Genomic DNA, 72089 nt, shown 5'->3' with positions numbered 1-72089 from the left:
TATATTATTTTATTATTAATTATTTATTATATATTATTATATTATATTATATATTTATTATACATTATAAATGACATTTAATTATATATTATTATATTCTATTATATTATATTATATAATTATTATAAATTATAAATTACATTTAATTATACATTATGTTCATATTAACGTTGTAATTTACAAAATAAAGATTTTAAAGAAATCCCAACATTTGAGTCCGATGCTCGATGTTCAACAAAATGGCGAAGAGAGTTCGTCTACTTTCTCGATAAAATGCGCAGAATCACATTTCACGGAAATGAAATCGCTCGAGGTGAATTACGAAAGTTTTGGCAGACCAGCTCTCTCCGTGCTTTCATTGCGAGTGGAACAAATAGCCAAGTGAAATTCATCATCGCGCTAGAATGTAATCCTTCGGGAATGAATCGTCCAAGTGTCTCATCGAGGAGTAAATCCATTGGCAAAGTTCGCTCGTGTTCGGAAAGACAAATCGTTAGTCGCTCGACGAAGACTTTTCACCGAGGACATGGAAAAAGAGATGAGCGAAACCAAAGTTCAAACGTTCACGGACCATTTTCCCCGGTGTTGTTTTCAATTCGAACGCGGTGGCTAAACATAATTCGTCGTCGAAACATTCGGTTGGAATAGTTACGTGTAACAAAAGTGCAACTCGTTCTTGTACTACCATCGAGTTTCGGAACAAGAAACTCGTTAGATTTCCAACCCTTTGCGCTAGTGGAGCTGGTTCGCGGACCATAACGAGTGGCCAAACCGTAATACAATAATTCGTCTTCTTTCTGAACTCATCGGTATATTATTGGATAGAAATTACTAAGAAGTAATAAATTTATTATTCGTTTCGCCTTGATTATATTTTAATATATCTCTAATTATTATAGTACTACAATATTCTAATCCTATATATATTATATATATATATATATATATATATATATATATATATATATACTATAATATTCTAATTATTATAATATTATTATTATAATTATAATATTCTAATCCTATATATATTATATTAATACTATATTCTAATTATAATAATATTATTATAATAATTATAATATTCCAATTATAATAATATTATTATAATAATTATAATATTCTAATTATTATAATACTATTATATTCTAATTATAATAATATTATTATTATAAGTATAATATTCTAATTATTATATTATATACTATATATAATAATATTATTATATTAATTATAAAAATATTATTATTATAAGTATATATTCTAATTATTATATTATATACTATTATATACTATAATATTCTAATTATAATGATATTATTATTATAATTATAATATTCTAATTATTATAATACTGCAATATTCTAATCCTATATATTATATTATCATAATACTATAATTCTAATTATAAATTTCAGAAAAAAATTCATCAGTTTTCAAAGACTTGCTTTTCAATTAATATCGATATCCTATATATCCTTCTATTCTTATATCCGTCAAACCTGTATAATAGTAATTGAAACGGTTGCCCAAAAATTTCACACTTCTCCAATTTTATACGGAAAAGTGTGAAAATTTTCGCTGTTAGAATAAAAAATGCTAGCTCTCTATTTCCCTCGATTCCACACGAAGATACTGTCGTGCTCAAAAAAAAAAAAAAAAAAAGAAACCCACGATTAATTTTCAACGATCGGTAGAAAGTTCATCGACGCAACGCACCCGATATCAGTGTGCTCGAGTCAATTATGACGAACGTACGAACTAGCGAGTATATCACTCGTGTATCATCGCTCAGCGGAGAGACAAATCGAGGACAAGGAGAAAGGAGCGAACAGAGTACGAACAGACGGCACTTGCATTAATCGGGGGGGGGGGGAATCGTAGGAGCAACGACGTTATCCTGGTGGCGGATAACGGGTGACCAGGTGCATCGGGTTACATCGCCACCTAGGAAGTGACTGCGAGCTCCGACAGTTGCCACGTCATCTTCATCGCACGTCGAACGCGGAACGCACGACGAAGGCCTTCGGGCAACCACGCTACTTTCTTTAATTTATGTCCCCCCGGTGATACCTCGAAGCTCTTAAAGATGGGATCGAGTGCCAAGTACAAGCTCCAACATTCGCGGTTTGATTTAGAGAGTCCTTCAGTCAGCGAGATCGTGAAATTGTCGGAACGAGACAAGGTGGAAATTTATTTCTCAACTGGACGACTCCCTGTATAGTTCCCTCCGGTTTCTCGAGATTCTGGAACATTTTGTGAATTTGATTGAAATAGATCGAGGTTCAGAAACGTTACGCTTCGGTCAAGAGATTTTGAATTTTATTGTAGTATTTTCATTACAATATTTTATTTTATTATAATTTTATTTCAATTATAGTATTTTATTTTAATAGTATTTATATTTCATTTTAATTATAGTATTTATATTTTATTTTATTATAATTTTATTTTAATTACAATAATTAAAATAAAATTATAATAAAATAAAATCATAATAAAATAAATTACTATAATTAAACTAAAATTATAATTAAAAAAAATACTATAATTAAAATAAAATTATAATAAAATAAAATACTATAATTAAACTAAAATTATAATAAAATAAAATACTATAATTAAAATAAAATTATAATAAAATAAAATACTATAATTAAAATAAAATTATAATAAAATAAAATACTATAATTAAAATAAAATCATAATAAAATAAAGTACTATAATAAAAATACTATAAAATAAAATCATAATAAAATAAAATACTATAATAAAAATACTATAATAAAATAAAAATACTAAAAACAACTAAAATACCAATAATGAACTAAATTAACTAAAATCAAATAAAAAGAATAAACTAAAATAAATTAGAATACTAAAATTACCTATATATCCGTATTTCTAAAATAGACTTTTTAAACGTATTACCTTTAAGCGTAACGAATCTCACGAAATAGATTCGATGAAATAGTATTGGATACTTTTTTCGAAATGTAGCAGAGATGCAATTATCGCTGCTATCCGATGAACGTAAATAATGTAAATTGATTAAACTTCGACGCTTCGCGCAATAAGCTGAAAGATGTATCGATATTTCAGTAATACGCTTGGCGTGATTGGGTTGATGTTCCGTGATTGGAAAATGATTGGCCATGATGTTGATGAATGTCGTAACCTGTGTCGAAGCATCCTCCGAGAGATACTTATTAATTCCAGCTGCTACAAATAATACTTTTCGATGCTTCCAAAGGCCAAATGAATTCAACAAATCGTTCGAATAAATTAGTAAACAAGTAATAAGTAAAAATGTTAAAAATAATAAATTTTTAAGTTCTAAATTAATCAGAATATTTAGCTTTAAACGTAAAAAACAATAACATATTGAAATAATAAAATAATAAAATAATAAAATAAAAATAATAAAATAAAAAGGTCTAAATAAATGATATAAAAATATCTATAAATTCGTGGTGGATTCATGATAGATTTCGAGACGATGTTCTGTGATTTCTTGTTACGAGATTATAAACAGTTTGAATTCGCCATCAATTCCTCGAAACGTTTACATGGTAAATTTACTATAAATCGTTTGCACGTTTAACTGTTAATAATTAAAATAAATCGATCCATACAGTGGATCGTCTCTGAAATCAGTACAAAAGTTAAAAAAATCCACAGGGTCACAACTTTTCGTAAACATAACACGTCTGACCATCGCACAGAGATCACAACGTCAATTTTCACAAAAAATACTCCGAGAAATTACTCTCTGCGAGTAATCCATCGTTTGCTCATCCGTTCGCCGGACCGAACGTCAAACGTTCAATTAAATTAATTAACATTTCCACCGAACGTTCGTGCAAACGCGGGTAGATAAACAGCAGACAAAATGTAGGAAGTGCGCCGGGTCGAGATGGGGAGAATTTAAAGTTTCGTACGAGAGGCATAATTACAGGCAAGGTGTGCCTAGCGACGTGTGAAGATGGCAGCCGGGTTTAATTAGAGCGACTGGTGTACACCGATAAATAAAAATGACTCGGTTCTTATCTCTGCCAGCAATCCCTAACAGTAACTTTTATATAACGGAAGTCGCGAGCTTTGTTCATTGATACGTTTCCTCTTTGCTCGCAATGATCGATCAACGCGAATCAATTGATCGGGGGCGAAAGAGTAGACAACGCGATGAAATATATTTTCCCAATGATTTTTTATTGGTAATTTTTATCGATTATATATATTTATTTATTTATTATTATATTATGTAAATATAATATTATATATTAGTACATATAATATAATATATATTCATATTATATATTCAATATTTAATAAATTTTAATATGTTATATATGTAGTTTTATAGATATATATTATATATATTATATATTAAAATATATTAAATATATATATATATTTAATATTAATATTTATAATTATAAATATTAACTAATTATATATATATTAAATATATTAATGTATATATTATATATATTTTAATATATTTAATATATTTTTATAGATATACATAAATATATATTTTTTATGGATATATATATATTATAAGATATATATATATATATTTTATAGATACATATATATATTTTTTATAGATATATATATTTGAAGGCTATTGATTTATTATTGTATATTAATTGTACTATTTTATTTGTTACTAGACTGTTCTCATTGTCTATTGATCTATTATTAAAAATTGTACTATCTTATACTATTTTATTGTATATTAATTACTGTTGTATATTTATTATCTATCTTATTTGTTACTAGATCGTCTGGACTATTCTTGACATTTCAAAAGTAATTTCACTTGCGTGAAATAATAATTGCCAGAACACGGATTTTTCAAGTTGCAGAAATGTGAATAATACAAATTTGCATAATAATTCATTTACGTGTATATAACAATAATGTACACGATAATACAATAAATATTTTAATACAAATATAAAAAAATATGACAACGCAAAATTATGTTTGTAAAATAGATATTCAAAGTATATTATAATACATGTACAATAAAACACATTATTTTAACTTCAATGATGTTCGTCAAAGTTTGGAGATAAAATAAAATCCGCATTCTGGCAATCACAATTGCTACATATTTGTACATTCACAAATTCGTGAAGCAGTTAAATTTGCAATTAAATCGTATTGGCAAGTATCGTATTGTGTGTAATTACTGTTATTTTTCTCGGTTGCAGAGCAGCTATATACACACTGGAGGAAAGGTTGTGGATCATTGGTCGCGTGATCACGTTACCGAAAATTGAATGGCTATGAAGCGTGACAGCATTCGCGTGGGGTGAGTCAAGCCAATTTATAAGTCATTAGTCAGGGTTGTGCATCAAATTGAAATTATCTTCGACTTTCGTGCACATTGAACGATCGAATAAGGCCAAAAAAGAAAGTCAACATGTAACGACTAACAATAAGAAGAGATTCCCGCCGAGGGGAATTTTTCTTCCTTATTTTTCTAGGCTACAATTTGATTGAAAAATTACTGGCAGAAAAGTATAATCATTCGATGTTTCGATAATAAAATTTCTTTTTTCCAAGTAATAACATTAAGATAATTCCAAGAGCGAAGTTTCAAATCATATCACTAGATTTTAATCGTGTCACATTTTTTTTTTTTTTTTTTTGGGTTACTTTCAATCGTTGAAAAACTTCTTATATTCAAAAATTCTTTAATTTCTAAAATTCTAAAAATTCGTATATTTCTTATATCACAATTTTGTGCTGAAGATCAAACCAAAATTGAGAAGCGGAAACATCTTGAAATCGTGGTTAAAACAAAAATCGTTCTCATTCGAGAACACAAATCACTGTTAATTACAGTTACAAACTTTCCCTCTCTCGATCGTCATTAATATATTTCAAAGTGTGAAAAACTTTCGCTCTAACTGAAGTGAAAACATCAATGACAAAGGAAATAAGGATTCACAGCCTATTATTTTAAATAATACTGGCCGAATTTAGGATTAAATTTGACACACAATAAAATCGTCAGCAGTTGAATCATACAGCAGCGGAATAAAATTTCATTTCAAGTGTCGAAACGACGTTTGCACCAATGCAAATGGAGGGTGAATATATACGTCACGGTTGGTGAGAGAATGCTCCGTTTTTTTCTTTTTTTTCTTTTCCTTTCTTTCTTTTGGCGGGAGATTTCGTAGATTGTGGAACGACTGCAGCCGGTCTCGAGCGTGTAACGGTCGGTGGAGAGGCATCGGGCTCATTGGAATTCACGTGCGCATAGTGGGATGCTTCTATCGGCGGCCATCCTCCTTGGATTGTTTGCACGGGTCGTTACCCACGAGTACGCAACGGTCGCGTGATAGCTGTAAATCAAATTGCTCGAATTAAATCGCATGAATTGGTCGCGTGCCGCGCAGAATTTTCCCCGGTCGAACGTTCGTTTTAACACGTTGCTCCTCTCAAATGCCGGCATCACCTTCTATCTGCTCTCGTTTCTCTTCTTTTTTTCACAACTATTCAATCGAGACTCGATCCCCGAGGTGTTGGTGTCATTTGGAAAATTTAATTTTTTTTACTATTGTTATTTTACTCCCTGTTGTGAGGGATGTAATACTGAAAAATTGAGGGGTTTTTGTTTTTCACATATAATATTGAAAAAAAATATAATTAATGGATTTTTCTCAGTATTACGCGTGAGAAGAATAATAAAATATTATATGTGAAAAATATTAAGAAAATATATAGATATTTTGATAAAATTTGACTATGAATAATAAGGTATATACAAATAAAAATTATATATATATTATATATTATATATTGTATTATATATAAGTAAAAATTTAATTGTACGTCAAAAGTAAATAAACATTTATATTCTAATACTGTATTAATTAATTTATATTCTAACATTGTACAAATTGATTAGGTAATTTTTATTGCATAAACATACCTTATCATTTATATTCAAATTTTATACTTTTTTAATATTTTTCACATATAATATTTTATTATTTTCTTCGCACATAATACTGAGAAAAATCCATTAATCACATTTCCAAATAAAATAATAAAAAATTTGAAAAACATGCGTTTGTAAAAGTTGTTTTTGTTTTGTATCGTTCAATCTTTTAACGACCATCCTGTAGAATCGAAGATTCTATATAATAATTGAAAATAAAATTAGATAATTAGAAATATAATATAATTTAGAAATATAATATAATTAGAAATATAACATATTTTATTTCTAATAATTAGATGTAATAATTAGAAATAAAATATAATAATTAGAAATGGAAGATTCCATCATAATTAGAAATAAAATTTAGATGCTCTAAACAATTTAACAAAATCTACATTAAATTAAATTAAACTGAACTAAATTAAATTAAATTAATTAAATTAATTTTAACAAACTAAATTAACATATATTATAACATAAATTTAAGTACTTTTATCTTCAACCTAAGGATCCAAATAATGTTGCAAAATATTTCGTTTCCTTGAAGTTTCACAAGATTATGCGAATCTAGAGTGAAAGTCTAAGGACGAAACGATCGAATTAAACGAACGAATCCAATCCATGATCATTTATCATTCCAACAAGTAGATATATATACTTGTGCCGATTTCATATTAATCTCCGCTTTATGTTCTTTATAGCTTTCTGATCTCGCTTACCGTTAGGAAGCCTTGAAAAAATGTCATCGCTTTTCGCACCATCGTTTTGTTAATTCGGATTTACTGTTAGATCATGGTGGGTATTAACTCTTTGCGATCTAATCTAATCCCTTTTGAAATAAATGTCACACCGAATTGGGATTATTGCGACGTGATTAAAGAGACGTTAATCAAGAAATTTCACTTCGGTTAGGTTATTAACACGTTTCATATATCTTCTTAGAAAGTTCTTAGTAATCGAGTACTTAGAGCTATCTCGAAGAATAATTTTGGTAAAAATATTTCGCTCAGTATCGTACTGTTTGTACTACCTACTTTCCCTTGTAATGCAGGTTTGTAAACAAGATTTATTATACAGGGATAGTAAATGAGTATTAAGGAGAGACATTTTCTCTCACATTTTGGTGATGGTCTTCAGTCTTTAATTTTTAAAACGATATTTTTTTATATACATATTTTATATGTATATTTTATATATTTTATTTTTTTTTATATACATACGATATTTTTTTATGAGCATTCTTTCTCACCTACAAGCCAACATATAAATTCTCAGACGTTAGACAATTGAATGACAAGATGAAGGAATAATGAGTAAAATTTCATTCGTCAGTCTGCCATCTTTGTTCGACTTTCGAATTTTTCGTTCGAACATCATACCGTTTAAAGATCAAGCATGTGACCTGAAAGTTACACGGGCCCATAGAGGGTTAAATCGTTGCGAATTCTTTGCAAAAAGTTAAGAGTTAAAGAGTCAGAGAAGAGGTAGAACAATGATAATTTACACGTTGAAAAAAAAAAAAAAAGGATCACTCATCGTTGCGCACTTTGTTAAACGTTCTGAAACGGAGTTGCCACGTTAGTTGGCAAGAAGTTAAACGCATGAGACATCGTGACTGTTGGAAATTACGTAGGTATCCGTTGTTCTTCATTTAGGATTTATCGCTGGTAACGGGAAGATGATGACTGTATGATTACCTTAAGTATCGTCCACTGTCTCGTTTCGTCTTCCGTGTTTTCATCGCCGTCAACCGCTATCGTTACGAGCCGCGTGATTTACATTCTCTCACACCCGCTGTAATACTTCACCGATACGAACGGCACGCTTACGTAAATGATACCACGATCGGAAAATCGAAATTCTTCGTTCTCTCTCGTTTAGCCACGTGAACAGCGCGTTTTTAACCTCTTGCGCTGAAATGGTTTAACCTCTTGCACGTCGAGAACTTTTTCCTCCCAAAATTGCAACATTTCCTCAGTTTCAAGTATATTTAAATGTAACCCAGGCAAAACAAATGATAAGTTTATTATTATTTACTTCTTAATAATTTATTAAAGTATCATTACTTATTAAGCTACTTATTTACTAAGTTATTATTAATAAACCTATTAAAGTTATTATTACTTATTAAAATTGTACTTATTAAAGTTTATTATTATTTACTTCTTCATAATTTATTAAAGTTATTAATAAACCTATATTAAGTTACTTACTTACTAAGTTATTAATAAGCCCAAAGTTATTATTACTTATTAAAATTATACTTATTAAAGTTTATTATTATTTACGTCTTCATAATTTATTATCACTTATTAAGCTACTTACTTACTAAGTTATTAATTTAAACCTATTAAAATTATTATTACTTATTATTACTTATTAGAATTGTACTTATTAAGGTTTATTATTATTTACTTCTTCGTAATTTATTAAAGTTATTAATAAACCTATATTAACCTATATTAAGTTACTTACTTACTAAGTTATTAATAAACCCAAAGTTATTATTACTTATTAAAATTATACTTATTAAAGTTTATTATTATTTACTTCTTCATAATTTATTATTACTTATTAAGCTACTTACTTACTAAGTTATTAATTTAAACCTTTTAAAGTTATTATTACTTATTATTACTTATTAGAATTGTACTTATTAAGGTTTATTATTATTTATTTCTTCATAATTTATTCAAGTTATTAATAAACCTATATTAACCTATATTAAGTTACTTATTTACTAAGTTATTAATAAACCCATAAAGTTATTATTAGAATTGTACTTATTAAAGTTTATTATTATTTACTTCTTCATAATTTATTAAAGTTATTAATAAACCTACATTAACCTATATTAAGTTACTTACTGAGTTATTAATAAACCCATAAAGTTATTATTACTTATTAGAATTGTACTTATTAAGGTTTATTATTATTTACTTCTTCATAATTTATTCAAGTTATTAATAAACCTATATTAAGTTACTTACTTACTAAGTTATTAATAAAGTTATTATTACTTATTAAAATTGTACTTATTAAGGTTTACTATTATTTACTTATTAATAATTTCTATTCAGTGATATCGTACCGACGAGTTCAAAAGAAAAAGAAAGCGACGAATTATATTGCATACGGTTTGGTCACTCGTTATGGTCCGCAATCAGTTGCCAGCGCAAGTGATTAAACTCTTGGTCAACCTCTAAAATGACGTGCCGCGCACGTCGAGAATCTTTTATCCCAAGATTAATATTAATAATAATATTTTCTCAGTTTTAAGTATACTTAAGTAAAACAAAATGGGCAAAACAAATAACAAATTTATTACTTCTCAGTAATTTCTATCCAGTAATATCTTACCGACGAGTTCGAAAAGAAAGCGACGAATTACTGTATATACGGTTTGGTCACTCGTTACGGTCCGCAATCAGTTGCCAGCGCAAGAGGTTAACCACTTGCACTGGAATAACGTGCCACGCACGTCAAGAATTTTTTCTCCCAAAATTGTAATATTTTCTCAGTTTTAAGTATATTTAAGTATAACCTGGGAACAAAGCAAATAATAAATTTATTACTTCTCGATAATTTCTATCCAGTGATGTCATACCGGCGAACTCAGAATGAAAAAGAAAGCGACAAATTGTCGTAGACGATTCCGGTCACTCGTTATGGTCCGCAATCAGTTGGCCAGCGTTAACGGAACACGTACGCTGACGGACGAAAGAAACTTTAATAAACGAGCGAAGAGAGCAAGAAAATATACCGAAGATAAACAGAGTTTTTCTTCGAAAGTGCAGCGAGCAAATATAGTACGAAGTAAGATTAAAACAGAATGAACTTGAGAAGAAACATTATACAATCGAGTCGCCAACAAAACGATAACGTCACATATTTAGAGAGCAAAATTATATTTGAAAAAAGTATGTGTCGAGCGAAACAGAAAGCGAAGGAAACATAAAAAAAAAGAAATGAGAGATGTTTTATAAAAATTCAATAGATCTTGTCTCTATTCTGCCACTACAGATGTACATAGTATATACAACAAAGTTGCTCGAGCGAAACAGATAACGCCGAACAGCGTGCGAGAAGGAAGAGAGGAGAAAGAAGAAGACGACGACGAGGTTTCCGTGGTCGCGTGCCGTCGTGCTCCGCTGGGCCCAACGATCTCTCGCACATGACACACCGGAATAGGACATTACGAGAGATGGTGAGCGGCTCGCCGTCGTCCCGACGTGCCGTCGCATCGCGGGCCCAATCGTCGGTTGGTGCCACGCGACCGGCACGTGGCCCGCAATTGCACCAGTCTGCCCCCTCGCCTCGGTCACGCCCCGCTGATTCGCCTCGCTTCGCTTTCGCCCCCTTTGCTTCTCCCTTTTTCGTACGCATGTACTCCATACCACACGTGTATGCACGTGTGTACACACCACCGATCATTTCATAGACTCCTCCGTTGACCCTCTGTTATCCCCTCGAAGATAACTGGACCCCCGGACTCGAATAATACCGGGTTGCTTGCTCTCCCGGGTTGTTATTTCGCGCCACGAACCGCACTTCTGCCGAAGGGCACCAGACTTTTTGTCTGATAATATTATCCTGACACGCGAGGCCGTTACGCCGCATAGCGAAAAAAGCTACCCTATGGTTACACACCGTCGTGTCACACCGTACCGTACAACAACAGGTATCGCTTCTACAATTGAATGCAGTGGCATTCGAATGTCTCGTAGCCAGTAGCCAGCCAGCAAATGTGGAAAGGCGCAGATGTTACCGCGTACGCGGTGGGTTGATACCAGCTGATTAATTTTTTTCGTTGGATACTCTTCGGTATTCTGTTCCGTGTCGAGAAATCCTTCGGCTCGCTGTGCGATCGCAGTGTAATTGCGTTGTCGCTGTTTTTATCGACTCTGACGAGTTTGCTTGGTTCAATTATTGACACCTGTGCTCTTCTAACACACAGGGCTAATTGTTTTTTTTTTTTTTGTTTTTCTAAAATAAGAGCTTCGACGTGCAACCGAACTTTGAGCTTGATGTAATCAACATCATAGTGTTTCGTACAGATCGAGCTGAAAATTTCGGCTCGAAGCGATTGCTTCTTAGCGTTTTTCAGCAACCCAGGAATTCATTTAGATAAGTAATATTTACATTCTACAGTCTTTGTACAATATTCTGATTCTTCTTCTCGCCGTTTTTTCATCTAATACTGAAGTATAAATATTTAATGTTTAGTAAACTGATACATTAAACTTTTAGACCTCTAGAAAATTTATTTCTTTCCCCGTGAGCCAGACAATTTTTCCCAAAATGATCGATTTTCTACTGTGTCCAATTAAAAGATTCGATCTTGTGCGAATTTTTCTTTTCGCCATCTGATCTTTTTTGTTACGAAGCTAGATACATTATTAATTGATAAACACTCACTAATGTTTCTAATATTCGAGCCAGCAAATGGACAGGAACGTTTGGTCAATAGAATTTTCGTATACGATCATATTTTTGATTCGAATTTCTGACACTGCTTAGATAATTCAGCACAAGTTTCGTTCAAGTCTTCGTCATTTTGTTATTTCGTTTTTTTACTTCAATTGAACAACGACCGTAACGCGAAATGTTAATTTACGTGGGCGATGTGTGTGACGTAAAATGTGAAAAATCGTACCTGTCTTGGGACAATAAATAATGCGTATTGCCATCAATTGACAGAGTTAAAGAGGGAAACTGAAGTGACAGGTAAGAGGGTTAGCAGTCAAGTGTTTTACTGATGAGAATGTAAACTTATGGGGTAACTTCTGATATTTACGAGGGGGAAACTACGAACCTATACTTAGGTGTAATTGACTCGGTATGATACTCGATACTCGATTCGATGCTTTAAAAATTTAAAATATAATAGAAGTAGTCAAAACAGTCGTATATACTTGACTATTTTACAAGGTACTGACAATAACAAAATAATAGTATAGTGTACGATGAAGCAGAATAACAGAATTTCATTTGTAATAGATGATAGATATAGTAGAATTTTATTTACCAATTTACGAGTCCCATTTATTTCAAATTTTCATCAATACACGATTAAAGGAACTTTTGTCAGAAATATGATTGGATATCTTCGAGACCTAAAGCGTCGAGATTTTGTCACAATTTTAAAGTACACTTTCAATTGAAATAGAATTATAAAAGATTATTTGAAATTTAAATAAAATTGCGATGAAATTATTTAAAATTTAAACAAAGTTACAATAAAATTATGTAAAATTTAAATAAAATTGCGGTAAAAATTATTTAAAATTTAAACAAAATTATTGTAAAGATACTGTGATACCGAACTGACAATTAATAATTGACGATTAACGTTATTAATCAGTTGATTTTAAAACGTGATTTTTAACATTATCTGAATCAGCAGATTTTAAAACGCGGAAGCTTAATTACCTTCGAGCAACGATGACCAATTTTATTTACCGATCAACTCAATCGTCGGTCTATCGATCAGTTTTATTAATCGCAAGTAGTCGATTGCACGAAAAATTTTCATCGATCAGCGGCCGAAAGCTCTGCCAATAGTCAGCTGATCGGCAGTCGAATCGGCAGCAATCGGTAGCCGAACATGATACTTCACTTAGTTAGTCCAAGTATCCGGACAAGATCTCGAGGTGTCGGTGTTTTATGACGGGGTTTCATGGCGTTTTACGGCCGGCGGTAAATTCCTCGTTCAAATTACCTGGCCCGAAATGTTGCGAAAACAGAAAGAAAAGAACCCGCAGGTCACCTGTCGCCCCTCACCGCTGTAACTCACCGATACGCTCTTCTGCGTCAATCGTCGCGACAAATTCACGAGAACAAAGCTGGGGGTGTCGGAGCAGGGGAAACCGTGAAACACAAAAAGAAGAAAAAAAAAAGAGAAAAAAAAGGCGAGAGACGGGAAAAACGTCAACAGGTACAGACACCGTAAATCGTCGTTCGAGCGGAGCACGCTAATGGACGTTTCCTGTCGATGCTTGAGAAATCGTCGCGAACGAAATAGCCGCGAATATTCCATCTCGGAACGAGACACGGCGCGAAGTACCGCTCGACAGAGCGACGATGAAGACTCGCGTCGTTGGCAGGCTCGGTATTCCGTGTACGGTACTCCGCTTTGAATACACGCGACTCTATCAGAGTCGAGGAGATCAGACGTTCGCTCGGAGAGCTCCGATTGCGGCCTACTTCGAACGTATTTGTTTTGTTCTTCGTGCACGCTGCTCATTGATAGTGCACTTTTTTTTTTTTTTTTTTTGGCACTGGTACACGTTGGTACTTTGGGGTTTTCGCGAGGTTTGAATTGGGATCGAAAGTACTTAGTTGAATATTTGTTTTCTGTTTTGTAAAAGGTTTCTAGTTGAAACGAAGGCTGAGGAGTCATCGGTTGAAACCATTCGGTGTAACTATTTATTTGGTTGTTGCATGTAAAGCTTGATTTTTACAATTGTGTAAAATTATTTAGAATTTGAGCGATTGAAAATAGTATTTTTATAGCACCATGACGGTCAACTTTTAAAGGATCATTTAAAACCAAAGCGCCTTATGATATCTTTATTTACGTTGTTTAAACATCATAGATCTCATTTGCTAAATGATCAGGTAGGTAAGTGGCAAATATAAAACCAATATAAAATATAAAAATATAATATAAAATAAAATAATATAAAAATATAAAAATATAATATAAAATAAAATAATATAAAAATATAAAAATATAATATAAAATAAAATAATATAAAAATATAAAAATATAATATAAAATAAAATAATATAAAAATATAAAAATATAATATAAAATAAAATAATATAAAAATATAAAAATATAATATAAAATAAAATAATATAAAAATATAAAAATATAATATAAAATAAAATAATATAAAAATATAATGAGTTGAAAAAAAAGAATTTGAAATTTAAAGATAAATTGTACATTGAAGTGAATTATACATATATAAATCGATATTCAGTTTGGGAAACTTGATAATAATATTAATACTGAATTTCAAGTAATACTACTTTGAGAGAAAAAAATAATTGAAATTAAGCTAGAAAAAGCTATTAATACGATTAATACGATTAATCATAACTTGATTAATGCTATTTTCAAAAAAGATACGAACAGAAATATCATTAAAACGAAAAAAGATAATACTTATATACTTAATTGTACTAATTACAAATTAAATTAAATTATAAATATAAATTTCTTACAGATGTTACAGTGTTATTTGTTGTTAGTTATGAATATTAATTCAACATACAAATTAAATTTATTTGTGACAATAATCAAAACATTGATTCATTAAACGCATCACAACAATCTCTATTACTATTTTCGAAAAAGGTACAAACTGGCAACTACGAAGTTTCGTAAAGAATTTCACTTTGCAACGACCTAACTAAATTTAAAAAAAAAAAACTGAAACTCGTTAATGCAACAACTCTTCAACTTTCCAATCATCGACTTCCAAATCTTTTCGAAAGAGCTAGCCAACTTCTCTGAAGCAACACGAAGCAAAAATAGCTTCGGGAAAAACGGAAATCGGTTCGATTTCCAATCCGGATATCATTAGTAAACCTTTATGACTGCTCGCCCCTAAAAAGAAAAAAAAAAAAAAGAAGAAAATAATCGAAAACCTTCCCGAGGTTCACCAAAAAGTCAAAAGGTGTGTATCTGTCCGGGATCGAGCGTGGCACGATCGTAAATTAACTGTACCGATGACGTGTCGGAAGGTGGTTCCACGTGGACGAAGGGATCGCCACATGGCACGAGTCTATAGGGCGGAGAATAAATGCGGTATCCCTGGGTGAAGTGATAGCCTGGGTGGTGGTGGCATCGAGGAGCCGGTGTCATCTGTTGCATCGGTTACATCCTGACCGGCAAAGCGTGACCGTGCTTGGTTACCGGCTACTATATAAACGTAGCACACAGGGGGATTAATTACCTCCTAATTGCCCGGCAGAACGCTGTCACTGGCAGTCGATGGTTAAAAATTGTTTCGTAACGACCTTGTCGTCGACGGGGCAATTTCTGCCTGTTTAACCTCTTGCTACGCACGTCGAGAATTTTTTGTCCTAAAATTGCAATATTCCCCCAGTTTTAAGTATATTTTAAGTATAATCCAGGCAAGACAAATAAGAAATTTATTAATAATTTTCTCGACAATTTCTATCCGGTGATATCGTACCGACGAGCTCGAAAAGAAAGCGACGAATTATTGTATACGGTTGTTTGGTCACTCGTTATGGTCCGCAATCAGTTGCTAGCACAAGTGGTTAACCTCTTGCGCTGCAAATGACGTGCCACGTCGAGAATTTTATTGTCTCAAAATTGCAACAATTTCTCAGTTTTAAGTGTATTTAAATATAACCTAGGAACAAAGCAAATAATAAATTTATTACTTCTCAACAATTTCTATCCGGTGATATCGTACCGACGAGCTCGAAAAGAAAGCGACAAATTATTGTATACGGTTGTTTGGTCACTCGTTATGGTCCGCAATTAGTTACCAGCGCATGTGATTAAGGATACCTATGAGTAATGTCGTTTTCTGACACTGTACAAAATTTTATTTTATTTAAAAGTTAATACAACTTTAACCTGTAATATAATTTAACAATAAACACACTAAATGTCAATGTATTTAACTAGAATATAGGTTATATTAGGCATAACACAGGTTATATTATAACATATTATATATAATATATTATAGCATAAAATATTGTAAGTAAAATTATATATTTAAGTAAAACAAAATAGGCAAAACAAATAATGAATCTATTACTTCTCAATAATTTTTATCCGATGATATCGTACCGACGAAGTTTGAAAAGAAAGCGACGAATTATTGTATACGATTATTTGGTCACTCGTTATGGTTCGCAATCAGTTGCCAGCGCAAGTCATTAAGGATGCCTATGAGTAACATCGTTTTCTAACACTGTAGAGAATTTTATTTTATTTAAAAGTTATTACAGCTTTATCCTATAATATAATTTAACAATAAACACACTAAATGTCAATGTATTTAACTAGAATACAGGTTATATTAGGCATAACACAGGTTATGTTATAACATATTATATATAATATATTATAGCATAAAATATTGTAAGTAAAATTATATATTTAAGTAAAACAAAATAGGCAAAACAAATAATAAATCTATTACTTCTCAATAATTTTTATCCGATGATATCGTACCGACGAAGTTCGAAAAGAAAGAGACGAATTATTGTATACGGTTGTTTGGTCACTCGTTATGGTCCGCAATCAGTGATTAAATAGCTCCGCTGCTATTTTACACTGCTTTTGCGCTTCAAAATAGGGACGAAAATACGCGTTGTTCTTTGCATTTGACTGATATCACAGAAACATCCAAAGGGGCGAATAGAGTCGAAATTTTTACGAGTTTCCGCTTAATATTTTTTTCTTTTTTTCACGTGACTGAGAGTGTATGCTCTTTGCCAATGGCTCACTGCGAATTAAAATTTTTGTTTCGATACGTGAGGAAATGTGAAGCTGCGAACGTTATTGTTTGAGGAATGGTAAAATTTGGGACACTCTCTTGTTTTATCTCCCCTGGATAATTCGTTTGCGTTATTTGTCCATTTTTAACGCTAGAACTACCAAAATGGTCAAAATAATCAATTGATAATTTTTGTTTAGGTACTTTTAGAGACTTGAACGATTCTTCGTAAAATACACGAATAAAATAAAAGCTCGTGTACCATACTGTATTATAAAGATTTTTTTTTTCCTTTACCTCAATGCCTCTGATGGAAAATTTTATGCTTTAATTGTTTTAAGCTCTAGTGTTAAATAGAAAGATCGAGGAAAAATAAAATAATGGACAATACAAATCCAATCTTAACACATAACTCGTCACTTTCAAAAACACGATGTACGTATATATTTTATACGAAGTATCTATATAACAATGAACAAAACTTTCACGAACCAGAGTCCGATGCCTGACTGCAATTTGAATTTAAATATTAAAAACGTCTCTCTGCAAAATCAACAACTCTGACCTACATCACTTTGCTCACCCGTCAAAGAGTTCTAACGTTAACTTTCGACGAATGAAATGAAAAATAAAAAGAAGAACAAAAAGAAGAAACAAAGATTCGACGAACGTCAGAGATATAAATTCGTACGTTCGTATATCCGAACGTTGTATCATTTCGATCAGTTTTGGAAGCACTTGTTCGACATACGAAGCTTATTCATTTTCATGTGGTATCCAGCCGTGATACCACCAATGATCGTCCACGAAATTCAATGTCTACCGTGAATGCACCTACAGTTTTCAGTGGCGCATTCATCGTGATCATCTGTTCCACCATATTTCGGACAGGGCGCGTGCCGTGTCGATAATACGGTGCTACGTGTTCAATGACAAGCGGTAAAAAAAATTGCAGCCCCGTGAAGAATTGACATCGGGGTAATAATTTATACGAACACAATGAAACATATGGTTCGAGCGGCGGAGCGAAATTGAACGGAGTGCGCCGATGATTCAATGATAATTGGTGTCTTTTAACGTGGCAAATTTTCGCCGACGATGCTGGTTATTTCTCTGTTACGTGCTAGTAAGACGTGCTGCTGCTTCATTAAAAAAAAAAAAGAGCCCTTGATTCGTGTGGAATCCCTGAAATTCGTAGCGTTCTCTTGTTATTACTTCGTCATAAAGAACAGATCGAGATTCAAAACTGAATTGAACACTCAGGGACTGTGAAGTAAAACGTTCTACTTCGAAATTCAGGTTGAAAGTGTTTTTAATTTTCACTTGTTTCCGAATCACATCGATCCTCCAGTTTTTTAAGTAAAATTTCTGTCAATGTTCAGAAGTGTCGAGGAATTTTTCCTTATAATTAATTACACGTAATTATAATTATTATATGTTACCATTTATATTTGTTACATTTATATATCAGTATGTTACTATTTATATTTATTACATAATATAGTATAATTTATCATTACTTTATATTTATTACATAAGTATAATTTATCGTTACTAGTATAATGTATTTACTACATAAGTATAATTTAGTATAATTTACTAGTATAATATATTTACTACATAAGTATAATATAGTATAATTTATCGTTACTAATATAATATATTATTGCATAAGTATAATTTATCGTTACTTTATATTTATTACATATAGTACAATTTTCCGTTACTAAGTATAATATATCATTACTTTATATTTATTACATATAGTATAATTTATCGTTACTATTTATATTTATTACATAATATAGTATAATAAATATTTACTAACATAATATATTATTGCATAAGTATAATTTATCGTTACTTTATATTTATTACATGTAGTACAATTTTCCGTTACTAAGTATAATATATCATTACTTTATATTTATTACATAATATAGTATAATAAATATTTATTATATACATATATATAATATAGTATAATCTATATTTATTTATATAATATATAATATATGTATATCATTACATATTTTAATTATATTACTATTTATATTTATTATTACTATTATTATTATATTATATTTATTATACTATTTTATTATATTATATTACTATTATTATTATATTAATAATTTATATTATTATTTATATTTATTATATTACTATTTATATTTACTACATTAATTTTAATAATATATAATTATTGTATTTATTACTATTACTATTTTTATATTACTATTTACATTTATTACATTAATTATATTAATATATAATTATTGTATTGTAACTGCTAACCAATAATTTTTAATTATAGTGAAACCAATTAATAAGCGTCCACGTATTCAGTAAAATTTCTCGACAACTTTCACTGTGACTTTCTACAGAACAAAAAAAAAAAAAAAAAACAAATAGAATTCGACCAAAATACAGTGATTTGGCAAAATTTTTGTACAACTGACGCTTCAAACGGAGAGAAACGAACAGAGAGAGAGAGAGAGAGATAGAGAAAGAGGTTCGATCGGCGATAAAAGAAACGCGCGAGATTACCCTCATTGAAAGCCAGGCAAACATTCGCCCCTTTTGCCGAGACGCCGCTGCCCGGCCTAATTTTTTTCTAAAACTGTAATAACTGCACCGTGGCGTTTCGTTTTCGTTGATGTCCTATCGTGAATCCGGCAATTTCGTGGCAAAATGTTTTTTTTTTTTCTTTTTTTCGGCACCCTCTCCCCCTCCGGCGTCTACTCGTTTTCTGTCGTTTCTGCGGTTATTCAAAATACGTGCATCAACATAATAGAACTGGATATTATGAATTCTCGGGATCATCGGGGAGAGGCGCAATTTAGACGACGCTTTCATCGTTGGCCACCACAGACACAAGGGGTGGAAAGAAACGAAATCGTCATCTTTCGACGAATTCTTTTTGCTTTTGATATTTATTTCCAATCAATTCTTAACGATTACGACTCGAACGTGGAATCCGAATTATCAGTCGTTGTAATTAATAGGCTTCTGGTTAATTTAACAATCATTAATCGTAAAGTGACTGTACTTTTAATTACGATTCAATAGTTTGCTTCTATCGACAAAACTGTGTCTATTTTTTTAGAAACTACGTTAAACTATTCGTTGTTTTGCAATTTTCTGCGAATATTCGAAAAGTTTCCAACCGACCATAACAGAGAGTCTCGTGGTTGCATTTATGATCGATTGTCTTGTGATTGCAGAACTGATCGATTGTCTTGTGATTATTTTTTACAACTGATTATTTTTTGCAACTAAAGGTGATCAATCAATCATTCCTGACGTAAATCAATAATCACGATTGCATTCGATATTCATTGATCTGTAATTTGTAATCGTTTAATGAATGGTTAATTCATCTTTTAGTATTCAGTATCGTTATAAGAAAAACAATCTTTTATACCATAATAGTACATTTCGTTAACCATGATCGTAATCATGGCTATACTCAGATTGTAACCATTAATGATGGGCATTATTTCATCAATCAGATTACTTTTTTAAATTAATATTTTATGTTACATATGTATTTTTTTAAATTAATATTTTATGTTTAGAATTAATTATTTTATGTTTTTAAGTTAATATTTTATGTTTTGTGTGAAATATATGTAAAAACACATACTCTAAAAGCTAACGTGTGAAGGTGCATTTTCGATCAAATTCCCACAATACTATCACTGTAAAAGAAAAAGATATATTGAAGAAACTTATAATACGTATAAAGTATACGTTACAATATATTAAAACTTAAAGTTTTAAATAAATAATTATTTATAATATTGTAATATATAATATATAATATTATATATAAATAGAATAATATATATATAATAATATTATAATATATAATATATAATATTATATATAAATAGAATAATATATATAATAATATTATATATAAAACAATAATATAATATCATAGTATAAATAAATAAATAAAATATTATACATAAGTATAAAGAAATACGGAAATACAGAATTTAAGACGCGCGCAGTTCAACGCGCCTAACGGTAGGCTAACTCTATACCACAATGCTCTTCTCCTTTGCTACACTAGATGTCGTAGAAAGTGTGCTGGTTTCTCGCTAGTGACTAATTTACGTGTCAGTTACTATATAAGAACGATTTCAACCTATGTATGTCGGTAAGGTCTGTAGCGTCGATACATATATTGAACCATAGCGAGTGACTTTGGTCCTGTCATCTTGTGGGCAGGCAATTTCACTTCGTGACGGGGGGAGGGGGTAAATATGGGTCTCTATATTTCAAGGAAAATCCATTCCTATAATTCCCCTTTCCTTCCTTCCTTTCCCCCTCCCCCTTCACAGCTGTTAAACGTGACTAGATCTGAAAGTGGGTGAAATTTGATTTGGGGGGAGGGGAGGGTTCTAGTGGCAGTGACCATTGGCCCCCCCCCCCCCACCTTAACTTCTCTCGTTCGCACTGAGGATGATTTCTGTCCTGATGTTGTTAAAACATCGCGATAAAATCTTTGTCACAAGGGAAAAAAAAAGGGGGGTGTTATAAGTTTGTGTTCCAATTGAAGGAGAAAAGAAGAAAAACTATTCATTGCTCTTTAAAGAGTGAGAGTAATAATAGTGTTCTTCAAAATTCTTGCTGAAATTGAAATTTGAGGTCGTTCTTCTGTCCCCCTCCCTTCCGAGGGTTGTTTCACCCTCTGCGGGTTCGATACGACGCGACGTTGACCTTACTTTTGACAATCTTGTTTTTTAAATTGTTTTAAACACTGGAAGTACCAAAATGATCAGAATGACAAATTTATTATAATTTTCTATGGAAATTTTACATATTTGTGACAGTGTATTTTTAGACACTCGAGTGATTTTTGACCTTACTTTTTGATAATTTTATTCCTTGAATTGTTTTAACACTGGAAGTACCAAAATGGTCAAGATGACTAATGTATTATAATTTTCTATGGAAATTTTATATACATTTGGCAGTGCCTTTTTGGATACTCGAGTGATTTTTTTTTAAATATATTAATAAAGTATTCTTTATTACATCATTAACTTTCTCTTGTACCTTAATTTTTTTTTATTATAATGGAACTATATAAATAAACTTGAAAAGTTCAGTAAAATTTTCAAAAATAATAAACAAAAGAAAAAGAATCAGCCGTGATGCCTCTTTTAATTTCTCTTCTTACAAATGAACAATCAAACGCAATTACCTTGGGCTCGAAGACAAAATTTTCAATAGCAATCTTCTTCTAATTCTCATCTTCCTCTGCGTTTCAAATTCTCATCTCGATCGCTGTTACTACATAATGTACAGTCGAAAAAGAACCTGTTCTAGAATTCAACAATTCCTTTTCGTTGTTCTGAAATTCCGGGAAAGTCCCCAAGTCCCCGAGCACAATGGAATCTGGAAGGAACGCGGCGCCGTGGGAGTACTCGAGACGAATTTTGGCGGTGTTGTTCCTCTGAAGTCCCAAATCTATGGCCTAGATTTTCCCAACACGTAGAAAATCCCTCTGCCCGTTCCAGTTTCACGCGGGTCAGTCAACGAGTGTTTTAATCACGGAAAGGGTTAACGAGTTTTGCGGTCGAACCAAAGAGAGAGAGAGACAGAGAGAGAGAGAGAGAGAGAGAGAGAGAGAGAGAAGAGGGAAGAGTGGTGGCAAAATCTTTCGACACGGAGTCAGGTGGTTGGAATCGTAATTTCGTGGAGGGTGCTGGCTTTGACACCATAAGGGTAGCGAGGTGTCACAAAATTCTCTCGATGGTATACGTTGCTTCTCGCTGCCTGGAACGAATCGTTCTTCCTTCAAAACTGCCGAGCACCAAGGGATCGTGGCCACGGCTCGTTATCGAACAACACGTCACAGTGATTAGGGTGTAATTTCTACCAGAGGGGAGGGGAACCGTCGGTCGCGCGCGAGTTTGAACCGAATGGAAACCGCTCCTTCTGACGAGGTTGCTTCCCAATTATTTTTTTTTGCTTGTATTTAATTGCTTCTATCGTGGCATGTAATTTTTGTGCGAATTATATCAGTGTCTTTGAAAGTGTAATTTGAAGAGTGGAAAATTGTTTATTACTTTGTATCAGATTGTAGAAAGAAAAAAGTGTTATAGTTCTATACATTTGTGTTTTGTATATTTTGTATTTATGCATTATATATTATATATTGTATTATGTATATATGATATTAAATATTAACATATTATTGTAATAATATTTGCACATATATAATATATACTATATACTATAATATTATATATAATATTAATATTATATTAGTATACATTTGCGTTTTATATATTTTACATTTATACATTATATATTATATATTGTATATTATGTATATATAATATTAAATATTCGTCGCTAAAAACCTCGTAGTCGATGCGACGCTAAACTCCCATATAAAAAAAAATATTAAATATTAACATATTATCATAATAATATATACACAATATGATATATACGATATACTATAATATTATATATAATATTAATATAATATTATTATTAAATATAATTGTACGTTATTAATTATATATTGAACATAATGTATAATTTTACATTGTACATTGTTTTATACATTATATATTTTATAAATTTTATGCGTTATATGTATGATATATTTATATTCTACATTTTTGTATAGTTTTATATTACATTTTTTTTTCGTGTCACGTGCATTTTGTGCAATTTTGCATTTTTAAATTTTCTACAAGTGCACAAAGATCCACATTCTAGTTACATGTAATTCTGAAAAGAACGAATGTTGTATCGTAAAATTGAACGAATATTATTATAATAATGCAACAATTATTGTAATAATTCGAACATTCTATTTTATATTACAAATGATTTGAGCAAAATAATTTTATTTCTCTATACATTAACTATATTTCCTATATATACAATATTTACATTACTATTTTAACTATTTAAGTTCAACTCTTAAATACTATTAAATATTTAAAGTTTTACTCTTAAATACTATTTAAGTTCAACTAGTAAATACTATTAAATATTTAAAAAGTTTAACTATTTTATTCTTAAATACTATTTAAACTATAAATACTATTTAAGTTTAACTATTAAATACTATTAAATATTTAAAGTTTAACTATTTTACTCTTAAATACTATTTAAGTTTAACTATTAAATACTATTAAATTTATAAGTTTAACTATTTTACTCTTAAATACTATTTAAGTTTAACTATTAAATACTATTAAATTTATAAGTTTAACTATTTTACTCTTAAATACTATTTAAACTATAAATACTACTTAAGTTTAATTATTAAATACTATTTTACTCTTAAATACTATTTAAACTATAAATACTATTTAAGTTTAACTATTAAATACTATTTTACTCTTAAATACTATTTAAACTATAAATATTATTTAAGTTTAACTATTAAATACTATTAAATATTTAAAGTTTAACTATTTTACTCTTAAATACTATTTAAGTTCAACTATTAAATACTATTAAATATTTAAAGTTTAACTATTTTACTCTTAAATACTATTTAAGTTTAACTATTAAATACTATTAAATTTAAAGTTTAACTATTTTACTCTTAAATACTATTTAAACTATAAATACTATTTAAGTTTAACTATTAAATACTATTTTACTCTTAAATACTATTTAAACTATAAATATTATTTAAGTTTAACTATTAAATACTATTAAATATTTAAAGTTTAACTATTTTACTCTTAAATACTATTTAAACTATGAATACTATTTAATTATTTTACTATTAAATACTATTTAAACTATAAATACTATTTAAGTTTAACTATTTTACTATTAAATACTATTTAAATTTAATTATTTTAAACTATATATACATTATTTAAATATCATTGCCCAGCTTGGCGACAAAAATCAATCATAATCGATCAAAGACTATCGTAAGCTTGGGAAACGCGGCGAAAAATAATGCGTGAAGCGCAAGGATCCCTGTGTTTCGTACGTTTATAAATGCAACGTTTTGTCAAACGCGGCCGGCGTGAAAGGCCCGCAAGCGGCACGAATTTTACCTGAAATAGCAATTTTCGAAAACTCGATCATTTCTGGTCACGCCCAGAAAAAACTTGCGGTCCGCACACGGTGAAATTGGCCTTCAATTTTCTCGCTTCTTCTCGCTCGGAAGACAGAACAGCCTTCAAGCCGAACAACGTTCAACTCAGAGACGTGTTGTCTTTTCCGGAAATTTTGTACGATTGCGTCCCCCTTTGTCATTCCTCATTCACGTCGCTAATTCGATTACACGGAACGTCCAGATGCATGCCCGTTTGACAGCGAATCGAATTCCAACGAAATCTTCATCGACAGAGAGAAGGATGCACGTGCGTGGTGCTCCTTCTCACTTTTACATCGACGACACGCGAAGAAATATCACTCCTCTGCTGTACTGTTTCATTCCTTTGTTCGATCATTTTTTAAAGAAACGCTAATGGCTCGCGCAATGTTTGCCGATTATGGTGTTAATTTCCTGACTTGCAGCGAAGAGCATAACTGAATCCGTAACAATGAAAAATCGTCGACGTATCGAACTGTTGCGATTTATTTATAACTTATCGAAAGGTCAAACTATAAAAAAAAAAGATAATAGAGAGTTATACTTTTTAAAAAATAAAATAAATAGAAAAATTGTCAAAATTCAAACGTCTCTAAAAAATTGTGGGAAAATTCTTTCCCATGTTGAACTATTGTAAATCCACCTTGGTTTCGAAAGATTTTTAATTTTAATTTATTTTTTTTTTTTCCCCCTCTTTAACACTTGCTGCACGACCTTCCTTCAAACTTCGAAACTTGTCTTAAATGACAAAGTATTCCTAATATTTGAAATTCAATAAAACAACGAACAGGTACGACGAATTTCAACCACTTGCAAGTGATTGCGGACCATAACGAGTGACCAAAACCAATAATTCGTCGCTTTCTTTTCGAACTCGTCGGTATATCACTGGACAGAAATTATTGAGAAGTAGTAAATTATTTGCTTTGTTCCTAGGTTATATTTAAATACACTTAAAACTGAGAAAATATTGCAATTTTGGGAGAAATTCTCGACGTAGCACGCCATTCCAGCGCAAGAGGTTAACCAACTGATTGCGGACCATAACGAGTGACCAAAACCATCTTACAATAATTCGTCGCTTTCTTTTCGTACTCGTCGGTACGATATCACTGAATAGAAATTATTGAGAAGTAATAAATTTATTATTTGCTTTGTTCCTAGGTTATATTTAAATACACTTAAAACTGAGAAAATATTGCAATTTTGGGAGAAATTCTCGACGTAGCACGCCATTCCAGCGCAAGAGGTTAACCAACTGATTGCGGACCATAACGAGTGACCAAAACCATCTTACAATAATTCGTCGCTTTCTTTTCGTACTCGTCGGTACGATATCACTGAATAGAAATTATTGAGAAGTAATAAATTTATTATTTGCTTTGTTCCTAGGTTATATTTAAATACACTTAAAACTGAGAAATTGTTGCAATTTTGGGACAATAAAATTATCGACGTGGCACGTCATTTGCAGCGCAAGAGGTTAACCACTTGCCCTAGCAACTAATTGCGGACCATAACGAGTGACCAAATCGTCTACTACAATTTGTCGCTTTCTTTTTCTTTCTGAACTCGTCGGTACGATATCACTGGATAAAATTATTGAGAAGTAATTTATTATTTGCTTTGTTCCTAGGTTATATTTAAATACACTTAAAACTGAGAAATTGTTGCAATTTTTGGACAATAAAATCCTCGACGTGGCACGTCATTTGCAGCGCAAGAGGTTAACCACTTGCCCTAGCAACTAATTGCGGACCATAACGAGTGACCAAATCGTCTACTACAATTTGTCGCTTTCTTTTTCTTTCTGAACTCGTCGGTACGACATCACTGGATAAAATTAATTACGAAGCAATAAACTTACCATTTGTTTTACCTGGATTACATTTAAATATACTTAAAACTGAGGAAATGTGGCAATTTGGGAGAAAAGAATTCTCGACGTGCGTGGCACGTTATTCCAGCGCAAGAGATTAAGGGGGTAAGCTTTAATTTTCAAAAATTTTTCAATCCCGTATCAGCAGCAGGAGTCTCGTGAATTTCGTTTTAGCTTTTATCTAGAACATCAGCTGTGTGTCCCGTCTGTCTGTCTCTCGCGAGTAATTAATGTTCTCTAATTATCGAGCATCTGCGATTGGAAAAGAAATCCTTATTTACTGCGGGAAGGTGCATCTTTCTTCGTTCGAGGAAAGAGAGAAACAAGAGGATCATGCAAAACGGCTAACGAGCTCTATTGTACGGCACGTGCCGCTGTCCGCCCACGTTTCTTCAAACAGACATTTTTCTTTTTTCTTTTCCTTCCGAGCTTGCCAATCTGCCGAACGTGGAGAAGGGTTGCCGATCGTCACTGTCATCCTCTTTCTTTCGTCTCATCGCCAACCAGTTGTTCCTTCCACCAATCTAAAACGAACGAGCATTCGTTCTCAACACAATCAAAACTGTTTAACGTTACGTGTAAAATGCATTATTGAAGGCTAATTCTACATTTTTCTTATATATATATATATATATATATATATTTTTTTTTTATTACGTTCAGCAGTATTTTGTGTCTCTTTTATATTTAATTTGTTTCGTTTGTATTTTTATTCTGCTACATTGCTATTTTATTCATTTATTTATCATTATAAAAACAATTAGAGCTTTTTCCTTTTTAGTTTAGTCTTAGTTGTCTTAGTTTAGTCCTTGGGACAGGATTAACAAAATTTCTTTCATTTCTTTTTCTTTGTTATACTTATAATATTTAATAGTATCACGTTTCTTTTATATTTGTTTTATTACGTTTAATTTGTTTCATTCGTATCCTATTATATTGTTAATTTACTTATTTATTTATCATTTTGCAAATAATTAGATCTTCCTTTTTCTATTTTGGCGTTAATTCTTGGGACAAGGCCTGATCAAAACAAAATTTGGATTCGTCTCGTTTTTTTTTTTTTTTTTGTTATATTTATCACGTTTAATAGTATTATATTTGCTTCATTACGTTTAATTTGTTTCATTTCTTATTTTTATTCTATTATATTATTATTTTATCTCTATTTATTTATCATTTTGAACATAATTAGATCTTCTTCTTCCCATTTTGGTCTTTTATTTAATCCTCGGGGTTTGATTAACAAAAGGGTTTGAATTCATCTCAGTATTTTGTCATACTTAGGTATTTTTTATTTACAATCATCTACATCGATACAACATTCGTCGAACTCATCATTTTCTCAACGATTATTCGATAATTACACGCTATCAACGCAAATTCCAAGCTTTCTTCTTATCTTTTATAGACTCAACGACTGTAGATCCTCTAAATGGAATCCTCGCGTCGTTCTTTGGCTTCGTATGTTACATTCTTATTCTATCAACGGGACGGTTCAGAATCATTGTTTCTAGCTCCATGGATCTTGAAATCGCTTTCCAAGAATATCTGACTAGCCGCGCGGATAAGTATTACAAGTCACAAGTCACTAGCACTTTTGACATCGATCTACAATAAAATAAACTCGGTGACAATGATTGTGAGTGAATAATAAATAGAAGGTAGTCGTACACACATTGGGTGACGGATAATTGTTACAATTTCACATTAACGTGTAAACGCAGTATCGTTCACGGTTACAACGACTATTAAATTAATATTATCTAATTAATTAAATTAGTATTAGCAGTTATTTAAATATTACAACAATGGCACCAACTATCCTGTCATTCCTTTCATTTTTCACGCGAGTTTGTCAATTATGTATATAATGTATCTCTTTGGACTGTTAGCCGTATAAGTCTTCGATCGTATACGATTTATAAATAAAATACGTAAATTACATGCAGGTTAGTTAACAAAAGCGTACACACAACACATACTGATGAATATTAAATGGCGATCTTAAAAATCTAAACACCGTTGAGAACATTGAATCTTAATACGGTAATTAAAATAAATTAAACTTATCTAATTTCGTTGTCGATATGATCACTTGTACATCGAAATAATAATTATAATTATTTTTGGTTCAGATATTGTGTAAGCCTCGTCAGTGGAAAATCATCGCAATCTTAATAATCTTAAATAATAAAAGTATAGGTGCACTATTAACTGTAATATAAGTATATATTAATATATATATATATATACTTATATTACATTATATATATTGATAGCGCGTGATATAGGTGTGCTATTGTTGAAATAGTTTATCTGAACTGCCGAAAGCCAAACTCGAAAACCAAGTTAAAATTCATTGCAACACGAAACGACGGATGAAAATTCGACAATTTTGAATCTCGTAGAATAAAATCGTGCAACAATTCGCTCGATCTCGTTGCAAAGTGTGCAAAAAACACCTAAAATACACGAAGCAAGAGTATTTATTATAATATTTAGTTAGACGACAGAAATGTTTGCTTTTTCAATCGTGCTCGAGAAGAAATTCAAAAGCTCGCGATCTAGTCGCATCAAAGCTGAAAGTTGATATGAAATTCTCGTTACACTTCGATACTATCATCATTGATGAAGGAGACACGACAAATTCTTTCAAATTCACACACGATTATATACACGTTTCATTACGTTTCGCGTTTCTTTTTTATATATTTTTAATGCATCATTTCTTTTTTTTTTTTTCAATTATTTTTATGATACTTTAGTCTTACTTTTACTTGTAAAACTGCCATAGTTCGAACACCAAGATCCCTTAGTAACAAAGAAAATTCCACAAGCTCATCGTCAGATGAAACAAAAGTATTTCGACTCTGATCAAATTTGATTAAATAGAATTTAATTGTTCTTCCATTTATATATATGTATATTTCTTCCATCTGCTTAAATTTCTTTTATTTATTAAATATATTCGTTCCATCTGCTAAATTCTTTCCCCATTCTCTCTATCTCGTTCGTCAGTCGTGATCCGGAAGTTGGCTCATTGCCATTTGCCGTCGTGTCTCTCGAGGAGGTCGCAGAGAGCCGCGATGTAAGTCTGCGCCATTTGCAACGTCTCGAACTTGCTGAGCTTGTGATCCGCGCCGAGGCTCGGCACAACTTCGCGCAGCTTGTCGAAAGCATCGTTCAGCCCGTTCATTCGGCGTCTCTCGCGCGCGTTCGCGGCCAAACGCCGGCGCTTCAACACGCTCGGCGACGGCGGAATGTCCCTCGAGCGTCGCCTCCCTCTGCGAGGGCTGCTGGTAGGTGACACTTGCTTCTGCAAAAATCTCGTAAATTTAAACATCTGAAAATCTGAAAATCTAAAAATCTAAAAATTTAGAAATCTAGAAATTTAGAAATCTAGAAATCTAGAAATCTAGAAATCTAGAAATCTAGGAATTTGAAAATTTAAAAATTTTTAAATCTAAAAATTTAGAAATCTAGAAATCTAGGAATCTAGAAATCTAAAAATTTGAAAATTTAAAAATTTTAAAATCTAAAAATCTAGAAATCTAGAAATCTAGGAATCTAGAAATCTAGGAATCTAGAAATCTAGAAATCTAGAAATTAAAAAATTTGAAAATTTAAAAATTTTAAAATCTAAAAATTTAGAAATCTAGAAATCTAGAAATCTAGAAATCTAGAAATCTAGAAATCTAGAAATCTAAAAATCTAAAAATTTGAAAATCTAAAAATCTAGAAATCTAAAAATCTAAAAATCTACACATCTAAAAATTTAGAAATCTAGAAATCTAAAACTCTGAAAATCTAAAATCTAGAAACCTAAAAATCTAAAATCTAGAAACCTAAAAATCTAAAAATCTAGAAATCTAAATCTAGAAATCTAAAAATCTAAAACTCTAAAATTTAAAATCCTAAAAATCTAAAAATCTAGAGTATAAAATTTAATGTTGAAAATTCCTACGCACAATGCTATATTCTATACTGAGTTATACAATAATAGTACGAGAAATATTCGACTTTTTTTCTTCAAAACAAAAGTACTGAATACAATCAAATTTTTATAAAGAAAGGTTCAGTTACTTTCAATTTAAAAAAAAAAATGGGGGAGGGAGAAATTTTAATCATCAAAGTAACAACCTGTGCAGATGTAACAGGCTCCCAGCAATTTCTTCGTTGCTCGATGCCCATTTGCATCGGTTTCCCGCTCTCGAGGATTTGAAACTTCTGCTCCTGAGGCGGAGTTTCATAGCAGTAGGCCGGTGGATGATACTCCACGGAGTTGTCTTCGTGTAACACCGTTCCTGGAGAAGCAGTGTGATTTATCGCGCGCTGTGGCTCGTACCTATCAAAATTATATCAAATTTCATTGAATATCTCGAGCAAAATTCAGCAAACAATCAACGATCAACATCTAACGAGTCAACGTTTGCAACTATAAAATGGTACTGGAGATCCTCGTCTCGAACGTCACCATTATACTTATTTCACCTCATGCTTCATGTTTTCCGGTTATTTTAATAAATTGCGTGAAATGTGTACGTGTAACAGATCCTAATTAGGATACCTTTTACAATTTACCCATTTCAATAGTACAAATATTGATGATAATGACATCGTGATATCAATGGCCAATAGCCATTTTAATAATAATAATAAGAGCTATTTTAATAAAAGTAGGAGTGATAATTTAAATTCGTTATTATTATTATTTTATTTTCCACTTGAGAGAAGAAAGCCTTGCTGCACAAAATTCGTGAAAGTGACGAACTCGTTCAAATAAAATTTATTATTGTACAAGTACAATATTATATTATATTACACACTTGTAGTAAATTCATCGTTATGCGATTAATAAAACATATATATAACGTTTAAAGGCTAGTTACGCACGGTTAATGAAAATAATGACAATGTTAATGAAAATCCAACCTTTTGGTTTAACGTTTAATTTATTTAATATTCAGTTTAATTGATAATGAAATTTACTTAATGTTCTACCCTACTAATATTAATATAATATTTAATTATGTTTAATATTATATTATATTTAGTTATTATTATATTTCATAATATTATATTATATTTAGTTATTATTATATTTCATAATATTATATTATATTTAGTTATTATTATATTTCATAATATTATATTTAATTATGTTTAATATTATATTATATTTAGTTATAATTATTATTATATTTCATAATATTATATTTAATATAATGTCATTATATTTCATAATATTATATTTAATTATATTTAATATAATATCATATCATTATATTTCATAATATCAATATAATATCGATATAATATCATAATATTAATACAATATCAATATATCAGTATATTTCATATTATATTAATATTATATTTAATTATATTTAACATAATATCATTATATTTCATAATATTATATTTAATTATATGTAACATAATATGATTATATCTCATAATATTATATTTAATTATATTTAATATAATCTCATAACATTATATTTAATTATATTTAATATAATCTCATAACATTATATTTAATCATATTTAATATAATATTATTAATAATATTAACATAACATTATCACTATCAGTAGAGTAGAATATTTAGCTAGTATTCTACTCTACTCTACTTAACGTTAATACAGTATATTAATATTAATATAACACCATCAGAAAAATTAACATTAATAATACAACATCATAGAATGGTACACTGATTTTCAAGTAGCAGAGCCATAAAAATACGGCCAGGACTCGAAACGCGAACTTACCTCCGAGGTGTCACAGGTGTCAAAACACTAAACGAGCTTCGCTCGTACGAATCCGGTGTTCTCGAAATATACTTTGCGACTACCTCTTTCCCGTAGCCGATCGTTTCCGCCTCTTTCCGCGGCGTGAGCTCACCTTTGTGCGCGAAATTCTCCCCGTACGGGATCTTGACGGACTCGTAACTCGGCGAGTTGTACGGCGAGGGATACAGAGTGTCATAAGTTCGCGTGGTGGTCGAGTACGTGGTTGTTATAACGTCGGTCGAGATCGCGTACTCGTGGTGATTCGACAGAAGAGCCATCCTTCTCCGTCGCTTCGCTGTTCTCCCTTCGAAACGTTACGTTTCATCAAAAGTCAAGTTTAATTCCCCGAAAAATCATCCGAAAAGGATCCTCGTGAACGATGACACTGTTTTCCGTTCTTGAACTTCAACGACTCGTCCAGGGAGATCTCTGGGCACGAGCATGCCAATTTCCCTCGAGTCCAAGTTATCCTTCCACTTTACTGACTTTTTCGCGAAGCGAAAGAGAATAACCAACACGCTTTCACAGTGATCACCACCAATCTTCAATCGTTCCACTCATCCATATACTATCTCTATCAGAGATCGAGACGTTCATCCGTCACACACGCAGTTTCTACTTCTATCCCGACAACCGGACTTCCGACTCCGACACTTTCCCGATCGATCGATTCGCGGGAAAAAATATCGCGGGAAATGTCTTCACAAAGCGCGTGGAATCATCGTTTCTCGATCTAAAATAAAAATTCACCACGTCGATCCTCCGTCGTTGCCTCCTATTTAGAGATGGCAAGAGGTAGGAGAGACATCGTGTCCATCCCCGGCGCGTTTCTGTCTCGATCGACGGCAACGGCAACAACACAGAAGAGAAAAGTTGAACGATCTTGGCGGTGTAAAGGCTGGAGTTTGAGTGTGGCGCGTGCCGCCGCGTCCTTCAGCCCATCAACATATGGTTCCCACTTCGTTTTATGTCCATTCCGTGTACGGTGCACCTGGTGGCACCGTGTTCTGTGCTCCTTCTGCATCTACCCTCTCCTCGAGCCCTTCTTTCCATCGAGTCCACCACACCACGAAATACGTTCGTCGCGTTTCTCGTTTCTTCCATCGACGGCCGAGCCGTGTACGTGCAACACCAGAAGCTGAACTGCTTGCAGAAGGGTGTATCTGTTTGATATCGATAACCTGTTGATTTCAATTCCTTGCTTGACACTCGGCGAGGGGAGAAAGATTCCAATATCGTTCGAAGGTGAACGAAAAATTTGCACCGTTATGGAAGATGGTGCGAGTCTTTAAACCTCTTGCGCGTCGGCAATTGCAATTGCAACATTTTCTCAGTTCTCAAGTATATTTAGTATACTTAAATACAAATGTGTTAAGTACAGTTAAATACGAATATAAATATTAAATACAAATATATTAGGTATATTTAATATACTTAATATACTTAAGTATTTATTATACTTAATATATTAATAATGTAATAATTAATATATAGTATATAATATACTTAATATACTTAAAATTATTATATAATAATTAATATATAGTATTTAATATAATTAATATACTTATGTTATTATATAATAATTAATATATAGTATTTAATATACTTAATATACTTATATTAACTATTTAATATACTTAATATATTTATATTAACTATTAATATACTTAATATACTTATATTAACTATTTAATATACTTAATATACTTAAGTATTTAAGTAGTTAACCTCTTGCGCTGGAATAACGTGCCACGCACGTCGAGAATTTTTTCCCCCAAAATTGCAACATTTTCTCAGTTCTCAAATATATTTAGTATACTTAAATACAAATATATTAAGTATATTTAAATACGAATGTAAATATTAAATACAAATATATATTAAATATAAATATATTATATATATTAAATACAAATATATTAGGTATATTTAATATATTAATTATAATTTATATAATACTTATACTTAATATATTATACTTATATTAACTAATATACTTAATATACTTAAATTATATACTTAATATATTAACTAATACACTTAATATACTTAACTTATATACTTAATATATTTACTAATATACTTAATATACTTATATTATTATACTTGCTATACTTACTAATATACTTAATATACTCTCTCCCAAAATTGCAATATTTTCTCAGTTGTAAATATATTTAAGTATAACCTAGGAACAAAACAAATAATAAATTTATTACTTGTCAGTAATTTCTATCCGGTGACATCATAAACGACGAATTCAAAGAGAAAGCGACGAATTATTGTGTACGGTTCGGTCACTCGTTATGGTCCGCGAATGAGTTGCCAGCGCAACAGACCTGCGATAGTTTCTTCCCTAACTGGAGAATTTTCATCGTGATTTTTCGTGAAATTGTAGAAGTTCAATCGTCTCTGGAAACGTTGAAAAATTGTTCTCACAATGAAATCTGCGAATCGGTGGTCTTGAAGATCAAAGTCTCGCTTTTACAACAAATCTTGAGATCTTTCCTTCCTATTTCGTTGAATTTTGAACAGGACAAAATGTTAGGATTTCCTTGAATGATGTTGAAGGCTCGATAAAATGACATTGAAAGAATCGTACAGCAAATTTTCAGTTTGTTTTTCAAAACAATGATTAATTTATGTATATATAACAAATACACATATATAAATCAATCGTCGTCATATACGACGAAAGAAAATTTCTTACTGTTCTTAGAGACGTTTAAATTTTTTACAGTTAAAAAAAAAAAAAGTAAACTCATCTTTGGAAGAAACAAGCACAGAACTGTCAAAGTAGAGATTCTACGTTTTCAGAACGAGATGTCGTTGATCATTATACGATCATTAACGAAATTATAACAGTTTAAATTGATCGTTGATTCAGTTATGTTTTTCAATGTAGAACCTACGCGACCTCTGGTGACTTCAACGAATGTAAAAGACAGAGTTCGAAGGAAGATCTCAACAATAAGTCGTCCTTTCTTTTCGTCGTATATTTACAAATATATTTTGTTGCTTGTAAGAAAAAAATCGGAAACCCAGAGCTGACGATCGACGCCACCAAGTGATAATTCACTTCGAATTCCCAATTTTCTACCCTCTGTGCCGTTTGGAGGATAAAGAAATTTCGCTGCGCCGCTTCTTCGCGTCGACAGATGCTCTCTTTCATAACGGAGGCTACGAAAATATAACAAGTACTTGCATTATACATTTTATTTGTCGCCGCGAATAAAAAGCATTCGCAGAGGAAGTGAAAACAAAGAGGGACGTATATATGTATATATGTATATATATATATATACTTACATCCACGATAGTCACTATAACACACTTAACACATTTCACACTCTGTTTCACTACTATTTTTCTAATTAATCAATTAACATAATTACTATTTACTGACACGATTATTTTCAACTCTGCAACATTAAGTAGGAAACTTAATTTCGATTCCTCACAGACTAATCTAAATCAGAATTAATATCTTAATATTAATAAATTAATAAATATTATAAATTAATTAATATTAATATATTAATATATAAATTAATTATTATAATTAATTTATAATAAATATTAATATAATATTAATTATAAATTAATTATTATAATTAATTTATAATAAATATTAATATAATATTAATTATAAATTAATTAATATTAATATTTTAATATATAATATTAATATATAAATTAATATTATAATATTAATATCAATATATAAATTAATTAATATTAATAAATTGTTGATAAATTAAAATTACGAGGTTAATCCTTCTTGATCGAGCGAATTAATTCTAAGCTGCCAGAAGGAATTGCTTTCTGAAGAATTGTCGGCAGAGCTGGGAGCAGAGAGGACAAAGCTCATCGAGTCGATTTAATTAACAACAAGTGATTGCTCGCGATAAAATGGTGGGGGGGGGGAGGAGGAGGAGGAGAGACGTTATCAGAGTGCAACGGTCGTGGAGGAATCACCTCGAGACAGTTAAAGATATATCCATCTTGCAGTGGGATCTAGCCTTGTTAAAGGGCCCCTCTCGACTATAGAACGTGGCGCGTGCCCCTGCACCAACTGGGCCCCATGACGAAAGGAGCCGCAAGGTGTTACCCCGCTGCAGATTTCAGGATAAAGAGGGCCGCCGACCGACGAGCGATCGGGGGAAAAGAACCTTGTCCCGCGAGCACTCGCGCGTGAACGTTACAGTCCTTCGGAGGACTTCGAGTCCGTTAACCCGGCAAGGACGCGTATATTTTCGCACCGGTGCTAATCGATCGAACGTGGATCTCTCGTAATCGGTCGCAAATATTATTGAAACACTTTGATCAGTCAGTATTCGAGCGTATACACGTCAGTCGAAAACTTCATTTCGGCACGATTGACTGTGTATAGAAAAAGTTAGAAAAAGTTTGATTATTCTCTTTGGCAAAGTGTATCTAGTCTTTAGTGAATATATCCGATACACCAAAGGAAATAAGAGATTTTGTTTTTGTAAAACACCATAGCAGTTTTTATTGGCAACATAATAAAGGGACATATTCGTGTGAAAGAAAAAATTACCATTTACTTCAAAAATTTGAAAATTTCAATGAGAAGTATTAAAAATGTCATTTTATGTATGGTGTGTTTCACCAATAAAGCTGCTATATTTGCGTTTTATAGAAAAAAATTAAATTCTATTTTGGTGTATCAGAAGGCTAGAGTACCATTTACTTCAAAAATTGCAAATTTCAATCAGAAGTAATAAAAATGTCATTTTATGTGTGGTATGTTTCCTTCGCATTACCAATAAAGCTGCTATTATATATGTGTTTTATAAAAAAAAAAGTTTTAATTATTCTCTTTGGTGTATCAGATATTCACTAAAGACTAGATTACCATTTACTTTAAGCATTGCAAATTTCAATGAGAAGTATTAAAAATGTCATTTTTCATGGTATGTTTCCTCAATATTACCAATAAAGCTGCTATGTGTTTTGTAAAAAAAAAATTTGATTATTTTCTTTGGTGTATCAGATATTTACTAAAGACTACCATAGATTACCATTTACTTCAGAAATTGTAAATTTCAATGAGAAGTAATAAAAATGTCATTTTTCATGGTATGTTTCCTCAATATTACCAATAAAGCTGCTATGTGTTTTGTAAAAAAAAAAATTTGATTATTTTCTTTGGTGTATCAGATATTTACTAAAGACTACCATAGATTACCATTTACTTCAGAAATTGTAAATTTCAATGAGAAGTAATAAAAATGTCATTTTTCATGGTATGTTTCCTCAATATTACCAATAAAGCTGCTATGTGTTTTGTAAAAAAAAAAATTTGATTATTTTCTTTGGTGTATCAGATATTTACTAAAGACTACCATAGATTACCATTTACTTCAGAAATTGTAAATTTCAATGAGAAGTAATAAAAATGTCATTTTTCATGGTATGTTTCCTGTATATTACCAATAAAGCTGCTATGTGTTTTGTAAAAAAAAAAATTTGATTATTCTCTTTGAACATTTTATCACTGGCCATGTCACAAAATTTCCAAATTCATTTTGACACATGAGAAATAAATTCTTGTTTTCTGAAAAAATGCTAAAATTTGGCATTCTCCCTTTTTCCCCCCTTTTTAAAGAACAGAATCATACTCTTTCACTCGGAATATAAAATTTTACGATTTAAAGGTGGTTTGACGATGAGCAACGTCTTGCCATGCAAGTTCAAGTAGGTATTAAAGAAGTAGGGCATTTTTTGCACCACCATGCCTCAAAGAGTTAATCGTTTGCGGTCGTGTGCCATTTTGTCAGACGCGAGTGCCGTGTTGAAACTTCAATTTTCAACATTAATAATACAATCGAAGGAAACATCTAAAGAGACGTAAATAAATGAAATTCTGCCCCAAACCTTGTAGCAGAATCTTGTTTATTCACACGCCATCGGCGCAAAATGGCTGATATTTAATGGAAGATATTTAAACGTATACATCACAGAGAACTTTAATTCTTTATCCTCGAAATATCTTGTGCGTTTCTTTCTTCTGTTTTCTTTTTTTTTTTTTTTTTCAAGAAATAAATACAACACGTGTCCAAATAATTATATTTTTCTTTTTTTTTTCAAGAAATAAATATAACACGTGTCCAAATAATTATATTTTTCTTTTTTTTTTCAAGAAATATAACACGTGTCCAAATAATTATATTTTTCTTTTTTTTTTCAAGAAATAAATATAACACGTGTCCAAATAATTATATTTTTCTTTTTTTTTTCAAGAAATATAACACGTGTCCAAATAATTATATTTTTCTTTTTTTTTTCAAGAAATAAATATAACACGTGTCCAAATAATTATATTTTTCTTTCTTTTTAAGAAATAAATATAACACGTGTCCAAATAATTATATTTTTCTTTCTTTTTAAGAAATAAATATAACACGTGTCAAAATAATTAATTTTTCTTTTTTTTCAAGATTTAAATATAACACGTGTCCAGCGAATAATTATATTTTTCAAGTCGCCACGATTCGTCTCTCGTTAATTCAACGTACGTATATCCAAAGCACATATTGCCTTTTGGATTTTCGATCGAGGAGTATAATTGCTTTCTAATAACCGGCGTCGTAAACTGTGACGGGGTCGTTAACAAGTTTTCATCGACGTACGAGTGACTCGTCCGATAGATACGCGAAACGAAAAATCAATTAAGCCCAGGTGGGAGGTGGGCCACGTGCCGAGTGCCTCTGATAGATCGATGTTGCCGTTTCTCGTGTCGACGATCTATTTTCCTCCAGAAAGAATCGGCCCTCGAGGGCCATATGGCGCGCCGGACATACGGCGTGCAACATCGTTCGTGCATATATTCTCTCTTCTCCTGTGTAATTAGAGAAAAATCGTGCGTACTCTGCGACAGTAACGTCGCGCAGGTACTTTTCTAATCGAGGTGACAATTTTTTTAGTAAGAGCATAAAATTCAAATATCTCAATATTACGTACGTGTGTATAATGTTTGGAATGTTAGAAAAATTTAATAACAATTTTGATATACGACTCTGCAAACAACAGCATGTCACGTGACATTATAGTATAGGTATTTCTGTGATCAGAGTAACGCTACAACTGTGTCACCTAATTTTTTTGGTAAAAGCATAAAATTCAAATACTTTGATATCATGTATATATAATGTAACATAATTTTTGGTAAAAATTTTTGGTAAAAGCATAAAATTCAAATACTTTAATATATATATATAATGCAACATAGATATTTCTATGATCAGAGTAACGCTATAGTTGTGTCACATAATTTTTTTATACTTTGATATCATGTATATATAATGTAACACAGGTATTTCTATGATCAGAGTAACGCTATAGTTGTGTCACATAATTTTTTGGTAAAAGCATAAAATTCAAATACTTTAATATATATATAATGCAACATAGGTATTTCTATGATTAGTGTAACACTATAGTTGTGTTACATAATTTTTTGGTAAAAGCATAAAATTCAAATACTTTAATATATATAATGCGACATAGATTTTTCTATGATCAGAGTAACGCTATAGTTGTGTCACATAATTTTTTTGTAAAAGCATAAAATTCAAATACTTTAATATATATAATGTGACATAGGTTTTTCTATGATCAGAGTAACGCTATAGTTGTGTCACATAATTTTTTTATAAAAGCATAAAATTCAAATACTTTGATATCATGTATATATAATGTAACATAGGTATTTCTATGATCAGAGTAACGCTATAGTTGTGTCACATAATTTTTTGATAAAAGCATAAAATTCAAATACTTTAATATATATATAATGTAACATGGGTACTTTCATGATCAGAGTAACGCTACAGTTGTATCACATAATTACGTTAAATATATTTAAATATCATTTAAAACACACTGAGAACAACAATACAGTAACAATTCTACTATTTTTATTTCAAATACACATTCAGTATCCCAGTCACTCTTAGATATCTACACTTCTTTGTACATTCTTCTTATAACTTCTTTACATAACATGATCATTGTTCACTTGGTCGAGAATTATTGGAGGGAGCATAGAACCATGCAGTAAGAAAATGACGTTCGTGCAACCTTAAAATGTAACAGATAATAAATGTAAGAGATAATAAATAGTAGAATTGCTCGATTAATCTCTGAAAACAACAACGTTTCGTACGCTAACATTAATCATATTTGCATGGAATTTTCACATTCAATTAACGATATATACATAATATAATAATATTATTATATATAATTTATGTATATATATTGTATGATAATATAACATAAATATTTATACAATTTTTGTGTAATATATATACAAATATATTTATACAATTTGTGTGTAATATATAATTAAAAATTATATATTTACACATAAATGAAATAATACACACAAATAAAATTATATATTACACATAAATAAATTAAATTATACACACACGGTGTTTAAAAGATTTAAAGAACGATCAAAATGCAAATCTTACCGCACTGAAACTCTGTAAATTCAAAGTGTACAATTTACAGGCTGTTAATTTCAGCGGCCTCAGACTTCTCGCCAGCATCATCGTCAAAAGTTTCCTGCAACTTATCGACGATTGATACCATTTGCCGTTCGTTCTAAAAATTACAAAGATATCCCTTTGAATCTTCGGACAGTGTCGTTCGTTCGACAATAAAATTTCACTACTTCTTCTAAAATACAGAACCCTGGCTGGGGAATCGTGATCTGAAATCTCGTCGGTGAGAGATGGAACAATGTTCGATTCCTTTTGCAAAAAATAATTCTGCAGCGAACTCTGAAAAAAAAAAAAGAATTGAAAGAAAAAGTCCTTACGCAAATTCGAATATACGTTCGCTAGAATTCGTCAGATGTTGCCCTGGCCAGCTGATGAACAAAAGGTCGCACAGCAGACAAACCGAGAGCGAGACGTATCTGAGCGCCAACGGCGGATTTTCCAAATTGATCACCGTCTGATCGCCGAGAACAAACGAAACAAGGAACAAAAGTCAAAGTGATTGGTGATGAACGACGATGTCAACCTCGTACGGACCTGAAACTGCGTGAAGCTTATGCAAATCATGTCGAATCCAATCATGATGAGGTAACACGTCGTGTTCGCGTCCTCGAGTATGTTGGCGAATCTTCGTTGTTAGCGACGTAAGAAAGACGTAAAGATTGTAAAGAACTTTAAACTTAAGGAACGAAAAATGGAAACGTGGAAGAGAGGATACTGACTCGATTATGTGTTTGTGCAATAGCACGCAGTCCCTGGCATTTTCGTACCATTTGTCGTCGCGTTTACTCGGATGAAGATCTACGTCCGCAGTGTCGATCTCCACGAAGTTCTCTAGCCTCACTCTAGAATTCAAAAGTTAGTATAAAGGCAGTTGAAGTTGAAAATTGAAAAATAGAAACAGTTAAAGTTAAAATTCAAAGCGGAAGTGGTAATTCGAACGTGAATCTGTCGTTGATTTATTTTACAAAGGGATGTTATCGCTATTTAATCGGCTGGTTTTCTTTTCCTGTTTTGCGTGATTCGACATTCTAATGTTTACGATAGTATTCAAAAATATTCGTCACGATATCATATTATATTATATTTGTTTCGATATACTTTAAATATTTTGCAAAGTCGAAACCTTGCTTTCGAATTGAATACATATTAAAAAGATACATATAATTAATTTCTTCTAACATCAAGTCGCGAAACTAATTCTCTGAAATTCAAGATTTCTCGTTGAATAGTTGCACTAGATATTCAATTATTTTTTTTTCATCAATCCTCTCAGTATCCACGAGTTAAGTTTTCGAATTGGGAGAAACAAGAAATATAAAAATAAGATGTGAGACGTAGAAAAAGAAAAGAAGAGTATAAAAGTCGTTCTTATTCTCTTTCTCACTTTTTCAATTCGTTTCGTCGGTCATCGATAGTGCCATACCCCTCCCATAAGTTTCCACTTATTTATTTCCAGTCGAAATTTACACGAAAAGAAAAGACAATGAGAACGAGAAGCTGCATGGATCCACGAAAAGTTCGTTCACAGATTTTTATATCTATTACAGATCCACGTAGATAAAGAATACTTAATAAAGTAATTAATAAGATTAACAAAGATACCTTAGAATTTCACAAAGACCACTCTCGTGTATAACGTACGTAACCATCATGCAGTTGACAGCTAGAACAATCAGAGTATACCCTAACGTGCCAAAGAACGAATGTATCAAGAGAACATTGTAGTATTTGTCCACGTTAACGAAATGTTCGATACGGAATGGCAACGGTCGATCGTCCGATATATTGCAGAGTCCTAAAGCGTCAGCTGCATTCAGCACCAATGGCACGGTCGCAAACGGCGTTATGAATCCGAGTAAAGAAACTGTGATCAATCGCATTTATTAATTAAACAGCCATTCCTGTAAATTTCCAATCACTCCTTCTCATCATCGTTCTTTTGAGACATTTTTTCCGTGGTTCGGTAATAAATATTGATATTATATTTATTATATAATATTAAATGTGAGACATTTTTTCAATGGTTCGGTAATAAATATTGATATTATATTTATTATATATAAATGTGAGACATTTTTTCAGTGGTTCGGTAATAAATATTGATATTATATTTATTATATATAAATGTGAGACATTTTTTCAGTGGTTCGGTAATAAATATTGATATTATATTTATTATATATAAATGTGAGACATTTTTTCAGTGGTTCGGTAATAAATATTGATATTATATTTATTATATATAAATGTGAGACATTTTTTCAGTGGTTCGGTAATAAATATTGATATCATATTTATTATATATAAATGTGAGACATTTTTTCAATGGTTCGGTAATAAATATTGATATTATATTTATTATATATAAATGTGAGACATTTTTTTCAATGGTTCGGTAATAAATATTAATATTATATTTATTATATATAATATATTACATTATATTTGTAATTATTAATATTTATAAATATAATTTGTAATTGTTAATATAATATAATTATTAATATTTATAAATATAATAATTAAAAATATAATATATTATATTTCATTATATATATAAGTCTCTGAGAAAACTGAACAATTTTTTATTAAAATTAAAATTAAATTAAATTATATTATATTATATAAATTAATATTACATTTATTGTGTATATATATATATATATATTAATGTTATATTTTATTATAATATTTTATATATACATAGTATATACATAGTATTTCATTGTATATAATATATAGCAACTTAAAATGAAATCAAATGAATTATTACGTTTTCTTTATGAAATTGTAACAATTAAAAAAATCGGCAATTTTTCACTAGTGATTCAGTTCACCCTCACAACTAAGTTCTTTGATCTAATTTCTATTTAGTATTTTTTTTATTTTCAAACGAGAATTTTCTTTTTTTATTTTTATACGGAATGTTAAATAAAATATTGAGGTAATAACAAGCGGAAATTAATACGTAAAAATCGATCAATCGTCTTACCTACGAAACCGGTGACAAATTTTTTCCCTATCGTGTATTGTTCGTTAAGCAGATCATACTCGTTCCTCCGCTTTTTATAAATTCTCCAGTCGTCCTGCATTATGTCCAGCAAACGTCTCATCTGAATCAATTGCACGCGCCCATTTAACGTTAACACGGTCACAAGCGACGCGACAAACGTACCTGCTCGAAATTGTAAAAGAAATTGATATACTTAGAGATACACATGAAGCTGATCATTAGAGGAGCGAAACTTTCCAGAAACGCTTCGAGATCGTCGGCAATTATGGCAGTCACAAATCCGCCGGCCTAGAAGAAAATTTGCGCGATTTCAAAAACATGAAATTGGCAAAAGTTTGTAAAAATTCGCTCCGCAATCACTAAAGTGTATTTGATCGAAAGTGTATTTTAAAGATTACAAATTGGTCCACCTTGGTAGTTCTAGCGTCAAGTATCCTAATATACTGCTTACAAAAATTAGAGGATATTTCAAAATGAATATGAAATCGATAAAAAAAAGAAGCCTTCGATTTTTTTTTAATTAAACTATTTTATTTAACTATTTCTATTATTTCTATTATAATTATATATATTATATACATTACAATTATAATTGTCTATATTATATATATTACAATTATAATTGTGTATATTATATAAATTACAATTATAATTGTGTATATTAGATATATTACAATTATAATTGTGTATATTAGATATATTACAATTATAATTGTGTATATTAGATATATTACAATTATAATTGTGTATATTAGATATATTACAATTATAATTGTGTATATTAGATATATTACAATTATAATTGTGTATATTAGATATATTACAATTATAATTGTGTATATTATATAAATTACAATTATAATTGTGTATATTATATATATTACAATTGTAATTGTGTATATTAGATATATTACAATTATAATTGTGTATATTAGATATATTACAATTGTAATTGTGTATATTATATATATTACAATTATAATTGTGTATATTATATATATTACAATTATAATTGTGTATATTAGATATATTACAATTATAATTGTGTATATTAGATATATTACAATTGTAATTGTGTATATTATATATATTACAATTATAATTGTGTATATTATATATATTACAATTATAATTGTGTATATTAGATATATTACAATTATAATTGTGTATATTAGATATATTACAATTGTAATTGTGTATATTATATATATATTACAATTATAATTGTGTATATTATATATATTACAATTATAATTGTGTATATTTGATATATTACAATTATAATTGTGTATATTTGATATATTACAATTGTAATTGTGTATATTATATATATATATATTACAATTATAATTGTGTATATTATATATATTACAATTGTAATTGTGTATATTATATATATTACAATTATAATTGTGTAGATTAGATATATTACAATTATAATTGTGTATATTAGATATATTACAATTATAATTGTGTATATTATATATATTACAATTATAATTGTATATATTATGCAGAGTGTTTTGTAACTTGTGGGACCCACTTCGGGAGTTGATTGTACGCCTAAAAATAATGAAAAAAAGTCATATAAATATATGTCCTGTCTGTTTTTTTTATGAGATATAAATTTTATAAACAGAGCAAACTCTCTGTCCGGCCTCTCTTTCCATACATAATAGTAACAGCAATAATTCGTAAGCATGAATTCGCACTGTTTACAAATAATACTTACTTATGATATCTTTCGTGTGACTATTTGAAGATTCAGCAAATTTCGCAATACTCTCTAAATCAGTTCAGTTCTTTTGAACTGTTATTGATATGGTCCGTATACGATGTCATATAATTATATATTACTTATAGTAATAATAATAATAATTATTACTATTATTATTACTTAATATAATAATTATAATTAATTATAATAATTATATCACTATCTTATAATCATATATATTTCTATTATTTTATTTAAAGAACGTCAGAAAAGCAAGCAGCAAGTCAGAAAGATCAAATGCTTCTTTTTTTCCACCGCCTCGCATTCATTTCGAAATATCCCCTAACATTTGTGAGCTTGTTTCTCACAACGAGTGCATCGATACCTGTAGAATCAGTTGAGCGATAATGACGGGAATGAAAACCAGCGACGCGAAACTTCTGTGCTGAACGGTTTGATAAGGCCAGATGCCCATTATAAAGAGCATGTTCTTGTTCAATCGCAGGTATCCGTACTGTGCGCTGTCCATTCCGAGAATCTCGATGCCCGCCGACGTCGAATTTCGATGATCACTCGCCAAAGACTGACCTGTCGCCATCGACTGTAGACAGACCCATCAAATAAAGTTCGTTGGCGATTCGTTCGTAATCGAGTGTCATTAGGTATTCCGTTTCAAACGTAACGTCCGGCGGATAATTGCAGAAGATTGGCTGGCTGAATCTGCTCGGGCAAAGGCTTAAAACCTAAAAACCTAATTGTGCCGATCGAATCGTCGCGTAAAGGATCTATTACGCGCTGCATAAGAAATCAAAGGCGAGCGAGAACGCGCTGCAATTGGAAAGTCTTTATGCTCGTTTTCGCATACGTAATAATACGAAAAATTTCGCGGAACGACCGAGACATTATAGGAAAAGTTACACTCTCGACTCTCTTAAGTTAATTAAAGAACACAGCTTCGACTGCTAATGGACGAACAGTTCTTTATGGTTCTTTGCAGCCAGTGGAGATCTCACGAACGATGGTAATACTCGTAAGAAAGTGAACGAAGTGACACAAAAGTGATATTATTTTATTTTAATTTGTCAAGTGAAATTGAAGTTCGTGGGATTTGCGCGGGAATGCGTTTGAAAAAAAAAAAAAAGAAAAAGAAAAAGTAAGGAGAGAAGAATACGTGAGTATCGTTTATGAAATAATTTTTAATACCTTGCGACACGTGGAACTATATGATATTATAAGAAATCTAAATTGTCTTAAAATTGTTATTTCTTTTCTCGTTCTATTCCATTCTATGCTCGAATAGTTCGATACGAGTTATCGACGTTAACTCAAGTGACAAGAATATACTGTATACTTTATTTAAGACACTTTTGAGTGTGCAATCCTTTTTTTTTTTTTTTCTTTTCAGTGCGGATCGCAGAACATCGGTTTCGATTTACAACACACACACACACACAGTCGATTTCTCGTTTTCATTTCAAGTCTCGTACGTAGAAACTGTTACAATTGTTTTTTTTTTGTTGCTTGATCCCTTTTCGTACGATGGATACGTCACTGGAAACTGTCGTTCAAAATATTCAATGGATATTGTTTTGCGTATTATACGCGAGAAATTGATTGAAAAAATTTTCAGATGCAAAGGAACGCACGTAAGCTTCTTCTTCGATCGTATTTATAAAGATGTACATAAATTTGTATAAATGTCCGCTAAGTCTAATTGTTAACATAATTTAACATAATATTTCTGTAATTTCCATACATCTTTATTCTTTTGTACTTGTACATGATCTCGATTTCAAAGGAAGGTAATAATAACAAATCTCTACCTCTTTCTTTATTCATCCAAATCTTTTCTTTCCCTCATCGATGTTACATTCGTTCGTTAATTGTAATATTAAAAAAAAAAAAAAGGAATTAAATAATTTAAACTAAATCGCCTAAACGTTACGTCGTTCGCCTGTGACGCGCATTTATAATAAATATTTCCTTAAAGTAACAGCGCTTAGAATCTTAGATCCGTGTCTCTCTACATGTATGCACGTTCGAAAGTCCAATGATGCGACTCTCGGTTCCTCGAATCAAACTATTATAATATTTCGAAATAATGTTATAATATTAAATTATAATATTATACAAAATAATATAATATTAAATTATAATATTATATAAAATAATATAATATTAAATTATAATATTACACAAAATAATATTGTAATAATAAATTATAATATTACACAAAATAATATTACAATATTAGATTATAATATTGCGTAAAATAATATTACAATATTAAATTATAATGTTACATAAAATAATATTGTAATAATAAATTATAATATTACACAAAATAATATTATAATATTAAATTATAATATTACACAAAATAATATTACAATATTAGATTATAATATTACACAAAATAGTATTACAATATTAGATTATAATATTGCGTAAAATAATATTACAATATTAGATTATAATATTACATAAAATAATATTGTAATAATAAATTATAATATTACACAAAATAATATTGTAATAATAAATTATAATATTACACAAAATAATATTACAATATTAGATTATAATATTGCGTAAAATAATATTACAATATTAGATTATAATGTTACATAAAATAATATTGTAATAATAAATTATAATATTACACAAAATAATATTGTAATATTAAATTATAATATTACACAAAATAATATTACAATATTAGATTATAATATTACATAAAATAATATTACAATATTACATTATAATATTACATAAAATAATATTGTAATAATAAATTATAATATTACACAAAATAATATCGTAGTATTAAATTATAACATAAAATAATATTACAATATTAAATTATAATATTACATAAAATAATATTACAATATTAAATTATAATTTTTTCGGAATATTTCGAAACGACAGTTTCCAACGATTGACAATTTCGGTGCACCAGCCCCGCGATCAAATATATCGATTAGCTCCACAAAACAAAAAGAAACAAAAAAGAAAAAAAAATGAAGCTTAATAACAAGGCTTAATAACCCACTTAACAGGGGATACGTTCGTCTTTAAATTTTTTTATACCATTTGCATTTATACCATGACGTAAACCAATTATTTAATTATTCTTATTGACCGTACTTATTGACAGTCCATTTGTATGGACCAAACACCAAAAGGGTCGAAGAACTCTGTTTCGCATAGAAAGTTAAGCGTCGAGCAGCTTTGGCGCCAAATTCAAGAAAAAAAAAAAAAAGGAAAGAAAAATAATTCCGAAAAGAAGTCTGAAGTCAATCACGTCGGCCAGTTCGTTAAAACAGCGGGGACGAGGCTTCGTTTTTCCCGAAACGTCCTGACTATGTCGACGATTTTCGACTAACGAGAAACTTCTGCAGGATCTATATAAGATCGCGCCCTCGCGGCTCGCATTGTCAGTGAAGACAGGAGTGGAAGAAACAACGAGATCAACTCGTGGGGGATGAAGGCAAATCTCGGACCTTCGGGGGGCGTGGAAGGGGGGGGGGGAAGGTTGATTTGCGCGATTTTTCTTTTATTAGGCGATGCAACATCCGTTGCTCTGGTGGCGCGTTTTGCCGCTCTTCGTCATCGTGAAGCCGGGACAGCACTGGTCCTGGTGAGTCAGCGACTGTGAGTTGCTGATGTCGCTGTGGAACGTCAGATAATAGTCCTTGCTCTTCTCGCAGTAGTCGTTCTCACGCTTCGGGGGGGCGTCGAGGTCGCTCGAGGCCGCCCTGTCCTCGCGCAGCTCCTCCGACGACGAGCTCGAGTTCGCGTTCACGTTCAACTCCGGCTTTGGATGGATACCTGCCGAACGGTTCTCACCACGGGGCGATAGGCTGTCTCTGTGCTGTCTGAAATGTTCCTCGGTGTCGCTCAGAAGGGAGCTGAACATCTCCGAGTTCCTCGTGATCACCGCGCCCATCGAGTTTGACCTACATTCTGCAATTAGACACGTGGTTTTTCAGAGAAATCATCTTCTCGGTTGGAACGTTTAAATTATTTTGGAACGTGTACGTGGTATGATGGTGATAATCTGTTGAAAATGACCCTGTACATGGGCTGAAGATAACCTGTCTAAAGGAATCTTGACTTGTATCATATGTATCAGATTATATCTTGTACAACTGTACTGTATCTTGACTTGTTTAGATATAAATTATATTATAGCTATTTAGATATAATTTGATAATGAATAATATATCTAATAAATGTAATATAATTTATATCTAAACAAGTCAAGATATGTATATATATTCATTTAGATATATTTATTATAATTATTTAGATTTACATGTTATAACTGTACTGTATCTTGACTTGTTTAAATATAAATTATACTGTAATTATTTAGATGTAATTTGATAATGAATAATATATCTAATAAATATAATATAATTTATATCTAAACAAGTCAAGATATATATATATATATATTCATTTAGATATATTTATTATAATTATTTAGATTTACATATTATAACTGTACTGAATCTTGACTTGTTTAGATATAAATTATATTATAATTATTTAGATATAATTTGATAATGAATAATATATCTAATAAATATACTATAATTTGTATAAATGTCTCTATATATATATATATATATATATATATATATATATTCATTTAGATATATTTATTATAATTATTTAGATTTACATATTATAACTATACTATATCTTGACTTATTTAGATATAAAACGTATCATATCTGTTGTATCTTGACATATTTTAACCATATAAGATTAGTAATAATAATAATAATAATAACAATTAACCGTACGAGAGAAAAATGTTAGATTAAGAGTTTGTTCTTGTAGTCTGCAGTAATAAAAAGAACACCTGTCTTATTATAAGAAGTGTGAAAAATATTTTTCATACATTTAATGTTTCAATCTAATGCTTAAATCTTTTACTTTATGTAATTGCTGAATTCTATTAGACACAATGTTCTTCTCAAGCTTACTCAATCAGTGGATCTGGCGACAATTTGGTTTTATCTTCTTATAACTAATAATTAAAGGGACACTATAACATTCTTTAGAGCAGTAAATCAGTACTATATCAGTACTATATCAACAAGCATTCACAGAAAAAAGAAAATGATACAATTTTCTTTCTGTATCTTACAATACCAAAAGTCAAGATTTCTTTTCAACGATTTTCACCCGTTCCAAGTCTTTTACCAAGAAACGAATTTCCGTTGTTATCGCTTATTATTTGCACTGCAAAAAATTTTGAACAACCTTGGAAATTTCCTCTGTAAGTTACCTCTGGAATCGGCGTTCTTGGTCGGCGAGTTGGCAACCGATCTACGAGCAACGTCCTGAAACGTGATCGGCGAGTAAATTCTTCTTTCTTCGGTGATGAACGACGTTTCTGGTGGTGTTGGCGAGGTGATCTTCGAGCCTCTCCTAGACGACGTGTCCAATGAATTTTGATTCTCGAACATGGTGGTGGCTGCTGTGAAGCCAGCGGGTGTCCCTGCAGACACTCTTTTCTCGGTGTTTCTCATGTGCCATTGTGGTGGTTCTTGGATAGTGATACCTCTCGTCGATGACGATCTGTGCTCCCGTTTCTCTAACCAATAAGTCTTCATTGTGCCTAAAACATACATATTTATTATTTTCATTGCGTATATCTTATCTTACTCTCATCAGTCCCTTGTGTCAATTTGACTAATTTTTCTTATAAAACATGTTATATAATGTATAACATAATGTATAATATATATAATAATATTATATTGACTAATTATTCTTATAAAACATGTTATATAATGTATAACATAATGTATAATATATATAATAATATTATATAATATATAATATAATATAATATAATATATAATACATGTTATATAATGTATTTTTGACATTTTTGATAAAATATACTTCAGAGTCAGAGTTGCAAATAATATTCGTTTCCAAAACTCTCGTCATTGAGTGTTATATTATTATAATAATGTTATTCTGATATAATATTTTTGAGAGAAATTATATGTATATTACATCGTAATGGTATAGCCAATGTACTCTTTTCAAAGATACGTACACACATAATTACTGTACGTAAAATTAATTACTACTAAAATCTAAACAAGCCTAAACAAATGATCATGACAGTCGACAAACTAAAAAGAAAATTCCATTTCTTTTTCATGTATATAAATCATGATATGTATTCAGTTATTTAATTTAACTCTCTTTATGAAACTTAATTATTTATTTCATTAAATTCAATCATTTTTTTTTTTACTAAATTTAATTATTTATTTTTTTCCCTCTGTACGGTATTAATTTTCCACCATCGTGCCAATTTGACACCAATTGAGACAAATTAAGTTGAAACAGCGAAAGACCAAATTCTCCTTTCAGGGAGACTCACGAGAAAAGTTATTTTCTTTTTATTAATTATTAACTTTCAAAACTGATTATAATTAACTAGTAGCTTATAATTAATTACAATTAACTTATAGTTAACAATTAAATATTATAATTATATATTAACATATATTATATAATTATGTATAATAATTATATTATAATTATAACAATTATATAACATATATTATATAATTATGTTATAATTATAATAATTGTATAACATATATATTATATAATTATATAACATATATATTATATAGTTATATATAATAATTATAATTATAATAATAAACGAATAAATATTATAATTATAATAATATTAATTAAATATTAATTATTAATAATAATAATAATTATTATTATTATATAATAATAATTATAATAAATATAACATATATATTATATAATTATATATATAAAGACCATGCAATAATTTAGATTACTATCTAGATTACTGTCTCAATTAAGATAAAATTCCTACCTTTACCCTTCACCTCGATCTCTCCTCGTTCCTTAACTTTGTACGAGGGGGACAATAACTCTCGCGTGGACTGCGATATATGTATTTGCATCGCTTGGCTGGTCGCCTCCATGCGAGACGCTGTGTTCACCGAATCGCCGAATAAACAGTATCGTGGCATTTTTAAGCCTACTATGCCAGCCACCACCGCGCCACTGTGAATACCAACTCGTATTTGAAGATGAAGACCTGAAATCAGACAGATCGATCAACCCCTTTTGACTACAGCAGATTATCTGTGACGTACCAAGAAGGTAGGAATTCAGTCGCAACCTGACGCCGAGAACGATGAAACTTTTTCGTTAGGCGTGCATTTCTGAGCATGTGAAGTATATCAATGTAATCGAAACACTGAATTCCACTACATTAAACCAATATTATTTATTTATTTATTCGTGCTCTGTTCGTGAATTGTTCATGCACGTACTAAAATATCCAACATTACCATTAAGCTTTTTATAATAACAATCGTCAAGGAGATTTATAAATAATAATCGTTAGGTCAAAGCGTAAATTTACCAAGCGCCATTTGGCGCCAGCGGTGGTCAAAGGGTTAAATATAAATAATCGTAGAAAGCACAACAAAAAATGACAGACTAAATTATTTCCCATGTGAATTTACCTGTGGAACGATCTTTAAGGTCCGTTATCGCCTCGACCATGTCGAGTGCCATGTCGCAGACACGATCTGCGTGATCGTTCTCCTTCACCGGGGCACCGGACACCACCATGTACGCATCTCCGATAGTTTCAACCTGACAAAGAAGTTTAGAAAGAATTTAACAACGCGGTGCCTCTCGAATTTTCATCACAGTCTTGACCTTATTTTCAGAGAAACTTTATCCGTTTCATTAGCGAGAACATTTCGAAAGAATCGTGCTGGCAAGATTACTTTTCAGATCCCGTTGAAGAGCAGACGATAGTTCGTGGATACATGAATTTGTTGGAATTTCATAAAATTGTGGATATTAGGATTGAACGTCGGAACTACCAATGTCGAAATTGGCCAATTTGTAACTTTTGTCGGAAATTTTATCGATTTATTTTCTAGAGAATCAAATAATTTTTCGTAAATCTAAATATAATAGATTTTATAAATTTATAAATATATGTATCATAAATAAATATTTTTATAAATTTATATGCTATAAATAAATATATTTATAAATATGTATATCATAGATGAATATATTTATAAATTTATAAATATGTATATCATAGATAAATATATTTATAAATTTATAAATATGTATATCATAGATAAATATATCTATAAATTTATAAATATGTATATCATAGATAAATATATTTTAATTAATATTACTATAAATTTATAAATATCTATATTATAAATAAATATACTTGTAAATTTATAAATATGTATATTATAAATAAATATATTATTAATATATTATTAATATATAAATTTATATATTATTAATATATAAATTTATAAATGTGTTTATTATAAATAAATATATTTATAAATTTACAAATATGTATATTATAAATAAATATATGTATAAATTTAGAAATATATATATATTATAAATAAGTATAAACAAATATATTTATAAATTTATAAACATATATATTATAAATAAATATAAAAAAGTAATCTATAAATTTATAATATATAAATTTTCCAAACGTATAAATCAGAGCTTATGTAATTTATTATATCACGAAGCTTATCTACTCTTATGCTCTTAACGTCTCTGAATGGAAACTCTGTGCTTTAATCGGTAGTTCTCTAGTGTTAAGCGAACTTTTAAAGTTCACTTTCACAGCACAAAAATTTCAATAATGTAGATGACCATATTAGAAACAAGCGTCAATGAAATGTTAACGCAATTATGCTGGCTCTTAACGGTGTTAAGGAAGCGACTCGAAAAGGAGAGATGCGTTCGTATTGAAACGAAGATGAAAGCGAAAGAGAATGGTTTTGAGGACGAATAAATGCTAACTCTTACTACCTAAGAATACCTTATACACCCGGTTCCTTTCAGTTAATGTATCGAAAAGCGAGTACATCGCGTTCAACATGGACACCACCTCCATCGGCGTGATCCTGCTGCAGATCTCTGTAAACGTCACTACGTCCGAGAACAAAATTGAAACGCTGTCGAACATCTGAAATGGCCACGACAAGTGGAACGTGTTAATCGACGAACGATCAGAAAAATCATTATTTTTCGGATCGACCGGAAAATAACAGTTATCTCTAGAAATTTTCATGAGGAAGAGTCAGTAACTGAAACTTATTTGTTATTTAAGAAAATTATTTATTAAGAAAATTGTTGAAGAAAATTTTTCAGAAAAAACGACATGATTAAAAAGTTGAGCATTTTGATTACAAATAGCAATAATAAGCAATTATAAATTTTCATGAAGAAGAGTCAGTAACTGAAGCTTATTTGTTATTTAAGAAAATTATTTATTAAGAAAATTGTTGAAGAAAATTTTTCAGAAAAAACGACATGATTAAAAAGTTGAGCATTTTGATTACAAATAGCAATAATAAGCAATTATAAATTTTCATGAAGAAGAGTCAGTAACTGAAGCTTATTTGTTATTTAAGAAAATTATTTATTAAGAAAATTGTTGAAGAAAATTTTTCAGAAAAAACGACATGATTAAAAAGTTGAGCATTTTGATTACAAATAGCAATAATAAGCAATTATAAATTTTCATGAAGAAGAGTCAGTAACTGAAGCTTATTTGTTATTTAAGAAAATTATTCATTAAGAAAATTGTTGAAGAAAATCTTTAAAAGAAAAACCACATAATTAAAAAGTTGAGCATTTTGATTACAAATAGCAATTATAAGCAATTATAAATTTTCATGAGGAAGAGTCAGTAACTGAAGCTTACTTGTTGTTTAAGAAAATTATTCATTAAGAAAATTGTTGAAGAAAATCTTTAAAAAAAAACCACATGATTAAAAGGTTGAACATTCCGATTACAAAATGGCAATTGCAAATGATCGAAAATTTTTTTCTATTGTCGATAATTATTATTTGTGAGAGGAATTTTATTCGGTTAGAAGTGTAAAAAAACTGAATACAAGTAAAATTTATGATCTCAAGATGGTTCAGGCACATATTTATAAAATAATATAATATTAAAATAATGAAATAATATAATATTAGGTTTAATATAATATTAAACCTAATGCGAGAGGAAGAAAGAGAATGGCAACGAGGGTGAAGTACATAAGTGTGGATCTAACTGTTGAATGAGAAAGAGCGGACAGTATAGAATTGAGCGAACAGTATGCAATAGGATCTAGCTTAATTAATTACTTTGATTAAGATGAGAATCGTACAACATAATCACTCGAGTGACGATCGACATTATAAATTCAGATAATGAAAATTCGAACAGCAATGACGTTCATACACATTAAATTATAATATAAATATTATAATTAATATTAATTAATAATATTATAATAAGTATAAATATTATAATTAATATTAATTAATAATACTATAATAAGTACAAATATTATAATTAATATTAATTAAATAATATTATAGTAAATATAAATGTTATGATGAATTAAATAATATTATAGTAAATATAAATGTTATGATGAATTAAATAATATTATAGTAAATATAAATGTTATGATGAATTAAATAATATTAAAATAAATAAAAATTTTATGATGAATTAAATAATATTAAAATAAATAAAAATGTTATAATTAATTAAATAATATTATAATAAATATTATAATTAATTAAATAATATAATTATTATTAGACATTTATAATGAACTTAGAATCCATTGTTCTCACCTCGCACGTGTCTATCGGGCTCTCCCCGTTTCTCAAACGATCCGCCACCTGTTTCGGTATCATCTGATACAGCAACTCGTCCGTACGTTTCATCTCCTCGTCCAATTTTCTCATTGATTCCTCTAGCTTTTTGCTCTTCAGCTGTTCCTGGTCTAAAGCCAACTTAAGTTCCACTGATTGTTGCGTGCCGGCGAGCATCAGGTCTCTGTAGAAAATTTTAAAATGTAAAAGTAATTGCACAGAAATAATTCATTTTCTAGATGTAGTCGTTGAATTGAATCCTCATCTTAATTTGCGAATATTATAAAAAAATAGATGTTGAAAGATGATATTTGTAATATGCTCATTTCGCGAGAAAAATATAATTTACAGAAAACATGGGTTACAGGATAATATCTGTAATACAGGTCACTGAAAGATTGAGTGATATAAAACAAAAATAACATTTTACAAACACACGTTTCATTAATTTTTTTATTATTTTAGAAAGAAATAAAATGAAATAGAATGAAATCCTACGAAAAAAGAAGATAAAAGAGATTGAGAATGGGCAAGTTGTGACTTTTTCAAAACCCTTCAGTGTTTCAGTGGCCAGCCTGTAGTTATCTCTTCTGAAATTCAAGAAAAATTTGTCAAATTGACGATTAGAAGAATACATTGATACCTGCTGAAGTCGTGCATCGATAAATCGTTTATGTAGAGACCAGTCGCGATCAGGGCATTCAAATCTGGCATGACAGGGGTGCCAAGGTACATCATCATCTTCCAGTTATCCATGTATATCATCTGACCTGATGAACGTCGTAGACATTTGTTAGAAAAGTTTCAAAGGACCTCGCTCTTGAAATAAATTACTGGCTTTCACCACAGTGTTTCACGTTTCGCGAACAATTCACTGTACGTATTTGTTTAAATTAACACACAGGGCAGGAGGATAATCGTTACTTTCTTCTTTCGCATTTCATACTTTTCACCATAATTTATAAATATTCAATTCTTCCGAGCCTCGAGAGGAAATGTAATTACTGCGTTCGTTAGAAAATCATACCACCTGCCAAATTAATTTCCAACGAATCGCCATATATGTTATGTACAATCGCTGCTTGAATTTTTGATACTTTTTCCCGCGAGTCTTGTGAAACGAACAAACAAAAAAAGAAAAAGAGATTTCTCACATAAACACACGTTATCTATATTTATTTCCAACGTTCGAAGTGACGAATATATCGACGGACACACGATTTTAATTTAAGCAAAAAACTAAAAGAGCCTCGACGCAATAAGAAACGTTTTTTTTTTTTTTTTCTTTTTTCTTTCGCCCCGGTGCATTATTGCATGTATATATTGCATTATCGTGGAATATTCCTAAAGGCCTAAAACACAATGCGGAAAATGCAGTCGAGTTACATAAATACATACACAGTATAGCAAGTATAGTAACATTTCATATTGAGTTCTTTTTTTTTTTTTTTTTTTTTTTTTAACGATCGTACATAGGTTCACAGGTCAAAGAACAAGATGATTATTTACATGTAATTTGCGACGATATCTTGACGCGTGTATATACATATGTGATGTAATTCTTTATGAGTTGCTCGTAATTATACTTATCGCTTGTGTTGATCTTAATTGCACGTAGCACAAAAGCAACCCTTACTGCGATCGTTCTTATTACTTTTTACACGTGTTTTTACTTAACATCTCGGGTAAGACCTAATCGAAAAGTGTGACGAAAGGTTTGAAAAATTATCGTGTTATTATAGAACTGGAACGAAATGGATCTTTCATATTACAATTTTCTCTTGGTCACTTCACAGTTCACACAGTTTACAGTATAAAATATTATATAATATTATACATATATATATATAGACGTATCTACTAATATATAATACATATAATATTATAATATAGAATATAATATATATATATTATTAATATATTACAAAATACTAGAATATACGTATCAAAATATAGTAAGAAAGAAAGAAATCATTAAAACAACTAAATAAATAATTATGAATATTAATAAACAACAATATACGAATAATGAAAATAAATAGATTTTTCGTACATTTACTCCACTTTTGACAAACAAATTTTTCAACACAAAAGTTTTTCCAAATCTATTATTCGATTACGGATGGTCACTGATAAAAACACATATATAATTTCAACGTAGAATGAACTGAATACATATTCATCTTCGAGATCGCTCTCCAAAAGTGTTTTCTTTTTTTCTTTCTTTTTATCTGTGGCCTACATTCGTTAAATTAGAAAATCGTGTTTTTGATCAACGTTTTTACGGAACTGCGAAAGTGTATAAACGTGCGGAAAATTGCACGTTTATTAAGTCGCATAAAATGTCTGATGCACGTTAAGCAAGATAAATATTCGAGCGAACAAAGCTTCTTTACAGTTCTTGCGCGGTTTGTTTCGTCCTTCAGCAGCATGGCGATCGATTTATGGACGAGCCTGCTCAATTGACGAAACTTACAGCAAAACTGGAGTATGAAACGATATTTGGCGACCTTCTCCCTTTTTAATGTCACGGAAGAAAAATTACGTAGCATACGTAGCATATGAAATTTTGAAAAGGTTATTGTATTCCATTCGTATTCAACATTTGTTCAACTTTAATAATATATTGATAAATTAAACTTCAAATATCTCAAATCGTATATACTTATACGTTGTTTAAGAGCTATTTCGTTTTCTTTTAACATCTTTTTTTCTTTTTCTCCGTAAATTCAGAATAAAAATCCATTTCATTATCGTTACGTGTCACTCGACTCTTTCAAAACCGGATATTTTTTAATCTACTTTGATCTACTAAATTTATAGTTCATCCCATAAATTTTTTTATATAATGAAATTAATTGAATAATGATATTTAATTAATTATTATTATATGTAAATTAAATTTATCTTAATAAAAACTAGATATTAATAAATACGACAAACATTTAATTTCTAAATATTAATTTTTTCTAACTTTCTATATATTAATCTTTTTTATTTAGCAAAAAAATAATATATATATATATATATATGTTTAGATTATTTACTTTCGAGATAATTAAAATTATTAAAATGAAATTATTAAAATAAAAGAATTATTAAAATAATTCTTTTTTTCCAATCATTAGTTAGTTTTATAAAGAAAAATATTTGCAAATAATGATATATAATAACAAATATCCCTACTTTCGTCGCATAATTAATTAATTAACAACGTGACAATAATATTCTGAAATTAGCTACCTACGGATACTCCGAAATGTAAATTTACAAAGCACCTCATTTTCACTATAATTTCGTTCATTTTTTTTTCTTTTTTCTAATCTTCTTTTAAATTTAGAACCAGAATCAATAATGCAGTTACGTACAGAAATTGTCGTAACGTGCACGTTCAGGTAAACAATTGCCCGCGACGATCAATCGGCCGCGATCAAACCGTCACGAATAATTACTATGATCGGCCACTCGTTATAACTGACGCCAGGTATGCATCATCGTGTCATTCTTTTACGTTCATAGCCTGACGAAATCTATTTCTACTGCTGCACAGACGCGGATTGAAATCGCACCTGGCCAAGAATAATTTAACGGTAGTCTTCCGTCGTTCGAACGACTTTACATAACTCGCCAACCTACTCGATAGATGGTAACCCACATCCACCGACCTCGTATACAGTCTCATTAGTCGAACAATTAAGGAGGATCGAGTTTCAAAGGATTAATTGATCCAAAGAATTAATCCGATCAAGCGTACGTTTCCAGTACGTCAGCACAGCTTTCAACGTTTGTTTGTTGTTCTTATCGACGTTGTCCTATTTTTCCATTGATTATTTGGCTTAAAACCGTAGGGCACAATGGCGTTGCCATCGAAGGCTAGTTCGGTTGTGAAACATTTATGAAATTAATCTTTCAAAGGTGTCTTTTGACAAGAACTTTCGAATCCTCGTGCATCTTTGTACTTTTTGCGCGAGATCGAGCTTATTACGAGGAATATTTTGCTTTTTGTACATTTCTGTGACTTTTCCAACATGATGATTTCCTGTAATTGCACGAATTACTCGCAGTTGCGTATTACGTGTATTCTGTTTTTTTTTTTTTTTTTCACATATTTTTGTAATTGTACGAACATCTCTTGCCTTCATATTCGTCTACGTATAATTAATTCAATTTAAGGAGGATCGTTACAATGATCGTGTGGAAAAGAATTTGAATTTTCAGTTATTTAATACTTGATATCGTAAATATACATCCTCGAATCCATGTTGTTTGTTATTTCTTCGCTATCTTATTAAACCATAAAGATATTAAACTAAACTCCCACACTTTCACCTACGTATATTTAACTCGAACTTTCTCCCCCTCTCCCCATGAATATGAGAGGAAACGAAGTAATAAAATAAATGAAAAAAAAAATAAGTAATTTTGTTACTTCACTCGCACTTTCCATCCCAAATTTTCCTCGCACTTTCTACCCCCAAACCCGAAAATACCGAAACGTGCCAAATCTCTCAGGGACAACTCTTTCTTTTCTTTCTTTGCAAGAAAAAAAAGAAAAGAAAAGAAATCACCTACGTTATCGAATTCGGTCGACGAACTATCGAGCATATCCTCGACGATGGAAACGCGGCATAAAGCGTGCACGACGTTGTACGTACGAGCGTTCCCTCCTAGGTTTCCATCGGTGTTGTCGCGTGCCACTTGCGTTCTCCATCGAGCCTCGGCGTCCACGACAACGAGGTGGACGAAGAAACGGAAAAGAAAAGAAAAAAAGGAAAATGAAATGGGGGAGAAATGGTTGAAGGAGGGACCCGAACCGCTCCCGCGACCGTTTCGTTTCAAACTATTACGCTGGTCATATTATACGCGTTGCCTGGCTACCAGTCGTGGCGACGCCGCGACGTTGGCCGTCGGCGCACGCCGCGAAAACCGTCGCGACGCCTCGCCTAACAGGACGACGAGCCGATCCACTGACGTGGAACTGGGACGTGGCGGGACGAACAGGGCTAAGGTGTTGCTTTCCACTTTTTTCTTAGACCTTTAGGTTAGACTATAAACGCGACAGTCCGCTCTCCAGCGACAGAGTTTTTCACGATTGCTATCGGAAAGTTTGCGCAACTTGTGCAACAAACTGTGCCGTGCTATTTCTTCTTTAGCACCGAGTATTTTTTCCACCATACTTGCTTGGAATGTTTACTGTAGTATATCTATATTATGTATTATATCATAGCGTACCATTATGCTATATTATGTTATATTTATAGCGTTGCTATCAGAAAGTTTGCGCAACTTGTGCCAAACTATGCCGCGCTATTTTAATTTAGCATCGAATATTTTTCCATCTTTCTTACTTACTTGGAATGTTTACTATAGGGTATCTATGTTATATATTATATTTTAATGTACCATTATACTATATTATATTATATCACACTATAGTGTTGCTATGAGAAAGTTTGCGCAACTTGTGCCAAACTATGCCACGCTATTTTAATTTAGCACCGAATATTTTTCCATCTTTCTTACTTACTTGGAATGTTTACTATAGGGTATCTATGTTATATATTATATTTTAATGTACCATTATACTATATTATATTATATCACACTATAGTGTTGCTATGAGAAAGTTTGCGCAACTTGTGCCAAACTATGCCACGCTATTTTAATTTAGCACCGAATATTTTTCCTTCTTTCTTACTTACTTGGAATGTTTACTATAGTTTATCTATATTATATGTTATATTATAGTACCATATTATATATTATATTATAGTACCATTATGCTATATTATGTTATATTTATAGCGTTGCTATCAGAAAGTTTGCGCAACTTGTGCCAAACTATGCTGCGCTATTTCAATTTAGCACCGAATATTTTTCCACCTTTCTTACTTACTTAGAATATTTACTATAGTGTATCTATATTATATATTATATTACAGTGTACCATTATAATATACTATATTATATTACACTATAGTGTTGCTATCAGAAAGTTTGCGCAACTTGTGTCAAACTATGCCACGCTATTTTAATTTAGCACCGAATATTTTTCTATCTTTCTTACTTACTTGGAATGTTTACTATAATGTATCTATATTATATATTATATTATAGCGTACCATTATACTATATTATATTATATTACATCACAGTGTTGCTATGAGAAAGTTTGCGCAACTTGTGCCAAACTATGCCGCGCTTTATTTTAATTTAACGTCGAATATTTTTCCACGTTTCTTACTTATTTGGAATGTTTACTATCTAAATTATATATTTTAGTGTATCACTATAGTATATTATATTATAGCATATTGTATAATATAGATATATTACATTATACTATAGTGTATCTATATCTATTATCTGTACTAGCATTAGAGTGAAGAATTTGCGAATTATTTCTTTTTTCGCTGGCGTTGAACTTTTTATCCTTCCTTTTTTTAGATCAATGGTTAGGCTAAACGCTTTAGCTTTACCAAAGCACTGTAGTGTGTCCATATCTATTATTTGTACTAATAATAGAACGACGAAGACTTTGTGAATTATATATTTCTTTTTCGCTAGCATTTTTTTTCTTCCTTTCTTTAGATCAAGGGTTAGGCTTTCTGCTGTAGTGACAGAAATCACGATTGCTATCAGAAACTTTGCAGTTTATGGTTTTAAGTAGCGAACTATGGTTCTTAGGCGATTGTTATCAGACGGTTTATCGAGTGATTCCTTTTATTAGCGTTGGATTTTTTTCTATCTTTCTTTGGAGCAAAGCCTTAACTTAGAGTTGTTGTGTCTCTTACTGGCGCTGGATATTTTTCAGTTTTCTAACAAAATTTGAACAAAAAAAAATTAGAGAAATAACAGAGAAACAGAATTTAAGTATTATAGAGGTTTCACAGAAGAAATTCTAGAAAAGAAAGTCTCTGAATTCAGTGAAAAATTAATGAAACTTTGAATTATATAATTATTAATAACTTTTAAATTATATAATTATAAATAACATTACAACATAAACTGCAGGGCATTTTTCTCAAAGTTACTGGCAAATAATTGTAATCGATAGAACGTAGAATAGAATAGAATGTAGCTCGATGGAACAACATGTATAGTCTGAGTAGTGATTATAACCAATGCTCTCGTTAAAAAAGTATTAGCACGAGGCAATCCCTTTCTTCTTAATCAATTGAGTCTGGGCAGGAACAACGAATTATAGCATTTTTGTAGTACACGACACGCCTTAGAAGGGATCACGAGACTTAATTGCACAAAAGTGTCCGTTTCTCAAGTGTGAGTCACGTTAACGCGCGTTCCACCATCGTTGGGACGTGTATCGAGATGGAACAGTGCGTCTGCTTGAAACAAAAACATTCTCTGTTGGAGGAGGATGAAACAAAAATTTCTCTGTTTGCGAATGATGAAACAAAAATTTCTCTGTTTGAGAACTTCTCGCCCCCTCTTTTAACATTGCGCGCGTTCTTCGTGCTAAAAAAACATTCACGTTTTGTTGGGCAAGTCCGCTTGTTTAAAGTACCACTTCCTGCGTTTAACAAGAGCAATTTATCAAACTTTGATTTTTGAGTTTTTTTTTTTTAGTGGAAATTTTCAAAACATTAAATCCGCAGCAAAAGAAATCTACAGTTATTTTAACCCTCTGTGGACAGTATATAAACGTTTAATGTCATGTGATATTATTACTAAATTACTACAAGTTATAACACAAATAACGTGTATAAATAAATAATATAAATAAATATATAAAAAATATAATATAAGTAATAAATATAAATAAATATATAAAAAATATAATATAAGTAATAAATATAAATAAATATATAAAAAATATAATATAAGTAATAAATATAAATAAATATATAAAAAATATAATATAAGTAATAAATATAAATAAATATATAAAAAATATAATATAAGTAATAAATATAAATAAATATATAAAAAAATATAATATAAGTAATAAATATAAATAAATATATAAAAATATAATAAGTATGTAAATAAATATATAAAAAATATAATAAGTATACAAATAAATATATAAAAAATATAATAAGTATATAAATAAATATATAAAAAATATAATATAATAAATAAATAAACGTTCAATGTTATGTAATATTACTGAATTACTACGATTATAACATAAATAACGGGTATAATCCACAAAAGGAACGAAACTGTATTTCAGAAACGATTTGTGAAAATATATACACCTACATATTCCTGTTAACGTACTCGTCACTGCACATTACGGGGAAAACTATTTGTCTAATCAATCAAAAACACGAGGCACATCGCACACGGCCGACCACCGTTTCTCATCATTCTCCCCCGTTTTTCTACCCCGCTTCGCCATCGATGTGCCCGCGTAAAATTACCATGAAACTTTCGCTTGTCCTTCAAGTCAATTTACCATATAGGTCCGCTCGAATCGATCCTCGGCCAACAGTTGTTCGTTAACACGAAAACTTTAGCCTCTCGATACGCAATAGTGGCCGGGGCGAAGTTAGTCCGTGCTTAGTAAAGGCGAAACTACGGAATAAGTCGCTTCGAAACTCGTGCTCGATGCTCCAACACAACACGGGATATCGTTTCTCGTTTCCATTGAAAACGAGCAACTGCGTCATAGTCAATGCTCTCTTACGGAATCATGTCGAAAGGTAAAAAAGAACATTAATTAGTTAATTACCGTGGCTAGATACAACGAAATATTTGTAAACGAGGTAACAACTGACAAGCGGATCGAGTCTCTTTTCTCGATACTGCGAGAAACTGGACTTTTGTCTATTATAGTATTTTGCAAAAAATTAGGGACAGAATGGTAGCTTCCTTATTGTGAAAATAAAAAGTAAGAGTAATATAATTCTTTTAACAGTAAACTAACGATGAAACGACGAACAATCAGGTATATTACTTATGATTGATTTTTGATTTGATATATAGTTAAAATTGATTCTCATTTAATATATTAAATTAATTAGATTCTTATTTAATGTATTAGTTATTATTCTGAAGACATATTATTATTTACACGATAAATTCATTTTTCTCAAGTTTGTCACCGTGTCATTCGCCAATAATAAATGGACGAGAAAATGGAATTGCGAAAAGAATTTGCTGATCGTCCCCTGTCAGATTGTTTGTAGTTGGTCAATTGTTTGATCTCTGGGTACGAGATTAGGCTTGGAAATTCTGTCGGGTTTATTTCGGCTTAAACGTAAGCCGATTTATCGTACTGGGATCCGCAGTTTATGGCTTCGTTCATGACCAGCGCAAATGAAAGCGTAATGGTTGTCTTAGAAAACAAGTCGCTAAAATTCGCTAAGAAAATCTGTACGATATTTTGTTGGATAACGTTCTGCGTTAGTAAAGCAACTCGAAGGCAATTTAAACACCGTTGTTATTACTTATGCAAACGCTATTTGATACGTGTGAAATATTTGCAATTTTTGTTAACGTTTGTTCGAAGTTTAAATTTGTACCGGTACCGGTTAAATAAAAATCATATTAAAAGATTTATTTTTAATTGCCAGTTTTTCTTTAAGCATAAACGGCAACTATATCGAATGAAAATTATAAGTCTACCTAGAATAAATTATTCTTCTACCTCTTATAATCACAAGTATGCCCCCCCATGTGGCTCATTTTCATTTTTTTTCACTATTAAAAATCCAAAAAACCAGAAATGACCTGTAAAATGTGTATTCGTCGTGTTGATTCACGTTTCTCGCTTAATGCTGTACCAGACTTTTAATCAACATCATAGCATTACTAGAATTCGACTCCAATAATGAAACACTTCACTTACCGTGTAACATCATCCACGGGGATTTAAATATAAATCGATTTGCGAATACATGCAACTCAAGTTAATCTCTGAATAATATAAATCAATCTTATTTAATCGACTTTTGTTGCAGACTGGCGAGGATGGTGGGCAGCGTGCCGAGCGGATGGATGAGGAAGATCCTTCTCTTCCTGGTCCTGATGACCGGGGTCCTCCTGATCGCCATGTACGCGCACGCTCCGCCGCTTGCTTCCCTTCAGCCGTTCTCGTCACGACGGTGAGCATACGCGATATGTTGTAACGATGCACGAGTAACCCAGCCGAACCAGTCGATACTCCTTCGGCTCTCTATTATCGCCTATTAAGCTGCACATGGTCGGCCGTGTCGTTCTCGAGACGCCACGGATCGTAGAAGGGGCGCCACTCGATCGTACATTCTTTTACACATCGACGACGATCTTATCACGTTCCTGACGGTCGTCGTGAATCTAATTAGACGGCAAAGAACTTCAAGGTTTCTTCAGGCCTTTTTCTTTTTTTTTTTTTCTTCTTTTTTTCTTTTTTCTTTTTTTTTTTTCTTTTTTCTTTCTTTCGTTCATTGTCACGTCTCGTCCTTTTCATTCTTTTCTTCTCGTGTTTTGTCATCGACACGATCGTTTGTTCGGTTATCTTTCTGCTATTTGTATAATTGGGGTTATTGGTTTTCTTGGAGGAAAAGGGGATGAAGTTTCTCTCTTTTTTTTTTTTTTTTTCTTCCGTATTGGTAATTAAACTCGGAGTTTCTCGAGTTTGTCGTATACCACGAATGTTATTTAAATCTTGTGTTAAATTGCGGACAATGGAAGAAATTTTTTGTATATTTTACGAAAAGTCATTTCAGTTTCTTGCCGTTATTAATTTTATTAATAAAATTTCTATGAAAAATTACGTACATGTCATCTTGACATTTATATTTTATGAAAATGTTACAACTTATGTGATATTACTATTGTTTTGTGAATATTGTGACAATTTAAAACCATTTTATTCGGTGAGCTCAGATCGTACTCGCATTTTAACATAATATAATACACGTGCAATTATCACGATAAATTAAAGAAATCAATTAAAGATATTTTAGTGTACGTAAAAACTAAACTTCATTCTTTTTCACTCTTCTTATTAATGAGAAAGTTAATTAGAAAAATAATTAATTAGAAAATTAACGAGAAATAGCAAAGCGAAAATATGCATTATACATGCATCGACTCACGGAAGTATTTGAACATCTGTTACAAAAATCTTTGACAAGTGTATTACACGTATACATCCACTAAATTATGTGTATAATGTTTATGTAAACTAACAATTTTACAAACATAACTAAGACTAAAGTAATGCTGAAGACTAAGACGTTTCATTTACTAAAAATTTTGACTAACTTTCGATATTTTGTATGCATATTCATCTGTAATATAAATATAAAATATATATCTAGCTAAGTGTCAATGAAATTTGAGAATATTCTGTATAAGTACAATGTCTAATATTGTAAATAATTTAAAATAAACCACTCGAATAATCCTATTTATTTTCGAAACATTAAGCTTTGAGTGTTTCGTTTACACTAAAATATTGCATTGATAATCTTATAACAAAATAAAATAAATAATTCACTTATCAAAGTTCGAAAAGAATAACATGTATACATGCTGTTCATTCAGTATTAAATTTCCAGGCTCTTTAATTTTAATCTTAAGCACTCGGCGGGTTAATAGATGAAATAATTTTTTACCTAGGTTATCTTTCTTTAATTATCCTTATAAAAATGTACAATTGCATAAACATGATTTCATGAAAATTCCTTCACAACTGTTCGAATACTTTCGTCAACTATTACCATCGTAAGGTGTCCCGCATTTTAGTGTTCATTGTCAGCGTGTTTTATAGGCATCAAACAAGGCTAAAATAATGTGTAGCAAAAACTCATCTCACCTGTACATACTCGTATGTACAACATTTCGATTATATTATATCAGCATCATACCATGATATCGAATTGATATCGAACTGTTGAATTCACCGTGAACCAAATTTCACATCGACTTTGTCGAATTTCTTCATACGTTCCTTCAATTCTTGTAATCGAATTTAAAATACCTTTGGCATTGGAAATTGTTGCTCTCAAGCGTAACACAACTATGGAACGTAAAGACTTGAGATTTGAAGACCAGGAAGATCGTATTCGTCACGCTTTACATTTGAAGCATTTTCGCTACATATTTCAGTCTTACCTATAGAATGCTAAAATTGTCAAAATTCGTCGAGCACACTAAAATTCGGCGCATCCCGAGAGAGTATGTACCCAAAGAGAGAATCGTCATCGACGCGCGAGAAATCGGACGAGCCGTTATTTATTTAATCTTTGTTTCTACCTTTTGTTGCCGCATATCTCGTTTCGTTCATTACCTTCCGCACGCAACCTCGGGTGATCGACATCAAAGACTGAAGGAGTTGCAACGAGGCTTGGTTACTTTCCTGGTCGGTAATGAAAGCACCAAGAGACCCGAGGAACGGCTCTACGAGTATCTGGAAGAGCCTAGGTAACGTCTTCCTGGACCCTGGGACAGAGATGCCTGTCTACTTGCTAAAGGAAGCTTTCTTTCTTTTTATCGTGCCACTTTCCCCCGTCCCCACAACAAATATATAAAGTTTTGTCCCTTCATGTCCAACCGTCATCCGTGATTTCTTCTCTTCTTCTTTCCCCCGAGGGATGAACCGCTTCATCGGCTGTTCTTTGGCGTGTCCAATTGCTTTCACCTTCCTCTGCATGTCCGTTTTCTCCGTTCCTTTTGTCTCTTCTATATACATCGAATGGTCTGGCTTCGCTTGGTCTTTTCGTCGTAGAGACAAATACCGATTTCTATCGGGGAGGGATGATTTTTGTATCGTTTTTTAACTAGAACTTACCGACGAACAGTCATTGAAGACGAAAAGAATAGCGAAACTTTATAACTTTATACCTCTGTTCGTATATTTTATGAAAGATAATTCAAATCTTTGAAAATAATTTAAAAATTATTTAATTTTAACAATTCAAGTCTTTAAAACTATTTTACGTCTAAGTAAAGTAAGTAACAACGAAAATTATAAATTGGTCATTTCGGCCGTTTTCGGTAGTTTCAGTGTTAAGGTGTAGAATATCGATATCGAATATTCGAGTAATTAATATTCAATTTGCCATTACCTCGGCGAGGAATATTGAATACCTTTGAGGTGAATATTGAATATTTAGCAGGTGTGTTTAACTCGTTTACGGTAGGATAAATAATCTTTAATTCGTAGTCAAATATGTTACAATATTCAAATGACAATAATTAAATTTACTTCAGCATCTTTTCAGCTGAAATCCGTTACACTGTCTAGCTAGTTAATAGATGTACGAAACAATCCTGCGTAATGTATATAATCGTGAATATTACGACTGCATGATGAAATGTTGTGAAACAGTATTGAAAACAATATTGAAATTTTTCAAACGCAAGTAGATCATCGTCGTTGCGTGACTTGTCTCTAGACAGCTTATTTAGTCCATACATGTTCTTTTTTTCTTTCTTTCTTTTTTTTTTTCAACAGTCGTGAAGTTACACGAATTAACAATTACGTATCCATTAACGCGTCCACTCGGTAACGATCAAGCCAAAATTAATCCTTCCTCGATCTGGGACACGCTTGGTGAAACTGAATAATTTTTGCACGAGTTACCAATGAACCGTGAACCGTGCCTCAACATCTTCGTACTAACGAGATAATTCTTCGAGGAATTTTATTCTTCGTGCTTGCATGAACATTTGTGATTTCGTAATTTATCCTTCGATTATGTGAATATTTATCAGGCTGATGTTATCTGTTTTATGGTAATACGTGTATGTATATTCTAAGTTGTATATTCACGCGCCACTGCGTCCGATCCTCGTTTTCGTTCGACTTGCGTTTCCCGCTTTCTGAAGAATCATATCAATCTGTCTGAATCATTTCACTTGAGCTTCGTGCTCGAGCCTTGCTTCGGTGGTTCTCCAGGCTGTTGTTTACAGCTCGCTGTCTGATTAATTGAAAATCCATCCGACAGATTTCATTGAATTAATTTCGCAGCCTGGAGAAGAAATTAACAACCGGCGCATCTCTTGATGAATTCTGGAAATTAATTGAACTGAATTATATCTGCTCCTCTTCTTTTTAATTCTTCTTTAATTTATTAACCAAGCGTTCGTACTCGAGCCAGAAATTTCTGTGACTCTGAAGTTAAAAATTAGTAGAAAAGTTAAAACAAGTGAATCATATCTATAATTTCTAAAACAAAAACGAAATCATTCGCGAGGAGAAAAGTACGAAATTTACGCAGAAGAAAGAAATTTATTTCTTTTCTTCTTAATTCTTTCTTAATTCATTAATCATCGTTCTCAAACTGCAAATTTCAAATGACTTTTGAAATTAAATTCAATATTAGGGAGAGCTTAGATTCGATCGTGTCCTTCAACTTTCACTCTTTGAGAACATAAATATCATAGTTCGCAGTTTAAACAAAAGTAAAGTCACGTGAAGTAAGAAAAACCTGAATCAAAAACAGTTGTTACATCTAAGAGAGATTGGCAATCGGATCAGTTTATTCCTCTTGGTTTTAATTTTACTGGATTACTTTCACACCCGTAGATTTTAGAATTCACCACCTTCTACGAGTTCTTTTTCACGATTTTCCTCTCCGTTTTTTAACTTTCTCCTAGCTCTGCGCCATTTCCCTGTACGCACTCGACACTTTTGTTCGTGTTATTGAGTTCTCTTACGTTGTGTCTCTCTTATACATTAAGGTAGTTCTTATTTTTTACTGTCGGAATATTTGTTTCAGATTCAGTTTTATTCCTTTTCAAATTTCTTCACATTTAGTTTCACTTTATATTCGTTCCTTCGAGCAGAAATTTAGTTTGAAGTAATGAAATTAGACCAAGTTTGAAGTTTCCAAAATTGAATAACGCGAAGCT

The 72089-nt window shown here is 30.8% G+C and overlaps 4 protein-coding genes across 5 annotated transcripts in view; 1 reads left to right on the top strand and 3 right to left on the bottom strand.

Moving 5' to 3' along the window:
- Positions 1 to 30483: 30483 nt before the first annotated feature.
- LOC122527235 (heart- and neural crest derivatives-expressed protein 1-like) lies at positions 30484 to 33519 on the bottom strand. The gene is made up of 3 exons (XM_043651232.1): positions 33221 to 33519; positions 31587 to 31791; positions 30484 to 30762 (listed from the first exon to the last, which is right to left on the bottom strand). Exons 1-3 carry the CDS (start codon positions 33517 to 33519, stop codon positions 30484 to 30486), a joined length of 783 nt encoding a protein of 260 aa, XP_043507167.1.
- An 8211-nt stretch (positions 33520 to 41730) lies between these two features.
- On the bottom strand, positions 41731 to 47204 carry LOC122527231. Its single transcript, XM_043651225.1, has 8 exons — positions 46897 to 47204; positions 44957 to 45082; positions 44774 to 44894; positions 43384 to 43645; positions 42501 to 42623; positions 42316 to 42406; positions 42099 to 42235; positions 41731 to 41881 (listed from the first exon to the last, which is right to left on the bottom strand). The coding sequence occupies exons 1-8, from the start codon at positions 47107 to 47109 to the stop codon at positions 41731 to 41733; spliced, it is 1224 nt and encodes a 407-aa protein (XP_043507160.1). The 5' UTR covers positions 47110 to 47204.
- A 2221-nt stretch (positions 47205 to 49425) lies between these two features.
- LOC122527245 (soluble guanylate cyclase 88E) lies at positions 49426 to 58128 on the bottom strand. The gene is made up of 7 exons (XM_043651248.1): positions 57922 to 58128; positions 57258 to 57462; positions 55438 to 55584; positions 54074 to 54206; positions 53413 to 53640; positions 51817 to 52149; positions 49426 to 50480 (listed from the first exon to the last, which is right to left on the bottom strand). Exons 1-7 carry the CDS (start codon positions 58041 to 58043, stop codon positions 50074 to 50076), a joined length of 1575 nt encoding a protein of 524 aa, XP_043507183.1. The 5' UTR covers positions 58044 to 58128; the 3' UTR covers positions 49426 to 50073.
- A 7709-nt stretch (positions 58129 to 65837) lies between these two features.
- The window catches only part of LOC122527224 (probable beta-hexosaminidase fdl), a 12788-nt gene continuing 6536 nt past the window's right edge, over positions 65838 to 72089 (top strand). Inside the window, exons 1-3 of one of the 2 annotated variants that reach the window (XM_043651212.1) lie at positions 65838 to 65947; positions 67208 to 67351; positions 69558 to 69656. In XM_043651212.1, coding sequence (XP_043507147.1) covers positions 65853 to 65947; positions 67208 to 67351; positions 69558 to 69656 — 338 coding nt within the window. In that variant the 5' untranslated portion in view covers positions 65838 to 65852. The remainder of the gene's footprint in view (positions 65948 to 67207; positions 67352 to 69557; positions 69657 to 72089) is intronic. The other variant, XM_043651213.1, reaches the window with a different exon arrangement.

This window comes from Frieseomelitta varia, unplaced genomic scaffold, assembly GCF_011392965.1.
Source record: "Frieseomelitta varia isolate USP_RPSP 00005682 unplaced genomic scaffold, Fvar_1.2 scaffold_214, whole genome shotgun sequence".
In the NCBI taxonomy this organism is placed as follows: domain Eukaryota; kingdom Metazoa; phylum Arthropoda; class Insecta; order Hymenoptera; family Apidae; genus Frieseomelitta; species Frieseomelitta varia.
This window is presented reverse-complemented; position numbering and strand designations above follow the sequence as displayed.

Excerpts from the sequence above, each read along its gene's own strand:
- LOC122527235 (XM_043651232.1), bottom strand. The coding sequence starts at position 33,519 with ATGGCTCTTCTGTCGAATCACCACGAGTACGCGATCTCGACCGACGTT. Across the intron at positions 31,792-33,220 it reads ACACCTGTGACACCTCGGAG|GTACGAGCCACAGCGCGCGA; the intron begins GTAAGTTCGCGT and ends TAATTTTGATAG. Across the intron at positions 30,763-31,586 it reads AGCCTGTTACATCTGCACAG|AAGCAAGTGTCACCTACCAG; the intron begins GTTGTTACTTTG and ends AGATTTTTGCAG.
- LOC122527231 (XM_043651225.1), bottom strand. The coding sequence starts at position 47,109 with ATGGCGACAGGTCAGTCTTTGGCGAGTGATCATCGAAATTCGACGTCG. Across the intron at positions 42,236-42,315 it reads TAAGCTTCACGCAGTTTCAG|ACGGTGATCAATTTGGAAAA; the intron begins GTCCGTACGAGG and ends CTCGGCGATCAG. Across the intron at positions 41,882-42,098 it reads GAACGTATATTCGAATTTGC|AACGAACGGCAAATGGTATC; the intron begins GTAAGGACTTTT and ends TGTAATTTTTAG.
- LOC122527245 (XM_043651248.1), bottom strand. The coding sequence starts at position 58,043 with ATGATATACATGGATAACTGGAAGATGATGATGTACCTTGGCACCCCT. Across the intron at positions 55,585-57,257 it reads GCCCGATAGACACGTGCGAG|ATGTTCGACAGCGTTTCAAT; the intron begins GTGAGAACAATG and ends TGGCCATTTCAG. Across the intron at positions 53,641-54,073 it reads CCTTAAAGATCGTTCCACAG|GTCTTCATCTTCAAATACGA; the intron begins GTAAATTCACAT and ends GTCTGATTTCAG.